General features: G+C 44.7%; 4 protein-coding genes across 6 annotated transcripts in view; 2 read left to right on the top strand and 2 right to left on the bottom strand.

Annotated features, from left to right (window-relative positions):
• Positions 1-21,913: 21,913 nt before the first annotated feature.
• LOC138651043 (lens fiber membrane intrinsic protein-like) lies at positions 21,914-33,447 on the bottom strand. The gene is made up of 5 exons (XM_069740982.1): positions 33,129-33,447; positions 27,568-27,768; positions 25,868-26,014; positions 25,335-25,463; positions 21,914-24,229 (listed from the first exon to the last, which is right to left on the bottom strand). Exons 2-5 carry the CDS (start codon positions 27,731-27,733, stop codon positions 24,171-24,173), a joined length of 501 nt encoding a protein of 166 aa, XP_069597083.1. The 5' UTR covers positions 27,734-27,768; positions 33,129-33,447; the 3' UTR covers positions 21,914-24,170.
• Positions 27,378-45,044, top strand: LOC138651041 (uncharacterized). 3 transcript variants are annotated; one of them, XM_069740980.1, is made up of 7 exons: positions 27,378-27,438; positions 27,548-27,826; positions 39,252-39,297; positions 39,713-39,912; positions 40,094-40,222; positions 43,638-43,763; positions 44,627-45,044. In XM_069740980.1, exons 4-7 carry the CDS (start codon positions 39,726-39,728, stop codon positions 44,788-44,790), a joined length of 606 nt encoding a protein of 201 aa, XP_069597081.1. In that variant the 5' UTR covers positions 27,378-27,438; positions 27,548-27,826; positions 39,252-39,297; positions 39,713-39,725; the 3' UTR covers positions 44,791-45,044. The 3 variants fall into 3 exon arrangements, with proteins under 3 accessions (XP_069597081.1, XP_069597082.1, XP_069597080.1); XM_069740981.1 differs by lacking the exon at positions 39,252-39,297; XM_069740979.1 differs by lacking the exons at positions 27,378-27,438; positions 27,548-27,826 and having other exon boundaries at positions 38,965-39,297.
• Positions 45,045-51,574: 6,530 nt separating this feature from the next.
• Positions 51,575-68,297, top strand: LOC138651212 (transmembrane protein 202-like). The gene is made up of 5 exons (XM_069741248.1): positions 51,575-51,628; positions 54,793-54,965; positions 55,697-55,825; positions 67,159-67,281; positions 67,526-68,297. The coding sequence occupies exons 1-5, from the start codon at positions 51,615-51,617 to the stop codon at positions 67,690-67,692; spliced, it is 606 nt and encodes a 201-aa protein (XP_069597349.1). The 5' UTR covers positions 51,575-51,614; the 3' UTR covers positions 67,693-68,297.
• A 2,151-nt stretch (positions 68,298-70,448) lies between these two features.
• Positions 70,449-72,089, bottom strand: part of LOC138651956 (lens fiber membrane intrinsic protein-like) — a 9,077-nt gene continuing 7,436 nt past the window's right edge. The window contains exons 4-5 of the mRNA XM_069742606.1: positions 71,507-71,641; positions 70,449-71,418 (exon numbers count right to left, since the gene is read on the bottom strand). Of these exons, the coding sequence (XP_069598707.1) occupies positions 71,357-71,418; positions 71,507-71,641 (197 nt within the window). The 3' untranslated portion in view covers positions 70,449-71,356. The remainder of the gene's footprint in view (positions 71,419-71,506; positions 71,642-72,089) is intronic.

Consider the following 72,089-nt stretch of genomic DNA (forward strand, 5'->3'; position numbering starts at 1 on the left):
GGTAATAATTAACCCCAGATTCTAAATTTGACCCAAAGCGTCACATATGAATAGCGGACAAGAGATGACAATACTAGAATCTCCCAACAATACACACAAACATATACCAATTACTATAACAAGTGAAATTATACAATGTGAATATAAATATACAACACATTTAATAAGTGCAATGTATCAGAAATAATTAATATAATATCCTAAATATCAATATTCTAATATCATCCAAACAATAATCATACATTAAAAAATCATATATAATGAACATCATAACACATATATGGATATATAAAGTGCAAAACTACTAACTATATAATACTTTGAAAGTGAACCACATACATTTATGTACAACATGGTAGAAAACACCATACCAACACATATATATATATATATTTTATAAAAAAAAATACAAATTAATTATAAAGTGCATATAGTAGGGAAATCTTCCATTTTCGTCCAGCTTCATTCACAGCTCGCAAAAAGTAAAAAAAAAAAAACACATGGCGGAGGCTGAAAAATAGCAGAAAATCATTAAAATCAATATAAAAACAATAAACGTTAAAATCCAATGAACCGCATATATATTAAAAAAAAGCAACCACATTAAAGAAAAGGTGCAAAGCTCAAAGTTTCGTTTAAACCGTCAGGTTTCAAGGTGCGGAGTTCCCAAATCCAACGGGATTCTTTTTGAGCCAAGGCTTTGCTCACATTACCCCCCCATGGATTCAGAGGGATGCAATCTATCCCCTTTACCCTCAAGCAAGAAGGATCACTGGCATGAAACTGTTTGAAGTGCCTCGGGACACTTTTTAATACCTCCAAATTATCTTCTTCTTTCCCAGCAAGGATATCCATCACGTGTTCTCTGATTCGTATCTTCAGGGCTCTTGTGGTCAACCCTACATAGATTTTAGTACACGTACAATACGCGTAGTAAACTACCGCAGTGGTAGTACACGTTATTGTTTGTGTAATTTTAAATTTTCGTCCATCCGAAGATACGAATTGTCACGTCCGCTCGATCAGTCACGTCCGCACATACTTACCTGCCTTCTCCCATCCCTCGGCGCACTCCCGATCCTGTCCCTCGCCGCTCTGCCTCTTCTTTTGCTGGCTCACGGCGTCTGGTGTCTTTGCGCATGCGCGGTCGCGTCTCCTCCGTTGCTGAGCCTTCTGGGAGGTCGCAACCCGATGGCTCCGCCCCAACATGGCGGCGCCCATCGGGTATTTCTTCCCGACGTCTTTCCAGGTAAGACGCCTTTGCTTTGTAGGTGCTCTGTCTGCTGTCAGCTTTCCTATGCCCTAGGCTCCCTAGTCTTAGTATCTCTTCCCTGCTTAGTTCTTTCTGTGTCTCTTCTCAGTGTTCCTGCCGTGTCCTGCCAAGTCCTGTGTTCCTGTCGTGTCCTGCCTAGTTCCGTGTTCCTGCCGTGTCCTGCCTAGTTCCGTGTTCCTGCCGTGTCCTGCCAAGTTCCGTGTTCCTGTCGTGTCCTGCCAAGTTCCGTGTTCCTGCCGTGTCCTGCCAAGTTCCGTGTTCCTGTCGTGTCCTGCCTAGTTCCGTGTTCCTGTCGTGTCCTGCCTAGTTCCGTGTTCCTGTCGTGTCCTGCCTAGTTCCGTGTTCCTGTCGTGTCCTGCCAAGTTCCGTGTTCCTGCCGTGTCCTGCCAAGTCCTGTGTTCCTGCCGTGTCCTGCCTAGTTCCGTGTTCCTGCCGTGTCCTGCCAAGTCCTGTGTTCCTGCCGTGTCCTGCCTAGTTCCGTGTTCCTGCCGTGTCCTGCCAAGTCCTGTGTTCCTGCCGTGTCCTGCCTAGTTCCGTGTTCCTGCCATGTCCTGCCAAGTCCTGTGTTCCTGCCGTGTCCTGCCTAGTTCCGTGTTCCTGCCGTGTCCTGCCAAGTTCCGTGTTCCTGCCGTGTCCTGCCAAGTCCTGTGTTCCTGCCGTGTCCTGCCTAGTTCCGTGTTCCTGCCGTGTCCTGCCAAGTTCCGTGTTCCTGCCGTGTCCTGCCAAGTCCTGTGTTCCTGCCGTGTCCTGCCTAGTTCCGTGTTTCTGCCGTGTCCTGCCAAGTTCCGTGTTCCTGCCTAGTTCCGTGTTCCTGCCGTGTCCTGCCTAGTTCCGTGTTCCTGCCGTGTCCTGCCAAGTCCTGTGTTCCTGCCGTGTCCTGCCTAGTTCCGTGTTCCTGCCGTGTCCTGCCAAGTCCTGTGTTCCTGCCGTGTTCTGCCTAGTTCCGTGTTCCTGCCGTGTCCTGCCAAGTCCTGTGTTCCTGCCGTGTTCTGCCTAGTTCCGTGTTCCTGCCGTGTCCTGCCAAGTCCTGTGTTCCTGCCGTGTCCTGCCGTATCCTGAGTTCCTGCCGTATCCTGCTTCGTCCCGTGTTCCTGCCGTATTCAGCTAAGTCCTGTATTCCTGTTGTTCCCCACCAGTCCTATAGCTCTGTGGTCTCTCTCTCGGGTCGTCCCTTTGGCTCTAGCTGTTGTGTCTCCATTCCCCCGAGGTCCTGCTCCTAACACTCCCTGTATAGGGGGTGATTCCATCTGGTCCGCTCGACCCCGGGAGCTCTAGAGTCACGACCCAGAGGGTCCACTCTCGGATTCCTTTCCGAATCCTTACACGAATTCAGTTGCTGTATCCACATTAGGGCACGCCACACACTTCCCACATGGTTTACAACCCCATGGGGATCTTGGCTGTTGTTTTTGTGACCCAAATAATGGCCGTTCTTTTGGGACGTATAAACTCCTAACCAAAGTGTCCCTCAAGCTCTTTGATCTTCGCGCAGTGAGAGAGGGTTTCTGCAACAAATACTGTTTGAGCACTGGATCCGCCAATAAAACTGGCCAATGTTTTGCCACGCTATCAGAAAGTTTTCCCCCATTGGGAGTTATAGGTTGTCACCAACCTTACCTGATTAGTTGCAGTTTTTTTCCCCGACGAATAAAGAAGTTGATGGTGGTCCATATTTCTAGCACGATTGTATGCTCTTTTTATACTTCTTCGACTGTAACCCCTCTCCAGGAATCTTGTCCTCATTTCCAGTGCACGTTTTTCAAAATCCTCCATAGTGGAGCAAATTCTTCTGATCCGCAGAAACTGGCCATATGGCACTGCATTGATTACATGAGACCGGTGAGAGGAGCTGGCATGTAAAACAGAATTGACCGCAGTATCCTTACAGAAGGCATCGGAGATTAACAGATCACTAGGGTCTCTTTTGACCAAAACATCAAGGAATTCAATCTGCTCATAACTGTATTTATATGTTAAATGAATGTTATACTCATTATTATTCAAAGTCTGAAAAAAAGTTTGAAGCTCAGACGATGTACCACGCCAGATCAGAAATATGTCATCGATGTAGCGGGTCCAAAAAATGACCCGCTCCATTGATGTACCCTGATCTGACGCGAATAGATCCCTCTCCCACAGCCCCAGGAACACATTTGCATACGAGGGCGCACAAGCCGCCCCCATCGCGGTGCCCTGGAGCTGTAGGTAGAGGGATCCATTAAAAATAAAAAAAAGTTATGAGTCAGAAGAAATTGTAGGAGGCTTACCAAAAACTCGATTTCCTCCCTTGAAAAATTGGTCATAGTCAAAAAATTAGAGACCGCCCTCAAGCCATCGTGGTGCCAGATGTTTGTATATAGCGACTCCACGTCGCAAGTCACTAGAAGCATATCCTCATCAATATGCACTGAGTCTATTTATTTTCAAAAAATCAGACGTGTCCCGAGTGAATGAGGGAATGGCTTCCACCAATGGCTTGAGGAACATGTCTATGTATCTCCCGATGCCCTCCGTAAGGCTGCCTATCCCTGAAATGATGGGCCTTCCCGGAGGATTTTTCTGATTTTTATGCACCTTTGGCAATAAATACAATACCAACAGATTATCCCTTACCTCCAAAGTAATAATTACCCTCTCCTCCGCCCTCCATAGAATTTTACGAAGCTCCTCTTTATATGAGACAAGAGGATTGAACGTTAATTTTTTGTAACAAATAGAATCTCTCAACATTCTATATGCCTCTGTCTCATATAAACTCGTGGGTCAGATTACAACATTTCCACCTTTGTCCGCAGGTTTTATTAAAATGTCCTTGAGGTTACTCGGAACCTTTATAGCTTGATGTTCTTTTTTTTGTTAAGTTATCCTGCCAGACTATTGGTGGAATCCCTTCAAGCTCTTTTGTTGCTAGTTGAATAAAAATATCCACATTCGGACATAGGGACAAAGGAGGAAATTTTTTGGATTTCGGGTGGAGTGAGGGTGGTATCTTACCCAAAGATGGATTGACATGTTCTTCTGCCAGCTCCTCCAAATCCCTCAATGTAGCTTGTTCCTCAGGTAAAGGGAAATAACTTTTGAATCTCTTCACTATGGTGCCACTTTTTAAGCCATAGCGATGTCCCGAACACATGCAGGTCCTTAATCACTGTAAAGGTGTCAAGCCGCGTGCTAGGCGAAAAGGTTAGACCCTTAGATAAAACAGAAAAGTTCTTCATTACTGAGTTCATAATTCGATAAGTTAATTACCTTTAGGGCATCATTTCTGGAGTTGGAGGTCTGCGGGCGTGTATTAGAATCCGATTTTTGTTCTTTTTTTTCCTTTTATTATTCCCAAATCTTGTTTGAATGGAGTATTGGGTTCCGTCAGATCTCCCTCCAGACGATGCCAAAGATGACACCGAAGAAGTTCTCCTAATATGACTCCCGGAACTTTTCCTTCTCCATCTATACACTGTGCCATTAGTGTTGGTTGCTGCACTGGTATCCGCACCATCAAAGACCGAAGCAGCTTGTTACCTGCCAGGTTGTGTCTCGATTTCTATAATCCATTGTTTGTCAACAACAACTCTGCGAAAATACACAGCAAAACACAATTTACCAATAAGGACAAACAAAACACAGGTGAAATACAAAAATTAACCCCTGTGCCCCCCGTCAGGAGATATTAAAGCCGTAACGGTCTCGTACAAGCAAATATATAAACCTATAAAAAAAAATGTACAAGTCAGGCCTCAAAGTACAAAACAAAATACCAAAATTGCCTTATCGCCTGTCGTTTCGTCTTCATCGCCGTATCTCAAATAAAATGTTCACCTCAGCAAAACCTTTTTTGAACTGGATGAGTGCAGTGATTTCGTTTCATTTCAAGTATTGATGGGACCATTGTCTCCGTTCACTTGCACCATCAAACTCTACAAACAGTCGAGTGCTAGCTTTTCGTTCTCTCTACTATATTGTATAATGCACCCCCATAGGCAGACTCTATAATATAATGCAGCACCCATAGGCAGACTCTATAATATAATGCACCCCCATAGGCAGACTCTATAATATAATGCAGCACCCATAGGCAGACTCTATAATATAATGCAGCACCCATAGGCAGACTCTATAGTATAATGCAGCACCCATAGGCAGACTCTATAGTATAATGCAGCACCCATAGGCAGACTCTATAGTATAATGCAGCACCCATAGGCAGACTCTATAGTATAATGCACCCGCATAGGCAAACACTATAGTATAATGCAGCACCCATAGGCAGACTCTATAGTATAATGCACCCCCATAGGCAGACTCTATAGTATAATGCAGCACCCATAGGCAGACTCTATAGTATAATGCAGCACCCATAGGCAGACTCTATAGTATAATGCACCCGCATAGGCAGACTCTATAGTATAATGCAGCACCCATAGGAAGACTCTATAGTATAATGCAGCACCCATAGGCAGACTCTATAGTATAATGCACCCCATAGGCAAACACTATAGTATAATGCACCCCCCATAGGCAGACTCTATAGTATAATGCACCCCCATAGGCAGACTCTATAGTATAATGCAGCACCCATAGGCAGACTCTATACTATAATGCACCCCTATAGGCAGACTCTATAGTATAATGCCCCCCCATAGGCAGACTCTATTGTATAATGCACCCCCATAGGCAGAATCTATAGTACAATGCAGCACCCATAGGCAGACTCTATACTGTAATGCACCCCTATAGGCAGACTCTACTGTATAATGCACCCCCATAGGCAGACTCTATAGTATAATGCACCCCCATAGGCAGACTCTATAGTATAATGCGCCCCCCATAGGCAGACTCTATAATATAATGCACCCGCATAGGCAGACTCTATAGTATAATGCACCCCCCCATAGGCAGACTCTATAGTATAATACAGCCTCATAAAAACAATAAATATTCACCTCTCTTCCTCCTGGTTCCTCTGCTGCTCTGAGCGCCTGCACATCTCCAGACAGCAGGCGCCGAGTAGTGACGTCATGGTAACCCCTGTTGGTGTCGGCTTCGGTGATATCAGATGCTGAGAGGGGGATGATGGGAGAGGGAGTGTAATGCTGTTGAACCTGCAATAACAGGTGGGAGGCCCCGCCTGCTCAGGGGCCCCATAGCGGCCGGGTGGTAGAGCAGGGAGATCATGTCTCCTTGTTTTGTCGCAGTGTAACTGATGTGCGCGCCGATACAGTACAGTAGCATAGCTCTGGATGGGCCCCCTCCGAGCTCGGGGCCCGGGGCGACCGGTATATACGCTACAGGAAGAAGGTAAAGGCCCCTAATTATGGGGCGCAATTACTTTTCCAATGGATTTTTGTAAAGACCCCTAACTATGGGGGGGGGGGCAATTATTTTTCCAATGGGTTTTTATGGCAGACAGAGCAGGAATATTCCACATTGCAAGCAATGGCGCCTTTATGATCACTCTGGGAGCAAGACGACACAATAGGAAGCAAGAACTGACCCATAAGAAGTACTAACCCCTTGAATTAAAAAAAAAAATCTAAAGAAGAGAGGTTTAAAAAAAAAAAAGTTAAAAATTATAAATGGCGCTATTGCACTATGTGTCCACTAGGTGTCGCCACTTCATACACATTTCTTACACTATATACCTCTAGTGTCAGGATAATAATAATAATAATAATAATAATTTTTATTTATATAGCGCCAACATATTCCGCAGCGCTTTAGAAATTATAGAGGGGACTTGTACAGACAATAGACATTACAGCATAACAGAAATACAGTTCAAAACAGATACCAGGAGGAATGAGGGCCCTGCTGCTCGCAAGCTACAAACTATGGGGAAAAGGGGAGACACGAGAGGTGGATGGTAACAATTGCTTTAGTTATTCGGACCGGCCATAGTGTAAGGCTCGGGTGTTCATGTAAAGCTGCATGAACCAGTTATCAGCCTAAGTATGTAGCAGTACAGTCACAGAGGGATATTAACTGCATAAAGTGTATGAGAACATGATACGAGGAACCTGATGTTTTTTGTTTGTTTTTTTTGTTTTGTTTTTTATAAATAGGCCACACAGGGATAGTTAGGTTAATGCATTGAGGCGGTAGGCCAATCTGAACAAAGGAGTTTTTAGGGCACGCTTAAAACTGTGGGGATTGGGGATTAATCGTATTAACCTAGGTAGTGCATTCCAAAGAATCGGCGCAGCACGTGTAAAGTCTTGGAGACGGGAGTGGGAGGTTCTGATTATTGAGGATGCTAACCTGAGGTCATTAGCGGAGCGGAGGGCACGGGTAGGGTGGTAGACTGATACCAGGGAGGAGATGTAGGGTGGTGCTGAGCCATGGAGTGCTTTGTGGATGAGGGTAGTAGTTTTGTACTGGATTCTGGAGTGGATGGGTAGCCAGTGCAATGACTGGCACAGGGTAGAGGCATCGGTGTAACGGTTGGTGAGGAATATGATCCTGGCTGCAGCATTCAGGACAGATTGGAGCGGGGAGAGTTTGGTAAGAGGGAGACCGATTAGTAGAGAGTTACAATAGTCCAGACGAGAATGAATAAGTGAAACAGTAAGAGTTTTTGCAGAGTCGAAAGTAAGAAAAGGGCGAATTCTAGAAATGTTTTTGAGATGCAGGTAAGAAGAGCGAGCCAGCGATCGGATGTAGGGGGTGAATGAAAGGTCAGAATCAAGGATGACTCCAAGGCAGCGGGCATGTTGCTTTGGAGTAATGGTGGAACCGCACACGGAGATGGCAATGTCAGGCAAAGGTAGGTTAGTAGAGGGAGAGAACACGAGGAGTTCAGTTTTTGACAGGTTTAGTTTCAGATAGAGGGAGGACATGATGTTAGAGACAGCGGTAAGACAATCACTGGTGTTTTCTAAAAAGGTCGGCGTGATAACAGGAGAAGAAGTGTATAATTGGGTGTCGTCAGCATAGAGATGGTACTGGAAACCAAATCTACTGATTGTTTGTCCAATAGGGGCAGTATACAACGAGAAGAGTAGGGGGCCTAGGACTGATCCTTGAGGAACCCCAACAGTAAGGGGAAGGTGAGAGGAGGAGGAACCAGCAAAACATACAGTGAAGGATCGGTCAGAGAGATAGGAGGAGAACCAGGAGAGAACGGTGTCCTTGAGGCCGATGGAGCGGAGCATAGTGAGGAGGAGCTGATGATCCACAGTGTCGAATGCTGCAGAGAGATCCAAGAGAATTAGCATGGAGTAGTGACCATTAGATTTAGCTGTTAGTAGGTCATTAGAGACTTTAGTGAGGGCAGTTTCAGTAGAGTGTAAAGAGCGGAAGCCAGATTGAAGAGGGTCGAGAAGAGAGTTATCTGAGAGATAGCGGGTAAGACGGGAGTGGACCAGGCGTTCGAGGAGTTTAGAGATGAAGGGAAGATTAGAGACAGGTCTATAATTAGCGGCACAGTTTTGGTCGAGGGATGGTTTTTTAAGTAATGGATGTATGATGGCATGCTTAAATGAGGAGGGAAAAATACCGGAAGTGAGGGAAAGGTTGAATATTTTTGTTAGGTGAGAGGTGACAGCCGGGGAAAGGGACTGGAGGAGATGTGACGGAATGGGGTCACTGGTGCAAGTGGTCGGGTGAGAAGATGCAAGGAGCCTGCTTACTTCTTCTTCTGTAACTGCTTCAAAGTCAGAGAGTGAACTAGATGCAGTGGGGGAGGGAGAACAGTGCATGGTATGAAGAGATTGGGAGATGATTTCCTGTCGAATGTGGTCAATTTTTTCTTTGAAGTAATTGGCCAGATCGTCAGCGCGGAGATCCGTGGTTGGGGCCTGCTCTCTTGGGTTGAGTAGGGACTGGAACGTGTCAAAGAGACGTTTAGGGTTATTGGACAGGGAGGTGATGAGGGTGTTGAAGTAGGTTTGTTTGGAGAGGTGAAGGGCAGAATTGTATGTCTTTAGCATGAACTTATAATGGATGAAATCTTCGGGTAGATTAGATTTTCTAATATAGATGTATAGATATAGATGATCTGTAAATGAGAAAACTGCAGAGAAGGGAAGTCCTTCTTATGGACCATTAGATTACCTGGATTTTATGTTTTGGATTCAGGGTGCAAAAAGTTGTGATTATAGGACAACCCCCTTTAAAATATTAACTTGGAACAATGACTCTGCCCACTAGGGGGCGCAAAAGTAAAAAAAAAACAACTTTTATTCCTCCATAGACTTTTAGTCCTTTATCAAGTCCATAAGTGTATGGCGTCATTATTATTCTTTTTTACTTTTGCGCCCCCTGGTGGGCATTGTCATCATTCCATGTTGTAGATATTTTCTTTGTTTTCTTTTTTTTTTTAACCCTTTTAAAATTGGTTGCCTGAGATCTCTTTAACCAAACCCGTGTGCATGACCCCAGCCCTGGTAATAATATATAATGACTCCGTAGATAATAACAGGTAACGACTCAGTCTTATTTTTTATTGGTCGCAGTTTTTTTCATGGTGGTCTTTTCAGTAGGCGAAACGCCTGGGTGCCCGCCTCACCCGTGTAGGGTAACGCCTTGGCACTTCTTCAGGGTAGGTTGACATCCTTGGTATTTTCGCAGGTCTGGCCTTTGAAAGGGCCATCATAGAAGACTTCTGGTCGTGCGTGGTCGACCCTGAGCTTGTGGTCGCCTCTGGTGGCGACTGTGGTTGAGGCATAGACCTTTGCGGCACGTCCTTAGCGTCCGTTTTTCCCGGCTTGGCCTCCTTACTGACAGTCTCCTCTGGTCGTGGAGATTTCAGGAGTGGCATTAGGACATTGTCTGTGGCCACCATTGGATGTGGAACAGTTTCCGGGGATCTTGGGGCAGCATCCATTGAGTTTGGGCGGGGCGCGATCAGAGGTGATGCGGTGTCCGCCGGGGGTGGGAAGACTCTTTGTGGGACGCTTTCTAGTAATCTTCGAACATTGGTGGCGGCCATTGAGTAGTAATACATTTTTTTCGGATTGTCATTTAGTTCCCTCGGTGCATTGTTGCTGCCCGCTGTGCTCGGAGGAGCGACGCGCGCTGTGCTCGGAGGAGCGACGCGCGCTGTGGTCTCGGATTCGGCATCTTGATGTACATCCTTTTTTGGAAATCTGAAATTTAAGCAAAATTATTAATGCGCAAAAAAAAAAAAAAAAACAACAACACAACCATCCCCTCAAAACCTCAGGCTCATAATAATAGGGAAACCCAAAAATAATACATTTTCAGGACTGGAAGTATTAATAAATTGCTGCCACCTACAGGCGAAATAATATGAAAATGTAACCTCACCCGTGCATGATCGCGGCGCTGTGGTCAGTCCTGTGTTCGGTCAGTGGTCAGGTCCGGATATGTGAAGCATAGAACTTCTGACTGTTCAATAAGAAGAGTTCTTAGTGATGTCATCATTCCTATTATGATGTCATCATCCCCCTGCACTGCAGGGAATCTCCCTATGAGTCAATGCTAATTATTTCACCTTGGGCCCCTTGCTGTAAATTTGCCCTTTTATCAGTTTTCCTCTTTTCTCCAGGGACCAATTTAATTTATTTTCCACTCTCGTTATTGCATAAAAGGCGATTCCTTCTCACAGATTTCAGTAGCAGAGAACAAAGAAAAAGGTTGTTTTTACAAAAAGTTTTCAAAAAGTTCAAAACATTAAATAAAGTTTTCACAACTTTCTAAAAGTTTTAAACTTTTATGTTGACAATGCAATAAAAACTACATTTTAACCCCTTTACCCCCAAGGGTGGTTTGCACGTCAATGACCGGAGCCAATTTTTACAATTCTGACCACTGTCCCTTTATGAGGTTATAACTCTGGAACGCTTCAACGGATCCTGGTGATTCTGACATTGTTTTCTCGTGACATATTGTACTTCATGATAGTGGTAAAATTTCTTTGATAGTACCTGTGTTTATTTGTGAAAAAAACGGAAATTTGGCGAAAATTTTGAAAATTTTGCAATTTTCAAACTTTGAATTTTTATGCAATTAAATCACAGAGATATGTCACACAAAATACTTAATAAGTAACATTTCCCACATGTCTACTTTACATCAGCACAATTTTGGAACAAAACCTTTTTTTTTGTTAGGGAGTTATAAGGGTTAAAAGTTGACCAGCAATTTCTCATTTTTACAACACCATTTTTTTTTTAGGGACCACATCTCATTTGAAGTCATTTTGAGGGGTCTATATGATAAAAAATACCCAAGTGTGACACCATTCTAAAAACTGCACCCCTCAAGGTGCTCAAAACCACATTCAAGAAGTTTATTAACCCTTCAGGTATTTCATAGGAATTTTTGGAATGTTTAAATAAAAATGAACATTTAACTTTTTTTCACAAAAATTTACTTCAGCTCCAATTTGTTTTATTTTACCAAGGGTAACAGGAGAAAATGGACCCCAAAAGTTGTTGTACAATTTGTCCTGAGTACGCTGATACCCCATATGTGGGGATAAACCACTGTTTGGGTGCATGACAGAGCTTGGAAGAGAAGGAGCGCCGTTTGACTTTTCAATGCAAAATTGAAAGGAATTGAGATGGGACACCATGTTGCGTTTGGAGAGCCACTGATGTGCCTAAACATTGAAACCCCCCACAAGTGACACCATTTTGGAAAGTAGACCCCCTAAGGAACTTATCTAGAGGTGTGGTGAGCACTTTGACCCACCAAGTGCTTCACAGAAGTTTATAATGCAGAACCGTAAAAATAAAAAATCATATTTTTTCACAAAAATTATATTTTTGCCCCCAATTATTTATTTTTCCAAGGGCAAGAGAAGAAATTGGACCTCAAAAGTTGTTGTACAATTTGTCCTGAGTACGCTGATACCCTATATGTGGGGGTAAACCATTGTTTGGGCACATGGTAGAGCTCGGAAGGGAAGGAGCACCGTTTGACTTTTCATGCCAAAATTGACAGGAATTGAGATGGGACGCCATGTTGCATTTGGAGAGCCACTGATGTGCCTAAACATTGAAACCCCCCACAAGTGACAACATTTTGGAAAGTAGACCCCCTAAGGAACTTATCTAGATGTGTGGTGAGCACTTTGACCCACCAAGGGCTTCAGAGAAGTTTATAATGCAGAGCCATAAAAATAAAACAATTTTTTTCCCACAAAAATTATTTTTAGCCCCCAGTTTTGTATTTTCCCTAGGGTAACAGGAGAAATTGGACCCCAAAAGTTGTTGTCCAATTTGTCCTGAGTACGCTGATACCCCATATGTGGGGGGGAACCACCGTTTGGGCGCATGGGAGAGCTCGGAAGGGAAGGAGCGCCATTTGGAATGCAGACTTAGATGGAAAGGTCTGCAGGCGTCACATTGCGTTTGCAGAGCCCCTAATGTACCTAAACAGTAGAAACCCCCCACAAGTGACACCATTTTGGAAAGTAGACCCCCTAAGGAACTCATCTAGATGTGTTGTGACAGCTTTGAACCTTCAAGTATTTCACTACAGTTTATAACGCAGAGCCGTGCAAATAAAAAATATTTTTTTCCACAAAAATTATATTTTAGCCCCCAGTTTTGTATTTTTCCAAGGGTAGCAGGAGAAATTGGACCCTAAATGTTGTTGTCCAATTTGTCCTGAGTACGCTGATACCCGATATGTGGGGGGGAACCACCGTTTGGGCGCATGGGAGGGCTCGGAAGGGAAGGAGCATCATTTGGAATGCAGACTTAAGGCCCCTTCACATTAAGCGACGCTGCAGCGATACCGACAACGATCCGGATCGCTGCAGCGTCGCTGTTTGGTCGCTGGAGAGCTGTCACACAGACCGCTCTCCAGCGACCAACGATGCCGGTAACCAGGGTAAACATCGGGTAACTAAGCGCAGGGCCGCGCTTAGTAACCCGATGTTTACCCTGGTTACCATGCTAAAAGTAAAAAAAAAACAAACACTAGATACTTACCTACAGCTGTCTGTCCTCCAGCGCTGTGCTCTGCACTCCTCCTGTACTGTCTGTGTGAGCGCAGCGGCCGGAAAGCAGAGCGGTGACGTCACCGCTCTGCTTTTCGGCTGACCGACGCTTACACCCAGTACAGGAGGAGTGCAGAGCGCAGCGCTGGAGGACAGACAGCTGTAGGTAAGTATCTAGTGTTTTTTTTTTTTTACTTTTAGGATGGTAACCAGGGTAAACATCGGGTTACTAAGCGCGGCCCTGCGCTTAGTTACCCGATATTTACCCTGGTTACCAGTGAAGACATCGCTGGATCGGTGTCACACACGCCGATCCAGCGATGTCAGGAGGAGTCCAGCGACGAAATAAAGTTCTGGACTTTATTCAGCGACCAACGATCTCCCAGCAGGGGCCTGATCGTTGGTCGCTGTCACACATAACGATTTCATTAACGATATTGTTGCTACGTCACAAAAAGCAACGATATCGTTAACAATATCGTTATGTGTGAAGGTACCTTTAGATGGAATGGTCTGCAGGTGTCACATTGCGTTTGCAGAGCCCCTGATGTACCTGAACAGTAGAAACCCCCCACAAGTGACCCCATATTGGAAACTAGACCCCCCCACAAACTTATCTAGATGTGTTGTGAGAACTTTGAACCCCCAAATGTTTCAATACAGTTTATAACGCAGAGCCGTGAAAATAAAAAATCTTTTTGTTTTCCCACAAAAATTATTTTTTAGCCCCCAGTTTTGTATTTTCCCAAGGGTAACAGGAGAAATTGGACCCCAAAAGTTGTTGTCCTATTTGTCCTGAGTACGCTGATACCCCATATGTTGGGGTAAACCCCTGTTTGAGCACACAGGAGAGCTCGGAAGGGAAGGAGCACTGTTTTACTTTTTCAACGCAGAATTGGCTGGAATTGAGATCGGACGCCATGTCGCGTTTGGAGAGCCCCTGATGTGCCTAAACAGTGGAGACCCCACAATTATAACTGAAACCCTAATCCAAACACATCCCTAACCCTAATCCCAACAGTAACCCTAACCACACCTCTAACCCTGACACACCCCTAACCCTAATCCCAACCCTATTCCCAACCGTAAATGTAATCTAAACCCTAACTGTAACTTTAGCCCCAACCCAAACTGTAGCCCTAACCCTAACCCTAAAGCTAACCCTAGCCCTAACCCTAGCCCTAACCCCAACCCTAACTTTAGCCCCAACCCTAACTGTAGCCTTAACCTAGCCCCAACCCTAACCCTAGCCCTAACGGTTAGCCTAACCCTAAACCTAACCCTAGCCCTAACCCCAACCCTAACTTTAGCCCCAACCCTAACTGTAGCCTTAACCTAGCCCCAACCCTAACCCTAACGGTTGGCCTAACCCTAAACCTAACCCTAGCCCTAACCCTAGCCCTAACCCTAGCCCTTACTCTAACCCTAGCCCTAATGGGAAAATGGAAATAAATACATTTTTTTTATTTTTCCCTAACTAAGGGGGTGATGAAGGGGGGTTTGATTTACTTTTATAGCGGGTTTTTATATCGGATTTTTATGATTGGCAGCCGTCACACACTGAAAGACGCTTTTTATTGCAAAAAAATATTTTTTGCGTTACCACATTTTGAGAGCTATAATTTTTCCATATTTTGGTCCACAGAGTCATGTGAGGTCTTGTTTTTTGTGGGACGAGTTGACGTTTTCATTGGTAACATTTTCGGGCACGTGACATTTTTTGATCGCTTTTTATTCCGATTTTTGTGAGGAAGAATGACCAAAAACCAGCTATTCATGAATTTCTTTTGGGGGAGGCGTTTATACTGTTCCGCTTTTGGTAAAATTGATAAAGCAGTTTTATTCTTCGGGTCAGTGCGATTACAGCGACACCTCATTTATATCATTTTTTTATGTTTTGGCGCTTTTATACGATAAAAACTATTTTACAGAAAAAATAATTATTTTTGCATCGCTTTATTCTCAGGACTATAACTTTTTTATTTTTTTGCTGATGATGCTGTATGGCGGCTCGTTTTTTGCGGGACAAGATGTCGCTTTTACCGGTACCATGGTTAGTTATATCTGTCCTTTTGATCGCGTGTTATTCCACTTTTTGTTCGGCGGTATGATAATAAAGCGTTGTTTTTTGCCTCGTGTTTTTTTTCTTTCTTTTCTTACGGTGTTTACTGAAGGGGTTAACTAGTGGGCTAGTTTTATAGGTCGGGCCGTTACGGACGCGGCGATACTAAATATGTGCACTTTTATTGTTTTTTTTATTATTATTTAGATGAAGAAATGTATTTATGAGAATAATATTTTTTTTTTTTCATTATTTAGGAATATTTTTTTTAATTTTTTTTTACACATTTGGAAAAATTTTTTTAAAACTTTTTTACTTTGTCCCAGGGGGGACATCACAGATCGGTGATCTGACAGTGTGCACAGCACTCTGTCAGATCACCGATCTGAGAGCAGTGCAGGCTGCTTCACAGTACCTGCTCTAAGCAGGCTCTGTGAAGCCACCTCCCTCCCTGCAGGACCCGGATCCACGGCCATCTTGGATCCAGGTCTGGAGCAGCCAGGGAGGGAGGTAAGACCCTCGCAGCAACGCGATCACATCGCGTTGCTGCGGGGGGCTCAGGGAAGCCCGCAGGGAGCCCCCTCCCTGCGCGATGCTTCCCTGCACCGCCGGCACATCGCGATCATCTTTGATCGCGGTGTGCCAGGGGTTAATGTGCCGGGGGCGGTCCGTGACCACTCCTGGCACATAGTGCCGGATGTCAGCTGCGATAAGCAGCTGACACCCGGCCGCGATCGGCGGCGCTCCCCCCGTGAGCGCTGCCGATCGCTATGACGTACGATCCCGTCCAGGGTCAGATAGGCCCAGGGCACCTCGACGGGATAGTACGTCTAAGGTCACAGAGGGGTTAAGGAATTAAAGGGCGAAATTGAAGAATAAAAGACGAATAACAAAGATTTTAATTTTTTTAGAACAATGGAACTTTTTAGCCGTACGTACACAGTTATAGAAGAAATTGGGGTGACCGCCCCCCAGATGGGTAATCCGTGACATTGACCCCCCCCCCCGTCCGTGCTGCCTGCCTGTTCTAGCGGAAAAAGAAAACCAAAACAACATTTAAAAAAAAAAAGTTATTCAAAAAGTTGTAATAGATTTTTGCTTTAACTTGCACATTTTGGAATAATTAATACAAGTCCTGTCTGGACTGCCGCACTTTACCTGCATTCACAGGTACTAAGAAAAAGCAGAAATAAAAATCCCCAAATTTCTAAAATCCTAAAATAAGCAATGTCCCTCCACAGATAAACTAAGGATTTGGGAACTGGTTGATGAAATCACGACAAGTTGGATTTCAGTCCGTCCTCTGGTTCCTGGCAGCCATTTGTCTTCTTATTGTATACAGCGAGCTGGTGGATTGTATACAGCACCGCACAAAAATTTGGACACCCCCTGTTCATGTTCATGCAGGGATTCTCTTTCTTTTTTGGAATGTGAGAAGCCGAGGCGGAGGCTATAATATAGCAAAGGCTACTAATACTAAATGCGTCACCCGCCCATTACACTACTGCGATGATATCCACCAATCACATTCCAGCTCTCATTTCTCTGCGCCCTTTGGAAAATGATAGAAGCTCGCTGATTGGTTGCACTTCACAGCTGCCTCACTTTCCGTTCATGCTTGTTTTGACATACTTTTACAAGTTTTTTTGTACGTCAACTTGGCGATGCCAAAAATACGTTTTATAAACTTCAAATTTCTTAATTACAGAATTTTGAGATGATGTTGATAAATCTAGAAATTCCCTTTAAATGTAAGGAAAGCCGCCAATAGCTCCAATCTATGGGGAAAAAATAATAATACAAGTCTGTTCTTAAAAATTCTGACTGTGCAGGTGTCCCGTTATGCAAATCAGTGCCATGAGAGGTCATCCATAGTGGGGGTATAGGGGTATTGGACCCAAAGCCTTCAGTAGTTTCAAATTCAGGTCTCTGTATTGGGAGAAGGCAGAGGCGTAGCTAGGGATTTGGTTCAGGGGGACGAAGATTCTGAGTGGGCCCCTAACCAGGTAACCTTGATTACAAATGGGTGACGCACCCTAATAATGGAGGAGAACCTCAGCAGATGACCGCGCTGTTACTGAAGATAATCTCCAACATGGATATTACCGCCATATGGTCAGTGGTAGATACCAGCCCTGCAGAACATATAAGAGATCACAGCACAGTTACAGATGGTGACTTACCGCTATACTCTATAGTATAATGCACCCCCATAGGCAGACTCTATAGTATAATGCTCCCCCATAGGCAGACTCTATAGTATAATGCACCCCCATAGGCAGACTCTATAGTATAATGCACCCCCAAAGGCAGACTATAGTATAATGCTCTCCCATGGGCAGACTCTATAGTATAATGCACCCGCATAAGCAGACTCTATAGTATAATGCAGCACCCATAGGCAGACTCTATAGTATAATGCAGCACCCATAGGCAGAATCTATAGTATAATGCACCCGCATAGGCAGACTCTATAGTATAATGCACCCCCATAGGCAGACTCTATAGTATAATGCACCCCCATAGGCAGACTCTATAGTATAATGCAGCACCCATAGGCAGAATCTATAGTATAATGCACCCCCATAGGCAGACTCTATAGTATAATGCACCCCCAAAGGCAGACTATAGTTTAATGCTCCCCCATGGGCAGACTCTATAGTATAATGCACCCGCATAAATAGACTCTATAGTATAATGCAGCACCCATAGGCAGACTCTATAGTATAATGCAGCACCCATAGGCAGAATCTATAGTATAATGCACCCGCATAGGCAGACTCTATAGTATAATGCAGCCCCCATAGGCAGACTCTATAGTATAATGCAGCACCCATAGGCAGACTCTATAGTATAATGCAGCACCCATAGGCAGACTCTATAGTATAATGCACCCCCATAGGCAGACTCTATAGTATAATGCAGCACCCATAGGCAGACTCTATAGTATAATGCAGCACCCATAGGCAGACTCTATACTATAATGCAGCACCCATAGGCAGACTCTATACTATAATGCACCCCTATAGGCAGACTCTATTGTATAATGTACCCCCATAGGCAGACTCTATAGTATAATGCACCCGCATAGGCAGACTCTATAGTATAATGCACCCGCATAGGCAGACTCTATAGTATAATGCACCCGCATAGGCAGACTCTATAGTATAATGCACCCCCATAGGCACGCTCTATAGTATAATGCACCCCCATAGGCAGACTCTATAGTATAATGCAGCGCCCATAGGCAGACTCTATAGTATAATGCAGCACCCATAGACAAACTCTATACTATATTGCACCCCCATAGGCAGACTCTATAGTATAATGCACCCGCATAGGCAGACTCTATAGTATAATGCACCCACCATAGGCAGACTCTATAGTATAATGCACCCGCATAGGCAGACTCTATAGTATAATGCACCCGCATAGGCAGACTCTATAGTATAATGCACTCGCATAGGCAGACTCTATAGTATAATGCACCCACCATAGGTAGACTCTATAGTATAATGCACCGCATAGGCAGACTCTATAGTATAATGCACCCCCCATAGGCAGACTCTATAGTATAATGCACCCGCATAGGCAGACTCTATAGTATAATGCACCCCCCGTAGGCAAACTCTATAGTATAATGCACCCCCATAGGCAGACTCTATAGTATAATGCAGCACCCATAGGCAGACTCTATAGTATAATGCACCCCCCATAGGCAGACTCAATAGTATAATGCACCCCCCCATAGGCAGACTCTATAGTATAATACAGCAACCATAGGCAGACTCTATAGTATAATGCAGCACCCATAGGCAGACTCTATAGTATAATGCACCCCCCATAGGCAGACTCTATATTATAACGCACCCCCATAGGCAGACTCTATAGTATAATGCAGCACCCATAGGCAGACTCTATAGTATAATGCAGCACCCATAGGCAGACTCTATAATGCAGCACCCATAGGCAGACTCTATACTATAATGCACCCCTATAGGCAGACTACATAGTATAATGCACCCCCCCATAGGCAGACTCTATAGTATAATACAGCCTCACAAAAACAATAAATATTCACCTCTCTTCCTCCTGGTTCCTCTGCTGCTCTGAGCGCCTGCACATCTCCAGACAGCAGGCGCCGAGTAGTGACGTCATTGCGACCCCTGTTGGTGTCGGCTTCGGTGACATCAGATGCTGAGAGGGGGATGATGTGAGAGAGAGTGTAATGCTGTTGAACCTGCAATAACAGGTGGGAGGCCCCGCCTGCTCAGGGGCCCCATAGCGGCCGGGTGGTAGAGCAGGGAGATCATGTCTCCTTGTTTTGTCGCAGTGTAACTGATGTGCGCGCCGATACAGTACAGTAGCATAGCTCTGGATGGGCCCCCTCCGAGCTCGGGGCCCGGGGCGACCGGTATATACGCTACAGAAAGAAGGTAAAGACCCCTAATTATGGGGCGCAATTACTTTTCCGATGGATTTTTGTAAAGACCCCTAATTATGGGGGGGCAATTATTTTTCCAATAGGTTTTTATGGCAGACAGAGCAGGAATATTCCACATTGCAAGCAATGGCGCCTTTATGATCACTCTGAGAGCAAGACGACACAATAGGAAGCAAGAACTGACCCATAAGAAGAATTAACCCCTTGAATTAAAAAAAAAATCTAAAGAAGAGAGGTTTAAAAAAAAAAAAGTTAAAAATTATAAATGGCGCCATTGCACTATGTGTCCACTAGGTGTCGCCGCTTCATACACATTTCTTACACTATATACCTCTAGCGTCAGGATACAGATGATTTGTAAATGAGAAAACTGCAGAGAAGGGAAGTCCTTCTTATGGACCATTAGATTACCTGGATTTTATGTTTTGGATTCAGGGTGCAAAAAGTTGTGATTATAGGACAACCCCCTTTAAAATATTAACTTGGAACAATGACTCTGCCCACTAGGGGGCGCAAAAGTAAAAAAAAAACAACTTTTATTCCTCCATAGACTTTTAGTCCTTTATCAAGTCCATAAGTGTATGGCGTCATTATTATTCTTTTTTACTTTTGCGCCCCCTGGTGGGCATTGTCATCATTCCATGTTGTAGATATTTTCTTTGTTTTCTTTTTTTTTTAACCCTTTTAAAATTGGTTGCCTGAGATCTCTTTAACCAAACCCGTGTGCATGACCCCAGCCCTGGTAATAATATATAATGACTCCGTAGATAATAACAGGTAACGACTCAGTCTTATTTTTTATTGGTCGCAGTTTTTTTCATGGTGGTCTTTTCAGTAGGCGAAACGCCTGGGTGCCCGCCTCACCCGTATAGGGTAACGCCTTGGCACTTCTTCAGGGTAGGTTGACATCCTTGGTATTTTCGCAGGTCTGGCCTTTGAAAGGGCCATCATAGAAGACTTCTGGTCGTGCGTGGTCGACCCTGAGCTTGTGGTCGCCTCTGGTGGTGACTGTGGTTGAGGCATAGACCTTTGCGGCATGTCCTTAGCGTCCGTTTTTCCCGGCTTGGCCTCCTTACTGACAGTCTCCTCTGGTCGTGGAGATTTCAGGAGTGGCATTAGGACATTGTCTGTGGCCACCATTGGATGTGGAACACTTTCCGGGGATCTTGGGGCAGCATCCATTGAGTTTGGGCGGGGCGCGATCAGAGGTGATGCGGTGTCCGCCGGGGGTGGGAAGACTCTTTGTGGGACGCTTTCTAGTAATCTTCGAACATTGGTGGCGGCCATTGAGTAGTGATACATTTTTTTCGGATCGTCATTTAGTTCCCTCGGTGCATTGGTGCTGCCCGCTGTGCTCGGAGGAGCGACGCGCGCTGTGCTCGGAGGAGCGACGCGCGCTGTGGTCTCGGATTCGGCATCTTGATGTACATCCTTTTTAGGAAATCTGAAATTTAAGCAAAATTATTAATACGCAAAAAAAAAAAAACAACAACAACACAACCATCCCCCTAAAACCTCAGGCTCATAATAATATGGAAACCTGAAAATAATAAATTTTCAGGACTGGAAGTATTAATAAATTGCTGCCACCTACAGGCGAAATAATATGAAAATGTAACCTCACCCGTGCATGATCGCGGCGCTGTGGTCAGTCCTGTGTTCGGTCAGTGGTCAGGTCCGGATATGTGAAGCATAGAACTTCTGGCTGTTCAATAAGAAGAGTTCTTAGTGATGTCATCATTCCTATTATGATGTCATCATTCCTATTATGATGTCATCATCCCCCTGCACTGCAGGGAATCTCCCTATGAGTCAATGCTAATTATTTCACCTTGGGCCCCTTGCTGTCAATTTGCCCTTTTATCAGTTTTCCTCGTTTCTCCAGGGACCAATTTAATTTATTTTCCACTCTCGTTATTGCATAAAAGGCGATTCCTTCTCACAAATTTCAGTAGCAGAGAACAAAGACAAAGTTTGTTTTTACAAAAAGTTTTCAAAAAGTTCAAAACATTAAATAAAGTTTTCACAACTTTCTAAAAGTTTTAAACTTTTATGTTGACAATGCAATAAAAACTAAATTTTAAGGAATTAAAGGGCGAAATTGAAGAATAAAAGACGAATAACAAAGATTTTAATTTTTTTAGAACAGTGGAACTTTTTAGCCGTACGTACACAGTTTTATAGAAGAAATTGGGGTGACATTGACCCCCCCCGTCCGTGCTGCCTGCCTGTTCTAGCGGAAAAAGAAAACTAAAACAACATTTAAAAAAAAAGTTATTCAAAAAGTTTTAATAGATTTTTGCTTTAACTTGCACATTTTGGAATAATTAATACAAGTCCTCTCGGGACTGCCGCACTTTACCTGCATTCACAGGTACTAAGAAAAAGCAGAAATAAAAATCCCCAAATTTCTAAAATCCTAAAATAAGCAATGTCCCTCCACAGATAAACTAAGAATTTGGGAACTGGTTGATGAAATCACGACAAGTTGGATTTCAGTCCGTCCTCTGGTTCCTGGCAGCCATTTGTCTTCTTATTGTATACAGCGATCTGGTGGATTGTATACAGCACCGCACAAAAATTTGGACACCCCCTGTTCATTTTCATGCAGGGATTCTCCTTTTTTGGAATGTGCTCATTGCGGGTTCAGGCAGAAGGCAGCAAAACACAGGAAAACAAGGAGAAAAGAAACATGTGAAACAAACCAGATTATTCTGCTGGATTTACAGCAGCACTACTCAGTACATTTGGATTCACAGCTACTATACTGAATACTGCTGGATTTACAGCTACAATACTGAGTACTGCTGTATTCACAGCTACACTACTCCATGCTGCTAGATTCCCAGCAGCATTACTCAGCACTGCTGGATTCCCATCTACACTGCTCAGTACCGCTAGATTCACAGCTAGACTACTCAGTACGCTGGATTCACAGCTACACTACTCAGTACTTCTAGATTCACAGCTACACTATTCAGTATTGCTGGATTCACACCTAAGCTACTCAGTACTGCTAGATTCACAGCTACATTACTCAATACTGCTGGATTCCCATCTATACTACTCAGTACTGCTCGATTCAGAGCTACACTACTTAGTATTCATGGATTCACACCAAGACTACTCAGTACTGCTAGATTCACAGCTACACTACTCAGTACTGCTGGATTCCCATCTATACTACTCAGTGCTGCTGGATTCAGAGCTACACTACTCAGTACTGCTGGATTCACACCAAGACTACTCAATACTGCTGGATTCACAGCTACACTACTCAGTACTGCTGGATTCAGAGCTACACTACTGAGTACTGCTGGATTCACACCAAGACTACTTAGTACTGCTGGATTCACAGCTACACTATGCAGTACTGCTGGATTCAGAGCTACACTACCCAGTACAGCTGGATTCACATCAAGACTACTCAGTACTGCTGGATTCACAACTACACTACTTAGTACTGCTAGATTCACAGCTACTTTACTCAGTACTGCTGGATACACAGTTACACTACTCAGTGTTACCCCTCAGATTCCTCCCATTTTACCCTGATGACCACTTTACATCCCCTTGGCTTCTCTCAAACAACTTATTTAGGTTGTCGCCTGGTATGACTTCTAACAGTCTTTAAGGAGTTCTCAGAGATGCTGAGCTCTGTGCCCAACTCATCCCAAACCATCACCATAGTTTACAGGTCAAGTGATTGTGGAGGCCATAGAATCTGATGCATCCTCCATCCCTCTCATTCTGGGTCACATCGCCCTGACATAGCCCGACTGGTCTCCTCTGGACAGTTGATGTTGAGATGTTTCTGTTACTTGATGTCTTTACATCATTTATCTGAAGTGCTGTCAATTTGTGCTTTCTGAGGCTGGCAACTCTGATGAACCTATCCTCTGCAGCAGAGGTCATTTTTAGGTTTCCTTTCCTCATGACAGCCAGTTTCATCACATATATTGATGGTTTTCATTACTGCACTTCAGGTTACCTTCAAGATTCGAGCAATTTTCTGGATTGACTGACCTTGATGTTTAAAAGTAATAATGGACTGTTGTTTCCGATTACATGAGGCATACCTGATTATTGGAAGCCATTCCAGCTGATGACTTAATGACGTTGCTGGAGAGAATGCTAGGGGGGTGTAAAGCCACCATCATAGTGACAGGGGAAATACATGAGATATCTAAGGTGTAATACAAATTCCGGTTTGTTTCTCACATTTTTCTTTACTCCCCTGCTTCCATATCTATGTGTTCCTTCCTTCGTGGTTTCGCTGCCTTCAGTCTGACTTTGCAATGTGCACTTGCCACTAAGAACAAGGAAATGATTGAATGGACAGGGGTGTTCAAACTTTTGCAGTTATTACTTATCCATGGGCTCATGGGTGAAGGACTGGACATCAGGTGTACAGAGCAGTCTGGAGCAGGAGAAAGATGAATCTGATGAAGAGGAGGACATAAGCTGTGGACGATACCAGTGTTTACACCGACTCATATCCGGGTATTGGTGATGATTGATGAGCCAGGAGGTGGCAAATCCCTGAAAAAACAACAGCACAAGATGTAATGTGGGCTAGTATTGGACACGTGACTGTCCATGTATTGGCTACCTGGTACTCTGTGACCCCATGTTCCCAGCCAATACGTCAGTAGATTTGATTTGGCTTTGGTTCTCACTCACATTCAGAGCTGCAATCACAATTCTGCTAGCTACCACTATACCTGATAGTTTGCTTTGACATCCCATAATATCTTACAGCCGCTTCAATGCATTTAGCATTCACAAAATGCACAAAGAGCCTTCAGGGAGTAACAACAATACACCATGTGTGACACGTAGAGTGCTAATGAGCACTGCTGGATTCATAGCTACACTGCTCAGTACTGCTGGATTCACAGCTACACTGCTCAGTACTGCTGGATTAATAATAATAAATAATAATCTTTATTTTTATATAGCGCTAACATATTCCGCAGCGCTTTACAGGTTGCACACATTATCATCACAGTCCCCGTTGGGGCTCACAATCTAAATTCCCTATCAGTATGTCTTTGGAATGTGGGAGGAAACCGGAGTACCCGGAGGAAACCCACGCAAACACGGAGAGAACATACAAACTCTTTGCAGATGTTGTCCTTGGTGGGGTTTGAACCCAGGACTCCAGCGCTGCAAGGCTGCTGTGCTATCCACTGCGCCACCGTGCTGCCCACATATTTTCAGCTACACTACTCAGTACTGCTGGATTCACATTTACACTACTCAGTACTGCTGGATTCAGAGCTACACTACTCAGGACTACTGGATTCAGAGCTCCACTACTCACTATTGCTGGATTTACAGCTACACTACTCAGTATTGCTGGATTTACAGCTACACTACTCAGCACTGCTGGATTCACAGCTACACTTCTCAGTACTGCTGTATAAAGTCTGCATCTCTGGATATGACTTTAGTATAAGTCTGGAAAGGATTCTCAAAATTACAGGATATGCGATAAGCGTCTCACCCCCCCCAGGAAGAATTGGGGTCCCTGAGACCACATCTGTCCCATCTTGATATTTCACCCCACCACCTAAATACTTGTCACATGTTCTTACATGGATTTATTTGTGTTTTTTTGATGGGGAAGGGACAGCAGACCAACCTGAAATTATGAGGAGCACATTGGCTGTCCAGCACAGGTAGAAGGACCACTGGTAATTACAAGAACTGTTGAGGACTGAATAAGACGTCTCAGCCGTGTAAACGGACATCCCGACAAGAAGAAACATGGCTGCAAAATATAAGGGCACAGAATAAACCACAAGGACCCTGAGAGTTGCATTCATTATTCAATTGGCTGAATGCAAAACCCTATTCTTTTTTTTTTTACCTGGAACAGCGCCACCTGTTAAGTTGTGGCTGTGTCTGGTATTGCAGCTCATTTTTTTTTTTCACTTGGGACTGTGCTGCCATACCAGAAAAAGCCACAACCAATGGAGAAATCTTGAAAAGGCTCTTTAATATACAAGTTTTATAAAATTACCTCCCCATCCCTAGTAGTGTAAGGTCTTTTTTCCCTTCTCCATAAGTTTGGGTCTTCTGCTTCCAGGTGGTGCTGTGATACAATAATGCAGCGCCATCTCATGTTGGAAAACATATCGAGCCTGATGAAGATGTTAGGACTCTTGTGCTCACCTGATAAGCTTTGCAGGACAGCAGTTCCGAGGCAGGCGGTGATTCTTCCTACACGGAACTTGAGAAATGTGAGGCAGGAAAATATCATCCCAAAGATGAGAAGCGCGGTGGAGAAGATAACAAACCCTCTGGTGGCATTTATGTATCCTGGAGGAAGAACACACAGCCATCGTGTAATGATCACTATATATCAGATCACAATATAATCAGTGAGCAGAACCCACCACTAGGGGGAGCTCACTGCATATTAATCGCTTTGCAGTGAGCTCCCCCTAGTAGTGACTTAAAGCAGACATTATTTTATAGTTTAGCTAAAAAAGGTGATGGGAGGAAAGCAGAGATGATGTAGCTCTGTAGCAGAAAACCGGTGCTTAAACCATTACAGAGAATTTTGGACCTAAAAAGAGTAAAAAAAATTAATTTATAGATAAATCGATAGTACAAGCGAATAAAAGAAACCTTGTAGTACATTTTATACGAGAAATCTGCTTCTTTCTCCACTTATGAGCCACATTCTCACCTGCCTCCTCAACTCATCATTCACACATTCTGTGAAAATCTGCATTGGTTAAGATAAATAGACTTACAGCTCACCGAGACTTCAGACTGCAGCTGCCAGTATAGAGGAAAAGAAAAGAATGCAATAAGCAGAGATGGCACTGCTGTTTTCTAGTAAGTGGTTTATCTAATGCCAGTGCTGGATTCACAGGTACACTACTCAGTACTGCTGTATAACATCATCAATATTTCGTCTCTGCTGTCAAATGAGTATTTTATCTGACTACAATTATGGATTCATAGCTACACTGTCCAATACCGCTGTAAAAAGTCATCCCTGCTTCATCTTTCTAGTGTTTTTTTTTTTACCACAATGACAGATTCACAGCTACATTGTCCAGTATTGCTTTATAAAGTCATCCATGCTGCCGCTTTCTAGTAAGTGTTTTATCTCTTTAAAGTGCTGTATTCACAGCTACACTGTCCAGTGCTGTTGAATAAACTCCACCATTTTGCCTCTTTCTAATGTGTTATAGTTCATCACAGTACTAGATTCACAGCTACACTGTCCAGTACTGCTGTATAAAGTCCGCTATACTGCTTCTTTATAATAACTGTTTATTGCACCACAGTGTTGGATGCATGATTAAACTGCACAATGCTGTTATATAAAGTGTCATCCATGCTGCAAATTTCTACTAAGTGATTTATCACACCACAGTGCTGGATTCACATATACACTGTCCACTACTGCTGTTTAGTTATCCATCCTGCTGTTTTCTAGTAAGTGTTTCATCTCACCACAATAGTGGATTCACACCTACAGTGTTCAGTACTTATGTATGAAATAATCGATACAGTTACTTTCTAGTAATGTTTTATCTCACCCACAGGTGGATTTACAGCTACAATGCTCAGCACTGATCTCTAATATCCTCCATGCTGCTTTTGAACATGTTATATAGAAATTGGAGATCAGGAATCCCTTATAACAGCTAGTCTACACCCACTAGGTTAGAAAAAAACTAAGAAAAGGGGCCAGAACCTGCAGAGGGGGAAATGTTAAAAAAGAGGTAAGTACAAGTCATATAATGGCTAGAAATAGCGATACTCCACATGTGCTCACACAGGAAAACTTATACATAAAAAAGTCACTTAAAAGGGTATTCTCATTATTCCCAGGTGCAGAATGAATTACTCACCGCTCCCGTTGACTTTGGTACATATGTTTTTAGTACAAGTTTGCCACAATCCCATATGGAACAAGTCAGACCCAAAGCCAACCAACCAGAAGTCAGTGAGGATCCCGGTGAGGAGGAGAATGAAGCCGAGACTGGAGCAGCAGAGGCCAAAAATATTCATCAACATGATTCACTGTGAGTCAAACGCAGAACCTGCAAAACCTTGGAGAGAGACAGAGAGATAGCGGTAATATTACATCCAACATGAGATGGTATAACGGTACGTACAAAATGGAGCAGTATTATAGTAGTTATATTCTTGTACATAGGAGCAGTATTATAGTAGTTATATTCTTGTACATAGGAGCAGTATTATAGTAGTTATATTCTTGTACATAGGAGCAGTATTATAGCAGTTATATTCTTGTACATGGGGGCAGTATTATAGTAGTTATATTCTTGTACATAGGGGCAGTATTATAGTAGTTATATTCTTGTACATAGGAGCAGTATTATAGTAGTTATATTCTTGTACATAGGAGCAGTATTATAGTAGTTATATTCTTGTACATAGGGGCAGTATTATAGTAGTTATATTCTTGTACATAGGGGCAGTATTATAGTAGTTATATTCTTGTACATAGGAGCAGTATTATAGTAGTTATATTCCTGTACATAGGGCGCAGTATTATAGTAGTTATATTCTTGTACATAGGAGCAGTATTATAGTAGTTATATTCTTGTACATAGGGGCTGTATTATAGTAGTTATATTCTTGTACATAGGGGACAGTATTATAGTAGTTATATTCTTGTACATAGGAGCAGTATTATAGTAGTTATATTCTTGTACATAGGAGCAGTATTATAGTAGTTATATTCTTGTACATAGGAGCAGTATTATAGTAGTTATATTCTTGTACATAGGGGCAGTATTATAGTAGTTATATTCTTGTACATAGGGGCAGTATTATAGTAGTTATTTTCTTGTACATAGCGGGCAGTATTATAGTAGCTATATTCTTGTACATAGGGGGTAGTATTATAGTAGTTATATTCTTGTACATAGGAGCAGTATTATAGTAGTTATATTCTTGCACATAGTGGCAGTATTATAGTAGTTATATTCTTGTACATAGGAGCAGTATTATAGTAGTTATATTCTTGTACATAGGAACAGTATTATAGTAGTTATATTCTTGCACATAGGGGCAGTATTATAGTAGTTATATTCTTGTACATAGGAGCAGTATTATAGTAGTTATATTCTTGTACATAGGAACAGTATTATAGTAGTTATATTCTTGTACATAGGGGCAGTATTATAGTAGTTATATTCTTGTACATAGGAGCAGTATTATAGTAGTTATATTCTTGCACATAGTGGCAGTATTATAGTAGTTATATTCTTGTACATAGGGGCAGTATTATAGTAGTTATATTCTTGTACATAGGAGCAGTATTATAGTAGTTATATTCTTGCACATAGTGGCAGTATTATAGTAGTTATATTCTTGTACATAGGAGCAGTATTATAGTAGTTATATTCTTGTACATAGGAACAGTATTATAGTAGTTATATTCTTGCACATAGGGGCAGTATTATAGTAGTTATATTCTTGTACATAGGAGCAGTATTATAGTAGTTATATTCTTGTACATAGGAACAGTATTATAGTAGTTATATTCTTGTACATAGGGGCAGTATTATAGTAGTTATATTCTTGTACATAGGAGCAGTATTATAGTAGTTATATTCTTGTACATAGGGGCTGTATTATAGTAGTTATATTCTTGTACATAGGAGCAGTATTATAGTAGTTATATTCTTGTACATAGGAGCAGTATTATAGTAGTTATATTCTTGTACATGGGGGCAGTATTATAGTAGTTATATTCTTGTACATAGGAGCAGTATTATAGTAGTTATATTCTTGTACATGGGGGCAGTATTATAGTAGTTATATTCTTGTACATAGGAGCAGTATTATAGTAGTTATATTCTTGTACATGGGGGCAGTATTATAGTAGTTATATTCTTGTACATAGGAGCAGTATTATAGTAGTTATATTCTTGTACATAGGGGCTGTATTATAGTAGTTATATTCTTGTACATAGGGGCAGTATTATAGTAGTTATATTCTTGTACATAGGGGGCAGTATTATAGTAGCTATATTCTTGTACATAGGGGGTAGTATTATAGTAGTTATATTCTTGTACATAGGAGCAGTATTATAGTAGTTATATTCTTGCACATAGGGGGCAGTATTATAGTAGCTATATTCTTGTACATAGGGGCTGTATTATAGTAGTTATATTCTTGTACATAGGAGCAGTATTATAGTAGTTATATTCTTGTACATAGGAGCAGTATTATAGTAGTTATATTCTTGCACATAGGGGGCAGTATTATAGTAGCTATATTCTTGTACATAAGAGCAGTATTATAGTAGTTATATTCTTGTACATAGGAGCAGTATTATAGTAGTTATATTCTTGTACATAGGAACAGTATTATAGTAGTTATATTCTTGCACATAGGGGCAGTATTATAGTAGTTATATTCTTGTACATAGGAGCATTATTATAGTAGTTATATTCTTGTACATAGGAACAGTATTATAGTAGTTATATTCTTGTACATAGGGGCAGTATTATAGTAGTTATATTCTTGTACATAGGGGCAGTATTATAGTAGTTATATTCTTGCACATAGGGGCAGTATTATAGTAGTTATATTCTTGTACATAGGGGCAGTATTATAGTAGTTATATTCTTGTACATAGGAGCAGTATTATAGTAGTTATATTCTTGTACATAGGAACAGTATTATAGTAGTTATATTCTTGCACATAGGGGCAGTATTATAGTAGTTATATTCTTGTACATAGGAGCAGTATTATAGTTGTTATATTCTTGTACATAGGGGCAGTATTATAGTAGTTATATTCTTGTATATAGGAGCAGTATTATAGTAGTTATATTCTTGTACATAGGGGCAGTATTATAGTAGTTATATTCTTGTACATAGGGGGCAGTATTATAGTAGTTATATTCTTGTACATAGGAGCAGTATTATAGTTGTTATATTCTTGTACATAGGGGCAGTATTATAGTAGTTATATTCTTGTACATAGGGGCAGTATTATAGTAGTTATATTCTTGCACATAGGGGCAGTATTATAGTAGTTATATTCTTGTACATAGGAGCAGTATTATAGTAGTTATATTCTTGTATATAGGGAGCAGTATTATAGTAGTTATATTCTTATACATAGGAGCAGTATTATAGTAGTTATATTCTTGTACATAGGGGACAGTATTATAGTAGTTATATTCTTGTACATAGGAGCAGTATTATAGTAGTTATATTCTTGTACATAGGAGCCGTATTATAGTAGTTATATTCTTGTACATAGGAGCAGTATTATAGTAGTTATATTCTTGTACATAGGGGCAGTATTATAGTAGTTATATTCTTGTACATAGGGGAACTATTATAGTAGTTATATTCTTGTACATAGGGGCAGTATTATAGTAGTTATATTCTTGTACATAGGAGCAGTATTATAGTAGTTATATTCTTGTACATAGGGGCAGTATTATAGTAGTTATATTCTTGTACATAGGGGCACTATTATAGTAGTTATATTCTTGTACATAGGGGCACTATTATAGTAGTTATATTCTTGTACATAGGGGCAGTATTATAGTAGTTATATTCTTGTACATAGGACAGTATTATAGTAGTTATATTCTTGTACATAGGAGCAGTATTATAGTAGTTATATTCTTGCACATAGGGGCAGTATTATAGTAGTTATATTCTTGTACATAGGGGCAGTATTATAGTAGTTATATTCTTGTACATAGGGGCAGTATTATAGTAGTTATATTCTTGTACATAGGAGCAGTATTATAGTAGTTATATTCTTGTATATAGGGAGCAGTATTATAGTAGTTATATTCTTATACATAGGAGCAGTATTATAGTAGTTATATTCTTGTACATAGGGGACAGTATTATAGTAGTTATATTCTTGTACATAGGAGCAGTATTATAGTAGTTATATTCTTGTACATAGGAGCCGTATTATAGTAGTTATATTCTTGTACATAGGGGCAGTATTATAGTAGTTATATTCTTGTACATAGGGGAACTATTATAGTAGTTATATTCTTGTACATAGGGGCAGTATTATAGTAGTTATATTCTTGTACATAGGAGCAGTATTATAGTAGTTATATTCTTGTACATAGGGGCAGTATTATAGTAGTTATATTCTTGTACATAGGGGCACTATTATAGTAGTTATATTCTTGTACATAGGGGCACTATTATAGTAGTTATATTCTTGTACATAGGGGCAGTATTATAGTAGTTATATTCTTGTACATAGGACAGTATTATAGTAGTTATATTCTTGTACATAGGAGCAGTATTATAGTAGTTATATTCTTGCACATAGGGGCAGTATTATAGTAGTTATATTCTTGTACATAGGGGCAGTATTATAGTAGTTATATTCTTGTACATAGGGGCAGTATTATAGTAGTTATATTCTTGTACATAGGGGCAGTATTATAGTAGTTACATTCTTGTACATAGGGGCAGTATTATAGTAGTTATATTCTTGTACATAGGGGCACTATTATAGTAGTTATATTCTTGCACATAGGGAGCAGTATTGTAGTAGTTCTGTATATTATAGTAGTACTATTAATAGTGATATCCCCAGTGGTCGCAGTAGCTCTTTACGGTACGTGCAGCATCTGAGCTCTTTGCATTTGTCCGCACATGAATGTTGGAGACTTATGTGTCACACAGAAGCCACAGATCACACAGGATGTGCCGCTTTTTGTGTCTTTTATTCTCAGTATGTCTCTATAGTTTCAGTTATTATCTGTATATAGAAATAACAATTGTATCAAGGTGAGGGTGCGAGATACAGATGTAGCAGAGCTGATTTTGTCATCGCTCCTGGTCTTACGCCCTCATACATACACATCTTATAATAAATCCTCGTTGCCCCCAGTATGTCATGTCCATACACCCAGTGATAATAATACGCTATAATATTCTGACCGCCGTTTTGCCCAGTGAAGGATAAGCTGCTTTACTCATGAGAATATCGTCCGGATATTACAGCAAGCAGAGATCCTGAAAATGGCGCGCGGCTCATATGTAAAGCGTCAGAATGTTGCATTATGAAATAATAAAAAAATAATAATTTCCTTTTTGTAGGAATGATAGAATATGTGGGGACGATTCCTAGATTTCGCATTCTGGCACCTTATGAGAGTTGCGATTCCCCCCTCTTCCCGCACTCCGGACCATCCATTAATAATGGGCACATGTCAATTTGGCCCCAGTCCTAGGAATTGGGGTACACGCTCCTCCATGCGCCCCCCAATTATACCCCATTCAGCTTTTCTCTGCCGTTTATTATAGTGATGTAGCAGAGCTGAGCTTGTTACGGTAACGCAGTCCTATGTAAAACCTTGGATGTAAGGAGATGCGCCCATTAATAAGCTCAGCTCTGCTACATCCCCTTGTGCTCAGTATATAGCTCATAGTCACCTCTTTCCGGGGAGCGTGGAGGCCGTTCTTCTGCTTCCTGAGCGATGAGGCTGGTAAATGTGACTCTGCTGAGAACGCCGTCACCTTAAAGGTGTGAGATATGAGGGTGGTCTTTCTGTTTATGTTCCAGGAAGCCCCACAAAGTGCGGCCGCAGAAGCAGCATAACCGGTAAAAAAAAAAAATCACATCACTGCAGCATTATAAATATTGTTCATCCAGGGCCTCCTTGTTCATGAACGGAATGCCAGATTACAGTGGAAGAGACACATTGCTTCTAAAGGTGTAACAAAAAGTCACGCAATGGATAGAAATGGATAGAGCTTGTAGAGACGAGCACTCTTGCAATCTACTGCTTAATAAAATTTGCAGCCATTCTTGAGATATTAACACTTTTCTTTTTTCTTTTTTTTTTTTACAGCTCGTCGCTTTGGAGACCGACCACCGTAAGCTGTAGCGATCGTGGCCAGTTGCAAAACAGCGCTAACAGACGCAACAGAAAAAGGGCTTGTAAGCGCTGCTGCGGTGGTCGGTCTCCAAGGCAACGAGCTGTAAACAAAATTTATAAAGTGTTAATATCTCAGGAACGGCTGCAACTTTTAAGAAGCAGTAAATTGCAAAAGTGCTCGTCTTTACAAGCTCTGACAGCATCCATATATAAAGATGAGAGTAACCCTTGTCCTATAACAGGGAAGACCAAAGAACCCCCATAACAGAGATGGCCAAAGGGTCTCCATAACAGGGATGGCCAAAGGGCCCCCATAACAGGGATGGCCAAAGGGCCCCCATAACAGGGATGGCCAAAGGGCCCCCATAACAGGGATGTCCAAAGGACCTCCATAACAGAGATGGCCAAAGGACCCCCATAACAGAGATGGCCAAAGGACCCCCATAACAGGGATGGCCAAAGGACCCCCATAACAGAGCTGGCCAAAGGACCCCCATAACAGAGCTGGCTAAAGGGCCCCCATAACAGGGATGGCCAAAGGACCCCTATAACAGAGATGGCAAAAGAACCCCCATAACAGGGATGGCCAAAGGACCCCCATAACAGAAATGGCCAAAGGACCCCAATAACAGAGCTGGCCAAAGGACCCCCATAACAGATGGCCAAAGGGCCCCCATAACAGAGATGGCCAAAGGACCCCCATAACAGAGCTGGCCAAAGGACCCCCATAACAGATGGCCAAAGGGCCCCCATAACAGAGATGGCAAAAGAACCCCCATAACAGGGATGGCCAAAGGACCCCCATAACAGAAATGGCCAAAGGACCCCCATAACAGAGCTGGCCAAAGGACCCCCATAACAGATGGCCAAAGGGCCCCCATAACAGAGATGGCCAAAGGGCCCCCATAACAGAGATGGCCAAAGGGCCCCCATAACAGAGATGGCCAAAGGGCCCCCATAACAGAAATGGCCAAAGGACCCCCATAACAGGGATGGCCAAAGGACCCCCATGATAGAAAGGGCCCCCATAACAGAGATGGCCAAATGGCCCCCATAACAGAGCTGGCTAAAGGGCCCCCATATCAGAGATGGCTAAAGGACCCCCATAACAGAGATGACCAAAGGACCCCCATGACAGAGATGGCTAAAGGACCCCCATAACAGAGATGGCTAAAGGGCCCCCATAACAGAGATGGCCAAAGGGCCCCCATAACAGAGATGGCCAAAGGGCCCCCATAACAGAGATGGCCAAAGGGCCCCCATAACAGAGATGGCCAAAGGACCCCATAACAGAGCTGGCCAAAGGACCCCCATAACAGGGATGGCCAAAGGACCCCCATAACAGAGATGGCCAAAGGACCCCATAACAGGGATGGCCAAAGGGCCCCCCATAACAGAGATGGCCAAAGGGCCCCAATAACAGAGATGGCCAACGGGCCCCCATAACAGAGATGGCCACAGGCTAAAGGGCCCCCATAACAGAGATGGCCAAAGGGCCCCATAACAGGGATGGCCAAAGGACCCCCATAACAGAGATAGCAAAAGGACCCCCCATCACAGAGATGGCCAAAGGACCCCCATAACAGAGATGGCCAAAGGACCCCCATAAAGGGGCTGGCTAAAGGGGCCCCATAACAGAGATGGCCAAAAGGCCCCCATAACAGAGATGGCCAAAGGACCCCATAACAGGGATGGCCAAAGGACCCACATAACAGAGATGGCCAAAGGACCCCCATGACAGAGCTGGCTAAAGGGCTCTCATAACAGAGATGGCCAAAGGGCCCCAATAACAGAGATGGCCAAAGGGCCCCCATAACCGAGATGGCCACAGGCTAAAGGGCCCCCATAACAGAGATGGCTAAAGGGCCCCCATAACAGAGATGGCAAAAGGACCCCCCATAACAGAGATGGCCAAAGGACCCCCATAACAGAGATGGCCAAAGGACCCCCATAACAGAGCTGGCTACAGGGGCCCCATAACAGAGATGGCCAAAGGGCCCCATAACAGAGATGGCCAAAGGGCCCCCCATAACAGAGATGGCCAAAGGGCCCCAATAACAGAGATGGCCAACGGGCCCCCATAACAGAGATGGCCACAGGCTAAAGGGCCCCCATAACAGAGATGGCCAAAGGGCCCCATAACAGGGATGGCCAAAGGACCCCCATAACAGAGATAGCAAAAGGACCCCCCATAACAGTGATGGCCAAAGGACCCCCATAACAGAGATGGCCAAAGGACCCCCATAACAGAGCTGGCTAAAGGGGCCCCATAACAGAGATGGCCAAAAGGCCCCCATAACAGAGATGGCCAAAGGACCCCATAACAGGGATGGCCAAAGGACCCACATAACAGAGATGGCCAAAGGACCCCCATGACAGAGCTGGCTAAAGGGCTCTCATAACAGATGGCCAAAGGGCCCCAATAACAGAGATGGCCAAAGGGCCCCCATAACAGAGATGGCCACAGGCTAAAGGGCCCCCATAACAGAGATAGCTAAATGGCCCCCATAACAGAGATGGCAAAAGGACCCCCCATAACAGAGATGGCCAAAGGACCCCCATAACAGAGATGGCCAAAGAACCCCCATAACAGAGCTGGCTAAAGGGGCCCCATAACAGAGATGGCCAAAGGGCCCCATAACAGAGATTGCCAAAAGGCCCCCATAACAGAGATGGCCAAAGGACCCCCCATAACAGAGATGGCCAAAGGACCCCCATAACAGAGATGGCTAACGGACCCCCATAACAGAGCTGGCTAAAGAGCCCCCATAACAGAGATGGCCAAAGGACCACCATAACAGATGGCTAAAGGGCCCCCATAACAGAGATGGCCAAAGGGCCCCCATAACAGAGCTGGCCAAAGGGCCCCCATAACAGAGCTGGCTAAAGGACCCCCATAACAGAGATGGCTAAAGGGCCCCCATAACAGAGATGGCTATAGGGCCCCCATAACAGAGATGGCTATAGGGCCCCCATAACAGAGATGGCTAAAGGGCTCCCATAACAGAGATGGCCAAAGGACCCCCATAACAGAGATGGCTAAAGGGCCCCCATAACAGAGATGGCCAAAGGGCCCCCATAACAGAGCTGGCTAAAGGACCCCCATAACAGGGATGGCCAAAGGACCCCCATAACAGAGCTGGCTAAAGGACCCCCATAACAGAGCTGGCTAAAGGACCCCCATAACAGAGATGGCTAAAGGGCCCCCATAACAGAGATGGCTATAGGGCCCCCATAACAGAGATGGCTATAGGGCCCCCATAACAGAGATGGCTAAAGGGCTCCCATAACAGAGATGGCTATAGGGCCCCACATAACAGAGATGGCCAAAGGACCCCCATGACAGAGCTGGCTAAAGGGCTCTCATAACAGATGGCCAAAGGGCCCCAATAACAGAGATGGCCAAAGGGCCCCCATAACAGAGATGGCCACAGGCTAAAGGGCCCCCATAACAGAGATAGCTAAATGGCCCCCATAACAGAGATGGCAAAAGGACCCCCCATAACAGAGATGGCCAAAGGACCCCCATAACAGAGATGGCCAAAGAACCCCCATAACAGAGCTTGCTAAAGGGGCCCCATAACAGAGATGGCCAAAGGGCCCCATAACAGAGATTGCCAAAAGGCCCCCATAACAGAGATGGCCAAAGGACCCCCCATAACAGAGATGGCCAAAGGACCCCCATAACAGAGATGGCTAACGGACCCCCATAACAGAGCTGGCTAAAGAGCCCCCATAACAGAGATGGCCAAAGGACCACCATAACAGATGGCTAAAGGGCCCCCATAACAGAGATGGCCAAAGGGCCCCCATAACAGAGCTGGCCAAAGGGCCCCCATAACAGAGCTGGCTAAAGGACCCCCATAACAGAGATGGCTAAAGGGCCCCCATAACAGAGATGGCTATAGGGCCCCCATAACAGAGATGGCTATAGGGCCCCCATAACAGAGATGGCTAAAGGGCTCCCATAACAGAGATGGCCAAAGGACCCCCATAACAGAGATGGCTAAAGGGCCCCCATAACAGAGATGGCCAAAGGGCCCCCATAACAGAGCTGGCTAAAGGACCCCCATAACAGGGATGGCCAAAGGACCCCCATAACAGAGCTGGCTAAAGGACCCCCATAACAGGGATGGCCAAAGGACCTCCATAACAGAGCTGGCTAAAGGGCCCCCATAACAGAGATGGCCAAAGGGCCCCCATAACAGGGATGGCCAAAGGACCCCCATAACAGAGCTGGCTAAAGGGCCCCCATAACAGAGATGGCCAAAGGGCCCCCATAACAGGGATGGCCAAAGGACCCCCATAACAGAGCTGGCTAAAGGGCCCCCATAACAGAGATGGCTAAAGGGCCCCCATAACAGATGGCCAAAGGACCCCATAACAGGGATGGCCAAAGGACCCCCATAACAGAGCTGGCTAAAGGGCCCCCATAACAGAGATGGCTAAAGGGCCCCCATAACAGATGGCCAAAGGACCCCATAACAGGGATGGCCAAAGGACCCCCATAACAGAGCTGGCTAAAGGGCCCCCATAACAGAGATGGCCAAAGGGCCCCCATAACAGGGATGGCCAAAGGACCCCCATAACAGAGCTGGCTAAAGGGCCCCCATAACAGAGATGGCTAAAGGGCTCCCATAACAGGGATGGCTAAAGGGCCCCCATAACAGATGGCCAAAGGACCCCATAACAGGGATGGCCAAAGGACCCCCATAACAGAGCTGGCTAAAGGGCCCCCATAACAGAGATGGCCAAAGGGCCCCCATAACAGGGATGGCCAAAGGACCCCCATAACAGAGCTGGCTAAAGGGCCCCCATAACAGAGATGGCTAAAGGGCCCCCATAACAGAGATGGCTAAAGGGCCCCCATAACAGATGGCCAAAGGACCCCATAACAGGGATGGCCAAAGGACCCCCATAACAGAGCTGGCTAAAGGGCCCCCATAACAGAGATGGCCAAAGGGCCCCCATAACAGGGATGGCCAAAGGACCCCCATAACAGAGCTGGCTAAAGGGCCCCCATAACAGAGATGGCTAAAGGGCTCCCATAACAGGGATGGCCAAAGGACCCCCATAACAGAGCTGGCTAAAGGGCCCCCATAACAGAGATGGCCAAAGGGCCCCCATAACAGGGATGGCCAAAGGACCCCCATAACAGAGCTGGCTAAAGGGCCCCCATAACAGAGATGGCCAAAGGACCCCCATAACAGAGCTGGCTAAAGGGCCCCCATAACAGAGATGGCTAAAGGGCCCCCATAACAGATGGCCAAAGGACCCCATAACAGGGATGGCCAAAGGACCCCCATAACAGAGATGGCTAAAGGGCTCCCATAACAGAGATGGCCAAAGGGCCCCCATAACAGGGATGGCCAAAGGACCCCCATAACAGAGCTGGCTAAAGGGCCCCCATAACAGAGATGGCCAAAGGGCCCCCATAACAGATGGCCAAATGGCCCCCATAACAGAGATGGCCAAAGGACCCCATAACAGCTGGTAGAGCCCCCATAACAGAGCTGGCAGAGCCCCCAGTGTCAGTGCCAGACAGTGATTTGCTCGGTATAATGTGTGATAATATGAGACAGAACATTGTGTAAATCTACAGAAGTTACAGGGAAACTGCTACAATGTTGCAATATTTCCTTCCACCATTATTCCATCCTGTGATGTTCTGGGGCAGAGAAAGCCGCTGATACTGGAAACCCACAGGACCAGCGAGGTGCGAGGTAAGCGGACCCCCTACATTATCACTGCTATGTTTCTATGGACCCCCATTTACAATGACTGATCACACCTATATACAGTAGATAACACAGGATCCACCATTCACAATAGGTGATATCACAGCTCACCTCCTCCTCCTGTACAATGTCTCATAACACCTCTATATACCGTAGATAACACAGGATCCACCATTCACAATAGGTGATGTCACAGCTCACCTACTCCTCCTGTACAATGAATGATAACACCTCTATATACAGTAGATAACACAGGATCCACCATTCACAATAGGTGATGTCACAGCTCACCTCCTCCTCCTGTACAATGACCGATAACACCTCTATATACAGTAGATAAAGGATCCACCATTCACAATAGGTGATATCACAGCTCACCTCCTCCTTCTCCCTTTTTCAGGTGATCGGGCGACATGTCCTGGCAGTCTAAGCTCCTGACCTACGTGGTGATCCTGCTGCTCATTGGCACCAGCGTGCTGGCGATCACCGCCATGGTGTCCAGTTACTGGGGGCGAGTCCCATCTCAGTCCTTACACTTCGGATTGACGATAATTTGTGACGACAATGAGACGTGTTCCTCCGGGACACTCATCGGAGCAGGTAAGGAGAACACAACCCTCATCATCTTCATCTTGGTTATAAAGTGACTTATTTCCTCTCTTTGCAGCCACTAGGTGGCGCTATCAACAATGACTATAGGGCCACTTAGGGGCTTTGGTTGCTGGGGATTATTAGAATTTTCGGGTGCAGGGTCAGTGACCCCTCATTTCTGTCTTCACAGATGATGTCCTGAACCTCCTGATCACCGCTTTCATCTTTTCCGCTGTTCTCTCGATGACTTGTGGCATTATGGAACTGATCAGGACCTTTGCTTGCTTTGCTCTGCTAGGTGGATGTTCTTTGCTCATAAGTAAGTGCACAAGCATAGTAACATAGTAACATAGTAACATAGTTAGTAAGGCCGAAAAAAGCCATTTGTCCATCCAGTTCAGCCTATATTCCATCATAATAAATCCCCAGATCTACGTCCTTCTACAGAACCTAATTGTATGATACCATATTGTTCTGCTCCAGGAAGACATCCTGGCCTCTCTTGAACCCCTCGACTGAGTTCGCCATCACCACCTCCTCAGGCAAGCAATTCCAGATTCTCACTGCCCTAACAGTAAAGAATCCTCTTCTATGTTGGTGGAAAAACCTTCTCTCCTCCAGACGCAAAGAATGCCCCCTTGTGCCCGTCACCTTCCTTGGTATAAACAGATCCTCAGCGAGATATTTGTATTGTCCCCTTATATACTTATACATGGTTATTAGATCGCCCCTCAGTCGTCTTTTTTCTAGACTAAATAATCCTAATTTCGCTAATCTATCTGGGTATTGTAGTTCTCCCATCCCCTTTATTAATTTTGTTGCCCTCCTTTGTACTCTCTCTAGTTCCATTATATCCTTCCTGAGCACCGGTGCCCAAAACTGGACACAGTACTCCATGTGCGGTCTAACTAGGGATTTGTACAGAGGCAGTATAATGCTCTCATCATGTGTATCCAGACCTCTTTTAATGCACCCCATGATCCTGTTTGCCTTGGCAGCTGCTGCCTGGCACTGGCTGCTCCAGGTAAGTTTATCATTAACTAGGATCCCCAAGTCCTTCTCCCTGTCAGATTTACCCAGTGGTTTCCCATTCAGTGTGTAATGGTGACATTGATTCCTTCTTCCCATGTGTATAACCTTACATTTATCATTGTTAATCCTCATCTGCCACCTTTCAGCCCAAGTTTCCAACTTATCCAGATCCATCTGTAGCAGAATACTATCTTCTCTTGTATTAACTGCTTTACATAGTTTTGTATCATCTGCAAATATCGATATTTTACTGTGTAAACCTTCTACCAGATCATTAATGAATATGTTGAAGAGAACAGGTCCCAATACCGACCCCTGCGGTACCCCACTGGTCATAGCGACCCAGTTAGAGACTATACCATTTATAACCACCATTTACAAGCAAAAACGACTTGTAAAAATCTCAGTTGCCTGCTGTCGCCACTAGGGGGAGCTCTATTAGTCTATTCCTGTCTATCCATGTACGAATGTCTAAACATCGCCCTCTAGTGGAGGCAACAGGAAACACAGGTTTTTTTAAATTGGAAAATCGGAGTGGTGTCTGTGGTTATCAGAGGGTGCTGACCTCTGCGCTCCCCCGGCGCTGACCTCTGAGCTCCCCCTTTGCTGACCTCCGAGCTCCCCCGGCGCTGACCTCTGCGCTCCCCCGGCGCTGACCTCTCAGCTTCCCCATCGCTGACCTCCGAGCTCCCCCGGCGCTGACCTCTGCGCTCCCCCGGCGCTGACCTCCGAGCTCCCCCGGCGCTGACCTCCGAGCTTCCCCAGCGCTGACCTCCGCTCTCCCCTGGCGCTGACCTCCACGCTCCCTGGCGCTGACCTACGAGCTCCCCCAGCGCTGACCTCTGCGCTCCCCCGGTGCTGACCTCCGAGCTTCCCCAGCGCTGACCTCCGCGCTCCCCTGGTGCTGACCTCCGCACTCCCACGGCGCTGACCTCCGAGCTTCCCCAGCGCTGACCTCCGCGCTCCCCTGGCACTGACCTCTGCCCCCCTATCGCTGACCCCCGAGCTCCCCCGGCGCTGACCTTAGCGCTTCCCTGGTGCTGACGTCCGAGCTTCCCCAGCGCTGACCTCCACGCTCCCCTGGCGCTGACCTCTTCACTCCCACAGCGCTGACCTCTGAGCTTCCCCAGCGCTGACCTCTGCGTTCCCCTGGTGCTGACCTTCGAGCTCCCCCAGCACTGACCTCCGCGCTCCCCCGGCGCTGACCTCCGAACTTCCCCAGCGCTGACCTCCGCTCTCCCCTGGCGCTGACCTCCGCGCTCCCCCGGCGCTGACCTCCGCGCTCCCCCGGCGCTGACTTCCAAGCTCCCCCGGCGCTGACCTCTGCGCTCCCCCAGTGCTGACCTCCGAGCTTCCCCAGCGCTGACCTCCGCGCTCCCCTGGCACTGACCTCTGCACTTCCACGGCGCTGACCTCCAAGCTTCCCCAGCGCTGACCTCTGCGCTCCCCTGGCACTGACCTCTGCCCCCCCTATCGCTGACCTCCGAGCTCCCCTGGCGCTGACCTTTGCGCTCCCCCGGTGCTGACATCCGAGCTTCCCCAGCGCTGACCTCCGCGCTCCCCTGGCGCTGACCTCTGCGCTCCCCCGGTGCTGACCTTCGAGCTCCCCCAGCACTGACCTCTGCGCTCCCCTGGCGCTGACCTCTGCACTTCCTCATCGCTGACCTTTGAGCTCCCCCGGTGCTGACCTCTGCACTCCCCCGGTGCTGAACTCCGAGCTCCCCCATCACTGACCTCCGCGCTCCTCCGGCGCTGACCTCCGAGCGCCATCGGTGCTAACCTCTGCGCTCCCCCGGTGCTGACCTCCGAGCTTCTCCGGCGCTGACCTCCGAGCTCCCTCGGTGCTAACCTCTGCGCTCCCCCGATGCTGACCTCTGAGCTTCCCCAGCGCTGACCTCTGCGTTCCCCTGGTGCTGACCTTCGAGCTCCCCCAGCACTGACCTCTGCACTCCCACAGCGCTGACCTCTGCGTTCCCCTGGTGCTGACCTTCGAGCTCCCCCAGCACTGACCTCCGCGCTCCCCCGGCGCTGACCTCCGAGCTCCCCCGGCGCTGACCTCTGCGCTCCCCCGGTGCTGACCTCTGAGCTTCTCCAGCGCTGACCTCCGCGCTCCCCTGGCGCTGATCTCTGCACTTCCACGGCGCTGACCTCCAAGCTTCCCCAGCGCTGACCTCCGCGCTCCCCTGGCACTGACCTCTGCCCCCCCTATCGCTGACCTCCAAGCTCCCCTGGCGCTGACCTTTGCGCTCCCCCGATGCTGACGTCCGAGCTTCCCCAGCGCTGACTTCCGCGCTCCCCTTTCGCTGACCTCTGCGCTCCCCCGGTGCTGACCTTCGAGCTCCCCCAGCACTGACCTCTGCGCTCCCCTGGCGCTAACCTCTGCACTTCCTCATCGCTGACCTTTGAGCTCCCGCGGTGCTGACCTCTGCGCTCCCCCGGTGCTGACCTCCGAGCTTCCCCAGCACTGACCTCCACGCTCCCCTGGCGCTGACCTACGCACTCCCACGTTGCTGTCCTCCGAGCTTCCCCAGCGCTGACCTCTGCACTCCCACATCGCTGACCTCCGAGCTGCCCCGGCGTTGACCTCTGCGCTTCCCCGGCGCTGAACTCCGATATTCCCTAGCGCTGACCTCCGCGTTCCCCTGGCGCTGACCTCCGCGCTCCCCCGGTGCTGACCTCCAAGCTCTCATTTGTCTCCGCAGCGCTCTTGGGCTTCGCCGCGATGGTTCATTCAGTCGTTGTGTTCAACTCATTATTCGGGTCATTCTACACTTTCTCCTGGTCCTTCGCTGTGGGATGGCTGTCTGTGCTGACCGCGGCCATGTCAGGTACGGTATAGGCTTAGATGCACAGCAACTTTTACATTTGGGTGTGTTAATACTCCGTAAGTTATTTGTAGGATTAAAAGGATAGGATTAGATACACGGCTCAGCAGTCAGTATCACACAGGATAGGATTAGATACACGGCTCAGCAGTCAGTATCACACGGGATAGGATTAGATACACAGCTCAGCAGATGGTATCACACAGGATAGAATTAGATACATGGCTCAGCAGACAGTAGCACACAGGACAGGATTAGATACATAGCTCAGCAGATGGTATCACACAGGATAGGATTAGATACACAGCTCAGCAGACAGTATCACACAGGAAAGGATTAGAAACATAGCTCAGCAGATGGTATCATACAGGATAGGATTAGATACACAGCCCAGCAGTCAGTATCACACAGGATAGGATTAGATACACGGCTCAGCAGACAGTATCACACAGGATAAGATTAGATACATAGCTCAGCAGTCAGTATCACACAGGATAGGATTAGATACACAGCTCAGCAGACAGTATCACACAGGATAGGATTAGATGCATGGTTCAGGAGACAGTATCACACAGGAGAAGATTAGATACACGGCTCAGCAGTCAGTATCACACAGCATAGGATTAGATACACAGCTCAGCAGACAGTATCACACAGGATAGGATTAGATGCATGGCTCAGCAGTCAGTATCACACAGGAGAAGATTAGATACATAGCTCAGCAGTCAGTATCACACAGGATAGGATTAGATACACAGCTCAGCAGACAGTATCACACAGGATAGGATTAGATACACAGCTCAGCAGACAGTATGATAGGCTTAGATACATGTATCTATTCTCATGTTTCTTCTGCTGCTTCTCAGCTGCTCTCAGTTTCTTCTTATTTCGGACGGCACCAAAGACGACATCGGATGAATCATCATCATCCTCCGCCCCAACCGCCATCGTGACTGTCACTGGGAACACTCAGAATCCTCCAGCGACCAAAGAAGGGATCGTCCCCCCACCCCAATATATTGTACAGTGATGCCCCCCGAACTGATTCCAAAAGAAATCAATAAATCATTGTGTTTTATTGACCCTTTTATTGAGAAAGTATTTACACCCTGTGACCTTTTTCACATTGTTTTTCCAAGTTACACCCAAAAACTTAAATGTATTTTCTGTGACACTAAGACGCCAGTATCTGTGACGTGTTAGGCAAATGATACAAGGTTTCCATTTGTATTCAGCCCTCTGTATTCTGATGCCCCTAAATAAAATCCTGAGGGACCAATCATCTGGAGAAGTCACATAATTAGTTCATTGTGTCCCCCTGGGTGTGATTTCTGCTCAGTATAACTACAGATGTTCTGTGAAGGCCTAAGAGGTTTGTGTGAGGACATAAGGGATCAAATAGCAACATAAAATCCAAGGAGCCCACCAGACAGGTCAAGGATAAAGTTGTGTAAAAGAGTAAACCGGGTTAGGTCATAAAAATATAGCCCAAGCTCCTAACATGTCTCGGAGCAGTGTTCAATCCATCATCCAAAAGTGTCACAATTGCAAACCCACCAAGACATGGCCGTCCACCTAAACTGACAACTCAAGGAAGGAAAACGTTACGTAACGGAGCAACCAAGAGGTTCATGGTCACTCTCGAGAAGCTGCAGAGATCCACAGCTCAGGTGGGAGAATCTGCCCATAGGACAACTATTAATATACTCCAGAAATCTGGCTTTTATAGAACAGTGGAAAGAAGAAAACCATTTTTGAAAGCCATAAGAAGTCCCGTTTCCAGTTCGCAAAAAGCCATGTAGGGGACACAGCGAGCATCTGAAATAAGGGGCTCTGATCAGATGAGACCAAAGGAAAACTTTTTAGGCCAAATGCAAAACGGTATGTGTGGTGAAAAAATAACACTGCTCATCACTGTGAAAACATCATCCCCACAGTTACACGTGGTGGAGGCTGCATCCTGCTGTGGGGAGGCTTTTCTTCAGCAGGGGCAGGAAAGCTCGTCAGAGTTGATGGGAAGATGGATGGAGATAAATACAGGGCAATCCTGGAGGAAAACCTGTTAGAGGCTGGAAAAAAACTTGAGACTGGGGTGTAGGTTCACCTTCCAGCAGGACAGCAACCCTAAACATACTTCCATAACTACAATGGACGGATGAGATGAGGCCTGCACATGGCTTGAACAACATACAGCCCACCAAATTCACGTTTCTCAGATGCAAATACATGAGGGTGACCATTTTGAAATGGGCCATAATTTCGCAAGGGGTGGGGGGTACTTTATTCAGAGGTGCTGGGCATGTTTTACAGAGGCTCAGTGTCTGTGTGTTGGGGGATATTTTGCAGAGCGGCAGTGTGAGAGGGGATATTTTGGAGATGGGCAGTATGGGGTGGGATATTTTGGAGAAGGGCAGTGGGAGGGGGATATTTTGGAGAACTGCAATAAGCGGTGGGATATTTTGGAGAAGGCAGCATGAGGGGGATATTTTGGAGAAGGGTAGTACAGGGTGGGATATTTTCGAGAAGGGCAGTACAGGGTGGGATATTTTGGAGAAGGGTAGTGTGAGGGGGATATTTTGGAGAAGGGCAGTACGTGGTGGGATATTTTGGAGAAGGGCAGTGGGAGGGGGATATTTTGGAGAACTGCTGTAAGTGGTGGGATATTTTGGAAAAGGCAGTGTGAGGGGGATATTTTGGAGAAGGGCAGTACGGGGTGGGATATTTTGGAGAAGGGCAGTACGGTGTGGGATATTTTGGAGGAGGGTAGCGTGAGGGGGGATATTTTGGAGAAGGGCAGTTTGAGGAGAATATTTTGGACATGTGCAGTGTGAGGGAGGATATTTTGGAGAAGGGCAGTGTGAGGGGGATATTTTGGAGAAGGGCAGTACTGGGTGGGATATTTTGGAGAAGGGCAGTGTGAGGGGGATTTTTTGGAGAAGGGCAGTGTGAGGGGATATTTTGGAGAAGAGCAGTACTGGGTGGGATATTTTGGAGAAGGGCAGTGTGAGGGGGATATTTTGGAGAAGGGCAGTGTGAGGGGGATTTTTTGGAGAAGGGCAGTGTGAGGGGGATATTTTGGAGAAGGGCAGTGTGAGGGGGATATTTTGGAGAAGGGCAGTGTGAGGGGATATTTTGGAGAAGGGCAGTGTGAGGGGGATATTTTGGAGAAGGACAGTGTGAGGGGGGATATTTTGGAGAAGGGCAGTGTGGGGATATTTTGGAGAAGGGCAGTGTGAGGGGATATTTTGGAGAAGGGCAGTGTGGAGATATTTTGGAGAAGGGCAGTGTGAGGGGGGATATTTTGGAGAAGGGCAGTGTGAGGGGATATTTTGGAGATGGGCAGTGTGAGGGAGATATTTTGGAGAAGGGCAGTGTGAGGGGATATTTTGGAGAAGGGTAGCGTGAGGGGGAAATTTTGGAGAAGGGCAGTGTGGGGGGATATTTTGGAGAAGGGCTGTACGGGGTGGGATATTTTGGAGAAGGGCAGTGTGAGGGGGGATATTTTGGAGATGGGCAGTGTGAAGGAGATATTTTGGAGAAGGGCAGTGTGAGGGGATATTTTGGAGAAGGGCAGTGTGAGGGGATATTTTGGAGAAGGGCAGTGAGAGAGGGGATATTTTGGAGATGGGCAGTGTGAGGGAGATATTTTGGAGAAGGGCAGTGTGAGGGGGGATATTTTGGAGAAGGGTAGCGTGAGGGGGAAATTTTGGAGAAGGTCAGTGTGGGGGGATATTTTGGAGAAGGGCTGTACGGGGTGGGATATTTTGGAGAAGGGTAGTGTGAGGGGATATTTTGGAGATGAGCAGTGTGAGGGAGATATTTTGGAGAAGGGCAGTGTGAGGGGGGATATTTTGGAGAAGGGTAGCGTGAGGGGGAAATTTTGGAGAAGGGCAGTGTGGGGGGATATTTTGGAGAAGGGCTGTACGGGGTGGGATATTTTGGAGAAGGGCAGTGTGAGGGATATTTTGGAGAAGGGCAGTATGGGGTGGGATATTTTGGAGAAGGGCAGTGTGAGGGGGATATTTTGGAGAAGGGCAGTGTGGGAGATATTTTGGAGAAGGGCAGTGAGGGGGGATATTTTGGAGAAGGGCAGTGTGAGGGGGATATTTTGGAGAAGGGCAGTGTGAGGGGGATATTTTGGAGAAGGGCAGTGTGAGGGGGATATGTTGGAGAAGGGCAGTGTGAGGGGGATATTTTGGAGAAGGGCAGTGTGAGGGGGATATTTTGGAGAAGGGCAGTACGAGGGTGGATAGTTTGGAGAAGGGCAGAGTGGGGAGGGGTTCTTTATGCAGGATGCACAGGCAATTTATTCAGGGGTGCAGCATGGGAGATATCTTTATGGGGCAGTATAATGATGCTTACATTTTTAAGGGCACAGTGACGGGAATCGCTGCTGATGACGGAGAAGAAGTGAATCAATAGAGACGAGCTCTGGACATGAAATCTCGTCATGGCGTCTGTAGTACATGGAGACAAAAAGCGATGGGAACAACTTCAATCAGAGAAGATGTCATCTGCAAGGTACCTGGATGTAATTGTTTATTTGTGATGCTGACTACGTCTCCTCAGTACTGTAATTCCTGTCTGATAATGCCTGGTAACAACAACAACTCCCAGCATCTCCTTATCATTGTTAAAGGCATACTAGGAGTTGTAGGTTCATGCGATACAATTGTACATGGGCCGGACATGACATTGCAGTTGATCGCTGTACTAAGCTTGGAGATTTATTTATGTACCGACATCGGTTCTGGTGCTGCATTCATGTGCTGGTGGTGGTTCTGGTGCTTCATTCATGTGCTGTGGTGGTTCTGGTGCTGCATTCATGTGCTGATGGTGGTTCTGGTGCTGCATTCATGCGCTGATGGTGGGTCTGGTGCTGCATTCATGTGCTGTGGTGGTTCTGGTGCTGCATTCATGTGCTAATGGTGGTTCTGGTGCTGCATTCATGCGCTGATGGTGGTTCTGGTGCTGCATTCATGTGCTGTGGTGGTTCTGGTGCTGCATTCATGTGCTGATGGTGGTTCTGGTGCTGCATTCATGTGCTGATGGTGGTTCTGGTGCTGCATTCATGCGCTGATGGTGGGTCTGGTGCTGCATTCATGTGCTGATGGTGGTTCTGGTGCTGCATTCATGTGCTGATGGTGGTTCTGGTGCTGCATTCATGTGCTGATGGTGGTTCTGGTTTTATACACATGTAGCAATCCAAAACTTGATGGGCTTTGAACCCAGGACCTCAGCGCTGCAAGGCTAACCACTGAGGCACCGTGCTGCCCTGTTAAAACTTAAAAATCCTCATAATTTAGAATTTTGAGATTATATGGAGAAATGGGCCAAATTGTGCTCAGTTTCTGTTCCAAAAACTCAGTGTAAGTTAAGAGTATGTTCAAACATAATTTTTGGAGCAGAATCTCTCTAAATCCTCATCAAATCCTCAAAACGTAGTTTTGGTGATGTATTCTTGTGAGTACCCCTCAATTTTTTGCTTCCCTTGGGATTGGTTCAGTACGGCATTGCGGCTCATGGACCAAAACATGTTGTCCAGCCCTGGCTTAGATCAGAGCATATTCACGTGTGTGAACGGCGCAGTCACAATCCAGACCCAAATCCTACAGAATCTGTGACAAATCGTGATAATAGCAGCTCACAGTCGTCTCCATCCAATCTCACTGAGAGAGTGTGCAAAGAAAGGTGGTCCTACAAAGTATTGACTCAGGGGGGCTGAATACAAATGCAAGTCTCAATTTATATTTTTGGAATATTTAGGAAACAATGTATCATTTCCTTGATACGTCACAAATACTCGCTACTTTGTGTTGGCGTCAAAATCTGGGAGTAATGTGAAAAAGTGGGGAAAAGTTCACGGGGTATGAATACTTTTTTCAAGTCACTGCATATAAGATCTGTTCTCATTATTTACATTTCTGCTGTGGAAATTAGTTCTGTTCCCTCCTGTAATAAAATCTAGTTATGAAAAGTCAGAGGAGCGGAATCTTTTGTAACTTACAGGAACTGTGTAATTGGGATGTTTGGAAACACCCAGAGTTCATACATGTGCAACTTCCTAAACTCCGCACGTGCCGCATACAGAGGACGTGTGCAGTTCATGAACAGAACTCCGGCAGCAGCAGTATATACTGACACAAATGAGAGAAAGCGGGATGGAACTTTAGCCACTAACAGGGGCTGTCGGTCGCTGATACACTGTAACAAACTGTGCCGCCCATCTTCTTACATCATCATGATAGCTCTGGGTGGGGGGGGGGGTCTTGGATGGAAGCGTTTAGTGCCCCCATTATCTGACATCAGCGATGGATTAAATCAGCTTTATCAGAAAGCTGCAGATCTTTTTCTGACCCGGTGGCCCGGCGTTCTTCTGCTTTAATAAAACGCGTTGTCTCTTTAATAAACCACATAGAACCCGCCGTGTGTGATACAATGTAACAAGTTCTGATTCTATTTATTTATTTACACATTCCGGTGGTAAAATCACTTTCACGGCCAATCAGAAATGAGGAAGTGATTGTGGCTGTAGCGGTGCGTGGCGTCGTACAGAGGAGCAGCTTGTGCTCCGCTACTTCTCTTAATTACAGCAGTAACCATGGAGACACGAGACGTTCACGGCGTCGCCACTAACGATATCATTCCTGGGGTCCCACCATGTGGCGTCACGAAAATGTCACATGATCTTAATATAGAAAGGGGCTGTCTGGCCAGAAAATATCAATGACCTATCCTTAAAGGGGATGTCTGGGCAGAAATTATTCATGACCTATCCTTAAAGGGGATGTCTGTATGGAAAATATTGATGACTTATCCTTAAAGGGGTTGCCTGGGCAGAAAATATTAATTACCTATCCTTAAAGGGGTTGTCTGGACAGAAAATATTGATGATCTCTATCCTTAAAGGGGCTGTCTGGACAGAAAATATTGATGATCTCTATCCTTAAAGGGGCTGTCTGGACAGAAAATATTGATGATCTATCCTTAAAGGACTTATCTGGCCGGAAAATTTTCATGACCGATCCTTAAAGGGGTTTTCTGGGCAAAATATATTGATGACCTATCCATAAACAGGTTGGATAAAAAATATTTATGACCTATCCTTAAAGGGGTTGTCTAGATAGAAAAATATCAATAACCTATCCTTAAAGGGTTGTCTGAGTACAAAATATTCATGACCGAACCTTAAAGAGGTTGCCTGGACAGAAAATATTGATGATCTATCCTTAAAGGGGCTGTCTGGGCAGAAAATATTGATGACTTATCCTTAAAGGGGTTGTCTCGGCAGAAAATATTCATGACCTATCCTTAAATGGGTTGTCTGGACATAAAATATTGATGATCTATCCTTAAAGGGGTTGTCTGGGCAGAAAAAAATTATGACTGATCCTTAAAGGGGTTGTCTGGATGGAAAATATTCATGACTTAATACATTGAATGGAGCTGTGCTCACTGGAGTTGTTTTCAGCTTTTAGGTGAAGGTACTGGTCGCCACTTTAATTAAGCCTAGGTCATCAATATCTTATCGTTGGGTGTTCGTCACGGTATAAAAGTGGACGTAACGCAGGGCAACGTCTTAAAAAGTCTTAAAAAAGCTGCAGAGACGCTGATCCCTGGTGCTGTTACTTTGTTTCCTTTTCGGACATTGTTGCAGTGAACTTCTTGTTTCTACACTGGTGATTTTTCGCCCGGATGGGAGCCTGGACGGTTATTCGCTGCTCGCCGCCGATGCTGCCCGCAATGGCGCAACTCTTGCACAAGCCTGCAACGTCTCAGGGGGGATGGTGGGGTACATATAGTCGGATCTCACGTACAGTCCTGATTTCAGGGACCTGGGCGGCCATAGACATCATGACCACATTAAGGTATTTGTGCCTTTTCTAAGGTTTCCCAAGGGGTATAACAAATGACCAGGGGCCCCTAAACTGAGCTTAGCATAGGGCCCCACGGTCAGGGTCACAATGGGCGGTGATGAGGGATGGTGCTGCCCTGGAGCCTCAGTGTAGGAGCGCTGGGGGCATTAATTATCCCACCGGGCTATGCTGTAATGTGTATGTCAGCCACTGGGGGCGCGCTGACCTGTGCAAGGGGCAACTCCAGGGTCCTACATAGGGGTAGAGGGGTATTAGCCCCCAATCCTCCCCGGCCAATAACGTTACATCGTGCCGGACTCAACTAGGTCAGCGGATATTTCTAGGGGGGAAATCACTGACATCGCAACTACGGAAATAATATGAAAAAAGGAGGATTGGATACAGCAGCTCAGCCGACAGTATCACGCATGAGGAGCTTAGATACACCGAGCGAGCAAACTGCATCTGACATGATAGCTTTATATACAGTACATTGAGCTGCAGTCAGTATCACAAAGGATAGGATTAGATACACAGCTCAGAGAGTACCACACATGATAGGATGAGATACAGCACATCATACAGTATCACACATAACAGGATTAGATACACGGCTCAGCAGACGGTATCACACAGGAGAGGATTAGGTACACGGCTCAGCAGTTAGTATCACACAGGGATAGGATTAGATACACAGCTCAGCAGCCAGTATCACACAGGAGAGGATTAGATACACAGCTCAGCAGACAGTATCACACAGGAGAGGATTAGATACACGGCTCAACAGACAGTATCACACAGGAGAGGATTAGATACACGGCTCAGCAGTCAGTATCACACAGGAGAGGATTGGATACACAGCTCAGCAGTCAGTATCACACAGGAGAGGATTAGATACACAGCTCAGCAGTCAGTATCACACAGGATAGGACTAGGTACATAGCTCAGCAGTCAGTATCACACAGGAGAGGATTAGATACACGGCTCAGCAGACAGTATCACACAGGAGAGGATTAGATACACGGCTCAACAGACAGTATCACACAGGAGAGGATTAGATACACGGCTCAGCAGTCAGTATCACACAGGAGAGGATTGGATACACAGCTCAGCAGTCAGTATCACACAGGAGAGGATTAGATACACAGCTCAGCAGTCAGTATCACACAGGATAGGACTAGGTACATAGCTCAGCAGTCAGTATCACACAGGAGAGGATTAGATACACGGCTCAGCAGTCAGTATCACACAGCAGAGGATTAGATACACGGCTCAGCAGACAGTATCACACAGGACAGGATTAGATACACAGCTCAGTAGTCAGTATCACACAGGAGAGGATTAGATACACGGCTCAGCAGTCAGTATCACACAGGAGAGGATTAGATACACAGCTCAGCAGACAGTATCACACAGGAGAGGATTAGATACACGGCTCAGCAGTCAGTATCACACAGGATATGATTAGATACACGGCTCAGCAGTCAGTATCACACAGGAGAGGATTAGATACACAGCTCAGCAGTCAGTATCACACAGGATAGGATTAGATACACAGCTCAGCAGTCAGTATCACACAGGAGAGGATTAGATACACGGCTCAGCAGACAGTATCACACAGGAGAGGATTAGATACACTGCTCAGCAGACAGTATCACGCAGGATGGGATGAGATACACGACTCAGCAGTCAGTATCACAGGAGATGGGATTAGATACACGGCTCAGCAGTCAGTATCACACAGGAGAGGATTAGATACACTGCTCAGCAGACATTATCACACAGGATAGGATTAGATACACAGCTCAGCAGTCAGTATCACAGGAGATGGGATTAGATACACGGCTCAGCAGTCAGTATCACACAGGATAGGATTAGATACACAGCTCAGCAGTCAGTATCACAGGAGATGGGATTAGATACACGGCTCAGCAGACAGTATCACACAGGAGAGGATTAGATACACGGCTCAGCAGTCAGTATCACACAGGATAGGATTAGATACACAGCTCAGCAGTCAGTATCACAGGAGATGGGATTAGATACACGGCTCAGCAGACAGTATCACACAGGAGAGGATTAGATACACGGCTCAGCAGTCAGTATCACTCAGGATAGGATTAGATACACGGCTCAGCAGTCAGTATCACACAGGATAGGATTAGATACACAGCTCAGCAGACAGTATCACACAGGAGAGGATTAGATACACAGCTCAGCAGTCAGTATCATACTGGAGAGGATTAGATACACAGCTGAGCAGACAGTATCACACAGGATAGGATTAGATACACGGCTCAGCAGACAGTATCACACAGGATAGGATTAGATACACGGCTCAGCAGTCAGTATCACACAGGATAGGATTAGATACACGGCTTAGCAGACAGTATTACACAGGAGAGGATTAGATACACAGCTCAGCAGACAGTATCACACAGGAGAGGATTAGATACACGGCTAAGCAGTATCACACAAGATAGGATTAGATACACGGCTCAGCAGACAGTATCACACAGGATAGGATTAGATACACAGCTTAGCAGACAGTATCACACAGGAGAGGATTAGATACACAGCTTAGCAGACAGTATCACACAGGAGAGGATTAGATACACGGCTAAGCAGACAGTATCACACAAGATAGGATTAGATACACAGCTCAGCAGTCAGTATCACACAGGATAGGATTAGATACACGGCTTAGCAGACAGTATTACACAGGAGAGGATTAGATACACGGCTAAGCAGTATCACACAAGATAGGATTAGATACACAGCTCAGCAGTCAGTATCACACAGGATAGGATTAGATACACGGCTCAGCAGTCAGTATCACACAGGAGAGGATTAGATACACGGCTCAGCAGACAGTATCACACAGGAGAGGATTAGATACACGGCTCAGCAGACAGTATCACACAGGAGAGGATTAGATACACGGCTCAGCAGTCAGTATCACACAGGAGAGGATTAGATACACGGCTCAGCAGACAGTATCACACAGGAGAAGATTAGATACACAGCTCAGCAGACAGTATCACACAGGAGAAGATTAGATACACCAGCTCAGTAGGAAGTTTCACAAGTGATGGTCTTAGATACACCAGTTAGGTGGTACCCTGTCCCCAGATAACATTCTTGTTGACAGTTTTATGTTCTTTGCTCTTTCGCAGCCCTTCGATGTCCTATGGGCTGAGACTGTCAGTCGGTGTGATACTGACGGTCAGCAATGTCTTCCTCCTCATCGCCATATCCACAAATCGTTGGGCCGACACTGCAGATGAGGTATATGCCGGCATCTGGAAACGGTGCAACCGAGAATTCTGCCAATCCCACGTGGAAATTAGTAAGTCATCATCAGGAGCGACTGTAAATCTGAGCCACATGTAGTTTCGCCGTTGTCCAGCTCCAGCAGGGGCTGTCACCTCGTAAGTCATCATCAGGAGCGGCTGTAAATCTGAGCCACATGTAGTTTCGCCGTTGTCCTGCTCTAGCAGGGGTTGTCACCTCGTAAGTCATCATCAGGAGCGGCTATAAATCTGAGCCACCAGCAGTTTCGCTGTTGTCCTGCTCCAGCAGGGGCTGTCACCGCGTAAGTCATCATCAGGAGCGGCTATAAATCTGAGCCACCAGCAGTTTCGCTGTTGTCTTGCTCCAGCAGGGGTTATCACCTAGTAAGTCATCATCAGGAGCGGCTATAAATCTAAGCCACAAGCAGTTTTGCTGTTGTCCTGCTCCAGCAGGGGATGTCACCTCGTAAGTCATCATCAGGAGCGGCTATAAATCTAAGCCACAAGCAGTTTCGCTGTTGTCCTGCTCCAGCAGGGGCTGTCACCTAGTAAGTCATCATCAGGAGCGGCTGTAAATCTGAGCCACATGTAGTTTCGCCGTTGTCCTGCTCCAGCAGGGGTTGTCACCTTTGTCGCCTACGTTCCGCAGTGATCGGCCAGGTTCACGTATTGGCGTCCATACAAGTGCAGTGGTTGTCTGCCTCACACTGGTCTGGACACATCTCGCCGTCCTCTTCGTGGTCTCGTCTTTATGTAATAATTTCTCCTTTTTCTCTTTCTCACTCAGTTCACGCCAAAATCTTCCTGATCTTCTTCCTCATATTTAACATCTTAACCAACATCGCCGTTATACTCGCACTCTGGGCGGGAGAAGTGGACAGAAAGAAAATCATCGGAAAAACCTGTCTGTTTAATGGTAGAAAAAGCAGTAACATATCCGTATCTATCTACATACACAGCTATAACATGAGCGCTGTGTGTATATAGAGCTATAACATGAGCGCTGTGTATATAGAGCTATAACATGAGCGCTGTGTGTATATAGAGCTATAACATGAACACTGTGTGTATAAATAAATGGAATAAATGGCGCTATAAAAATGTATAATAATAATAATAATAATAATAACATGAGCGCTGTGTGTGTATAGAGCTATAACACGAGCACTGTGTGTATATAGAGCTATAACACGAGCACTGTGTGTATATAGAGCTATAACATGAGCGCTGTGTGTATATAGAGCTGTAACATGAGTGCTGTGTGTATATAGAGCTGTAATATGAGCGCTGTGTGTATATAGAGCTGTAACACGAGCAATGTGTGTATATAGAGCTATAACATGAGCGCTGTGTGTATAGAGCTATAACATGAGCGCTGTGTGTATATAGAGCTATAACATGAGCGCTGTGTGTATATAGAGCTATAACATGAGCGCTGTGTCTATATAGAGCTATAACATGAGCGCTGTGTGTATATAGAGCTATAACATGAGCGCTGTGTGTATATAGAGCTATAACATGAGCGCTGTGTGTATAGAGCTATAACATGAGCACTGTGTGTATATAGAGCTATAACATGAGCGCTGTGTGTATATAGAGCTATAACATGAGCGCTGTGTGTATAGAGCTATAACATGAGCGCTGTGTGTATATAGAGCTATAACATGAGCGCTGTGTATATACAGAGCTATAACATGAGCGCTGTGTGTATATAGAGCTATAACATGAGCGCTGTGTGTATATAGAGCTATAACATGAGCGCTGTGTATATAGAGCTGTAACATGAGCGCTGTGTGCATATAGAGCTATAACATGAGCGCTGTGTGTATAGAGCTATAACATGAGCGCTGTGTGTATATAGCTGTAACATGAGCGCTGTGTGTGTATAGAGCTATAACATGAGCGCTGTGTATATATAGCTGTAACATGAGCGCTGTGTATATAGAGCTATAACATGAGCGCTGTGTGTATAGAGCTATAACATGAGCGCTGTGTGTATATAGCTGTAACATGAGCGCTGTGTGTGTATAGAGCTATAACATGAGCGCTGTGTATATATAGCTGTAACATGAGCGCTGTGTATATAGAGCTGTAACATGAGCGCTGTGTGCATATAGAGCTATAACATGAGCGCTGTGTGTATAGAGCTATAACATGAGCGCTGTGTGTATATAGCTGTAACATGAGCGCTGTGTGTGTATAGAGCTATAACATGAGCGCTGTGTATATATAGCTGTAACATGAGCGCTGTGTATATAGAGCTATAACATGAGCGCTGTGTGTATATAGAGCTGTAACATGAGCGCTGTGTGTGTATAGAGCTATAACATGAGCGCTGTGTATATAGAGCTGTAACATGAGCGCTGTGTGTATATAGAGCTATAACATGAGCGCTATGTGTGTATAGAGCTATAACATGAGCGCTGTGTGTATATAGAGCTGTAACATGAGCGCTGTGTGTATATAGAGCTGTAACATGAGCGCTGTGTGTGTATAGAGCTATAACATGATCGCTGTGTATATAGAGCTGTAACATGAGCGCTGTGTGTATATAGAGCTATAACATGAGCGCTGTGTGTGTATAGAGCTATAACATGAACACTGTGTGTATATAGAGCTATAACATGAGCGCTGTGTATATAGAGCTGTAACATGAGCGCTGTGTGTATATAGAGCTATAACATGAGCGCTGTGTGTATATAGAGCTATAACATGAGCGCTGTGTGTAAATAGAGCTATAACACGAGCGCTGTGTGTATATAGAGCTGTAACATGAGCGCTGTGTGTGTATAGAGCTATAACACGAGCGCTGTGTGTATATAGAGCTGTAACATGAGCGCTGTGTGTGTATAGAGCTATAACATGAGCGCTGTGTATATAGAGCTGTAACATGAGCGCTGTGTGTATATAGAGCTATAACATGAACACTGTGTGTATATAGAGCTATAACATGAGCGCTGTGTATATAGAGCTGTAACATGAGCGCTGTGTGTATATAGAGCTATAACACGAGCGCTGTGTGTATATAGAACTGTAACATGAGCGCTGTGTGTGTATAGAGCTATAACACGAGCGCTGTGTGTATATAGAGCTGTAACATGAGCGCTGTGTGTGTATAGAGCTATAACATGAGCGCTGTGTATATAGAGCTGTAACATGAGCGCTGTGTGTATATAGAGCTGTAACATGAGCGCTGTGTATATAGAGCTGTAACATGAGCGCTGTGTGTGTATAGAGCTATAACATGAGCGCTGTGTGTATAGAGCTATAACATGAGCGCTGTGTGTATATAGAGCTATAACATGAGCGCTGTGTGTATATAGAGCTGTAATATGAGCGCTGTGTATATAGAGCCATAACATGAGCGCTGTGTGTGTATAGAGCTGTAACATGAGCGCTGTGTGTGTATAGAGCTATAACATGAGTGCTGTGTGTATATAGAGCTGTAACATGAGCGCTGTGTGTATATAGAGCTATAACATGAGCGCTGTGTGTGTATAGAGCTATAACATGAGCGCTGTGTGTATATAGGGCTATAACATGAGCGCTGTGTGTGTATAAAGCTATAACATTAGCGCTGTGTATATAGAGCTGTAACATGAGCGCTGTGTGTATATAGAGCTATAACACGAGCGCTGTGTGTATAGAGCTATAACATGAGCGCTGTGTGTATATAGAGCTGTAACATGAGCGCTGTGTGTGTATAGAGCTATAACATGAGCGCTGTGTATATAGAGCTGTAACATGAGCGCTGTGTATATAGAGCTGTAACATGAGCGCTGTGTGTATATAGAGCTATAACACGAGCGCTGTGTGTATATAGAGTTGTAACATGAGCGCTGTGTGTGTATAGAGCTATAACATGAGCGCTGTGTGTGTATAGAGCTATAACATGAGCGCTGTGTATATAGAGCTGTAACATGAGCGCTGTGTGTATATAGAGCTATAACACGAGCGCTGTGTGTATATAGAGCTGTAATATGAGCGCTGTGTGTGTATAGATCTATAACATGAGCGCTGTGTATATAGAGCTGTAACATGAGCGCTGTGTATATAGAGCTGTAACTTGAGCGCTGTGTGTATATAGAGCTATAACACGAGCGCTGTGTGTATATAGAGCTGTAACATGAGCGCTGTGTGTGTATAGAGCTATAACATGAGCGCTGTGTGTATATAGAGCTATAACATGAGCGCTGTGTGTATACAGAGCTATAACATGAGCGCTGTGTGTATATAGAGCTATAACATGAGTGCTGTGTGTATATAGAGCTATAACATGAGCGCTGTGTGTATACAGAGCTATAACATGAGCGCTGTGTGTGTATATAGCTATAACATGAGCGCTGTGTGTATATAGAGCTGTAACATGAGCGCTGTGTGTATACAGAGCTATAACATGAGCGCTATGTGTATATAGAGCTATAGCATGAGCGCTGTGTGTATATAGAGCTATAACATGAGCGCTGTGTGTATACAGCTATAACATGAGCGCTGTGTGTATACAGCTCTAACATGAGTGCTGTGTGTATATGGAGCTGTAACATGAGCGCTGTGTGTATATAGAGCTATAACATGAGCGCTGTGTGTATACAGAGCTATAACATGAGCGCTGTGTGTATATAGAGCTATAACATGAGCGCTGTGTGTATATAGAGCTATAACATGAGCGCTGTGTGTATATAGAGGTATAACACGAGCGCTGTGTGTATAGAGCTATAACATGAGCGCTGTGTGTATATAGAGCTATAACATGAGCGCTGTGTATATAGAGGTATAACATGAGCGCTGTGTGTATATAGAGCTGTAACATGAGCGCTGTGTGTATATAGAGCTATAACATGAGCGCTGTGTGTATATAGAGCTGTAACTTGAGTGCTCTGTGTATATAGATCTGTAACATGAGAGCTGTGTGTATACAGAGCTATAACATGAGCGCTGTGTGTATATAGAGCTATAACATGAGCGCTGTGTGTATATAGAGCTATAACATGAGCGCTGTGTGTATATAGAGCTATAACATGAGCGCTGTGTGTATACAGCTATAACATGAGCGCTGTGTGTATACAGCTATGACATGAGTGCTGTGTGTATATGGAGCTGTAACATGAGCGCTGTGTGTATATAGAGCTATAACATGAGCGCTGTGTGTATATAGAGCTATAACATGAGCGCTGTGTGTATACAGCTATAACATGAGCGCTGTGTGTATACAGCTATGACATGAGTGCTGTGTGTATATAGAGCTATAACATGAGCGCTGTGTGTATATAGAGCTATAACATGAGCGCTGTGTGTATATAGAGCTATAACATGAGCGCTGTGTGTATATACAGCTATAACATAATAATAATAATAATTTTTATTTATATAGCGCCAACATATTCCGCAGCGCTTTACAACTTATAGAGGGGACTTGTACAGACAATAGACATTACAACATAACAGAAATACAGTTCAATACAGATACCAGGAGGAGTGAGGGCCCTGCTGCTCGCAAGCTTACAAACTATGGGGAAAAGGGGAGACACGAGAGGTGGATGGTAACAATTGCTTTAGTTATTCGGACCGGCCATAGTGTAAGGCTCAGGTGTTCATGTAAAGCTGCATGAACCAGTTACCTGCCTAAGTATGTAGCAGTACAGACACAGAGGGCTAATACTGCATAAAGTGTATGAGAACATGATGCGAGGAACTTTTTTTTTTTTTTTTATTATAAATAGGCCACACAGGGATCGTTAGGTTAATGCATTGAGGCGGTAGGCCAGTCTGAACAAATGAGTTTTTAGGATACGCTTAAAACTGTGGGGATTGGGGATTAATCGTATTAACCTAGGTAGTGCATTCCAAAGAATCGGCGCAGCACGTGTAAAGTCTTGGAGACGGGAGTGGGAGGTTCTGATTATTGAGGATGCTAACCTGAGGTCATTAGCGGAGCGGAGGGCACGGGTAGGGTGGTAGACTGATACCAGGGAGGAGATGTAGGGTGGTGCTGAGCCATGGAGTGCTTTGTGGATGAGGGTAGTAGTTTTGTACTGGATTCTGGAGTGGATGGGTAGCCAGTGTAATGACTGGCACAAGGTAGAGGCATCGGTGTAACGGTTGGTGAGGAATATGATCCTGGCTGCAGCATTCAGGACAGATTGGAGCGGGGAGAGTTTGGTAAGAGGGAGGCCGATTAGTAGAGAGTTACAATAGTCCAGACGAGAATGAATAAGTGAAACAGTCAGAGTTTTTGCAGAGTCGAAAGTAAGAAAAGGGCGAATTCTAGAAATGTTTTTGAGATGCAGGTAAGAAGAGCGAGCCAGTGATCGGATGTAGGGGGTGAATGAAAGGTCAGAATCAAGGATGACCCCAAGGCAGCGGGCATGTTGCTTTGGAGTAATGGTGGAACCGCACACGGAGATGGCAATGTCAGGCAAAGGTAGGTTAGTAGAGGGAGAGAACACGAGGAGTTCAGTTTTTGACAGGTTTAGTTTCAGATAGAGGGAGGACATGATGTTAGAGACAGCGGTAAGACAATCACTGGTGTTTTCTAAAAAGGTCGGTGTGATATCAGGAGAAGAAGTGTATAATTGGGTGTCGTCAGCATAGAGATGGTACTGGAAACCAAATCTACTGATTGTTTGTCCAATAGGGGCAGTATACAACGAGAAGAGGAGGGGGCCTAGGACTGATCCTTGAGGAACCCCAACAGTAAGGGGAAGGTGAGAGGAGGAGGAACCAGCAAAACATACAGTGAAGGATCGGTCAGAGAGATAGGAGGAGAACCAGGAGAGAACGGTGTCCTTGAGGCCGATGGAGCGGAGCATAGTGAGGAGGAGCTGATGATCCACAGTGTCGAATGCTGCAGAGAGATCCAAGAGAATTGGCATGGAGTAGTGACCATTAGATTTAGCTGTTAGTAGGTCATTAGAGACTTTAGTGAGGGCAGTTTCAGTAGAGTGTAAAGAGCGGAAGCCAGATTGAAGAGGGTCGAGAAGAGAGTTATCTGAGAGATAGCGGGTAAGACGGGAGTGGACCAGGCGTTCGAGGAGTTTAGAGATGAAGGGAAGATTAGAGACAGGTCTATAATTAGCGGCACAGTTTTGATCGAGGGATGGTTTTTTAAGTAATGGATGTATGATGGCATGCTTAAATGAGGAAGGAAAAATACCGGAAGTGAGGGAAAGGTTGAATATTTTTGTTAGGTGAGAGGTGACAGCCGGGGAAAGGGACTGGAGGAGATGTGACGGAATGGGGTCACTGGTGCAAGTGGTCGGGCGAGAAGATGCAAGGAGCCTGATCACTTCTTCTTCTGTAACTGCTTCAAAGTCAGAGAGTGAACTAGATGCAGTGGGGGAGGGAGGACAGTGCATGGTATGAAGAGATTGGGAGATGATTTCCTGTCGAATGTGGTCAATTTTTTCTTTGAAGTAATTGGCCAGATCGTCAGCACGGAGATCCGTGGTTGGGGCCTGCTTTCTTGGGTTGAGTAGGGACTGGAACGTGTCAAAGAGACGTTTAGGGTTATTGGACAGGGAGGTGATGAGGGTGTTGAAGTAGGTTTGTTTGGAGAGGTGAAGGGCAGAATTGTATGTCTTTAGCATGAACTTATAATGGATGAAATCTTCGGGTAGATTAGATTTTCTCCACAGACGTTCTGCGCACCTGGAGCACCGCTGCAGGAAACGTGTTTGCAGCGTGTGCCACGGTTGTCGCCGTCTGTGCCGAGTTGTTTTATGTATAGGAGGAGCAGCTTCATCCAGAGCACTTTGCAGGGTTTCATTGTAATGCTTCAATGCAGAATCAGGACATGAGATGGAGGAAATAGGGGCCAATGAGGACTGCAAGTTCTTCATAAGTTTCTGGGTGTTAATGGCCTGTATGTTTCTATAAGTGTGGAAAGTGGGGGTGACCTGAGCGGGATGGCAGTTCTTGATAGAGAATGAAAGAAGGTTGTGGTCAGAGAGCGGGAGAGGGGAGTTTGTGAAATCATCCACTGAGCAAAGTCGGGAGAAGACCAAGTCAAGGGAGTTTCCATCTTCATGTGTTGGAGAGTTAGTATGCTGCGAGAGGCCGAAAGAGGAGGATAGAGATAAAAGGTGAGAAGCAGATGGGGAGAGGGGAGAGGCAATGGGGATGTTGAAATCACCCATGATAAGGGTGGGGGTGTCACAGGAGAGAAAGTGTGGAAGCCAGGTGGCAAAATGATCCAGGAACTGATGAGAGGGGTCGGGAGGACGATACACCACCGCCACTCGCATGGAGAAGGGGACGTAGAGTCTGACCACATGGACCTCAAAGGAAGGGAAGACAAGTGAGGGTACTTGGGGCGCTGTGTGTATATAGAGCTATAACATGAGTGCTGTGTGTATATAGAGCTATTACATGAACGCTGTATGTATATAGAGCTATAACATGAGCGCTGTGTGTATATAGAGGTATAACACGAGCGCTGTGTGTATAGAGCTATAACATGAGCGCTGTGTATATAGAGGTATAACATGAGCGCTGTGTGTATATAGAGCTGTAACATGAGCGCTGTGTGTATATAGAGCTATAACATGAGCGCTGTGTGTATATAGAGCTATAACATGAGCGCTGTGTGTATATAGAGCTGTAACTTGAGTGCTCTGTGTATACAGCTATAACATGAGCGCTGTGTGTATATAGATCTGTAACATGAGAGCTGTGTGTATACAGAGCTATAACATGAGCGCTGTGTGTATATAGAGCTATAACATGAGCGCTGTGTGTATACAGCTATAACATGAGAGCTGTGTGTATACAGAGCTATAACATGAGCGCTGTATGTATATAGAGCTATAACATGAGCGCTGTGTGTATATAGAGCTATAACATGAGCGCTGTGTGTATATAGAGCTGTAACTTGAGTGATCTGTGTATACAGCTATAACATGAGCGCTGTGTGTATATAGAGCTGTAACATGAGCGCTGTGTGTGTATAGAGCTATAACATGAGCGCTGTGTGTATATAGAGCTATAACATGAGTGCTGTGTGTATACAGCTATAACATGAGTGCTGTGTGTATATAGAGCTGTAACATGAGTGCTGTGTGTATACAGCTATAACATGAGCGCTGCGTGTATACAGCTATAACATGAGTGCTGTGTGTATATAGAGCTGTAACATGAGCGCTGTGTGTATATAGAGCTATAACATGAGCGCTATGTGTATATAGAGCTATAACATGAGCGCTGTGTGTATATAGAGCTATAACATGAGCGCTGTGTGTATACAGCTATAACATGAGCGCTGTGTGTATACAGCTATAACATGAGCGCTATGTGTATATAGAGCTATAACATGAGTGCTGTGTGTATAGAGCTATAACATGAGTGCTGTGTGTATATAGAGCTGTAACATGAGCGCTGTGTGTATATAGAGCTGTAACATGAGTGCTGTGTGTATATAGAGCTGTAACATGAGAGCTGTGTGTATATAGAGCTATAACATGAGCGCTGTGTGTATACAGCTATAACATGAGAGCTGTGTGTATACAGAGCTATAACATGAGCGCTGTATGTATATAGAGCTATAACATGAGCGCTGTGTGTATATAGAGCTATAACATGAGCGCTGTGTGTATATAGAGCTGTAACTTGAGTGATCTGTGTATACAGCTATAACATGAGCGCTGTGTGTATATAGAGCTGTAACATGAGCGCTGTGTGTGTATAGAGCTATAACATGAGCGCTGTGTGTATATAGAGCTATAACATGAGTGCTGTGTGTATACAGCTATAACATGAGTGCTGTGTGTATATAGAGCTGTAACATGAGTGCTGTGTGTATACAGCTATAACATGAGCGCTGCGTGTATACAGCTATAACATGAGTGCTGTGTGTATATAGAGCTGTAACATGAGCGCTGTGTGTATATAGAGCTATAACATGAGCGCTATGTGTATATAGAGCTATAACATGAGCGCTGTGTGTATACAGCTATAACATGAGCGCTGTGTGTATACAGCTATAACATGAGCGCTGTGTGTATATAGAGCTATAACATGAGCGCTATGTGTATATAGAGCTATAACATGAGCGCTGTGTGTATATAGAGCTATAACATGAGCGCTGTGTGTATACAGCTATAACATGAGCGCTGTGTGTATACAGCTATAACATGAGCGCTGTGTGTATATAGAGCTATAACATGAGTGCTGTGTGTATATAGAGCTGTAACATGAGAGCTGTGTGTATACAGAGCTATAACATGAGCGCTATGTGTACAGGTCCTTCTCAAAAAATTAGCATATAGTGTTAAATTTCATTATTTACCATAATGTAATGATTACAATTAAACTTTCATATATTATAGATTCATTATCCACCAACTGAAATGTGTCAGGTCTTTTATTGTTTTAATACTGATGATTTTGGCATACAACTCCTGATAACCCAAAAAACCTGTCTCAATAAATTAGCATATTTCACCCATCCAATCAAATAAAAGTGTTTTTTAATAACAAACAAAAAAACCATCAAATAATAATGTTCAGTTATGCACTCAATACTTGGTCGGGAATCCTTTGGCAGAAATGACTGCTTCAATGCGGCGTGGCATGGAGGCAATCAGCCTGTGACACTGCTGAGATGTTATGGAGGCCCAGGATGCTTCAATAGCGGCCTTAAGCTCATCCAGAGTGTTGGGTCTTGCGTCTCTCAACTTTCTCTTCACAATATCCCACAGATTCTCTATGGGGTTCAGGTCAGGAGAGTTGGCAGGCCAATTGAGCACAGTAATACCATGGTCAGTAAACCATTTACCAGTGGTTTTGGCACTGTGAGCAGGTGCCAGGTCGTGCTGAAAAATGAAATCTTCATCTCCATAAAGCATTTCAGCCGATGGAAGCATGAAGTGCTCCAAAATCTCCTGATAGCTAGCTGCATTGACCCTGCCCTTGATGAAACACAGTGGACCAACACCAGCAGCTGACATGGCACCCCACACCATCACTGACTGTGGGGACTTGACACTGGACTTCAGGCATTTTGGCATTTCCTTCTCCCCAGTCTTCCTCCAGACTCTGGCACCTTGATTTCCGAATGACATGCAAAATTTGCTTTCATCAGAAAAAAGTACTTGGGACCACTTAGCAACAGTCCAGTGCTGCTTCTCTGTAGCCCAGGTCAGGCGCCCCTGCAGCTGTTTATGGTTCAAAAGTGGCTTTACCTGGGGAATGCGGCACCTGTAGCCCATTTCCTGCACACGCCTGTGCACGGTGGCTCTGGATGTTTCCACACCAGACTCAGTCCACTGCTTCCTCAGGTTCCCCAAGGTCTGGAATCGGTCCTTCTCCACAATCTTCCTCAGGGTCCGGTCTCCTCTTCTCGTTGTACAGCGTTTTCTGCCACATTGTTTCCTTCCAACAGACTTACCATTGAGGTGCCTTGATACAGCACTCTGGGAACAGCCTATTTGTTGAGAAATTTCTTTCTGGGTCTTACCCTCTTGCTTGAGGGTGTCAATGATGGCCTTCTTGACATCTGTCAGGTCGCTAGTCTTACCCATGATGGGGGTTTTGAGTAATGAACCAGGCAGGGAGTTTATAAAAGCCTCAGGTATCTTTTGCATGTGTTTAGAGTTAATTAGTTGATTCAGAAGATTAGGGTAATAGGTCGTTTAGAGAACCTTTTCTTGATATGCTAATTTATTGAGACAGGTTTTTTGGGTTATCAGGAGTTGTATGCCAAAATCATCAGTATTAAAACAATAAAAGACCTGACAAATTTCAGTTGGTGGATAATGAATCTATAATATATGAAAGTTTAATTGTAATCATTACATTATGGTAAATAATGAAATTTAACACTATATGCTAATTTTTTGAGAAGGACCTGTATATAGAGCTATAACATGAGCGCTGTGTGTATATAGAGCTATAACATGAGCGCTGTGTGTATACAGCTATAACATGAGCGCTGTGTGTATACAGCTATAACATGAGCGCTATGTGTATATAGAGCTATAACATGAGTGCTGTGTGTATACAGCTATAACATGAGCGCTGTGTGTATACAGCTATAACATGAGCGCTGTGTGTATATAGAGCTATAACATGAGCTCTGTGTGTATACAGCTATAACATGAGTGCTGTGTGTATATAGAGCTATAACATGAACACTGTGTGTATATAGAGCTGTAACATGAGCGCTGTGTGTATACAGCTATAACATGAGCGCTGTGTGTATACAGCTATAACATGAGCGCTGTATGTAGTGACCGGACGTTTCTCTCCTTCCAGCCTTCTTGGGGATTGCCGGGATGATTTCCGCCACAGTCTTCTTCGCGCTGGCCGTGGACCGCAGACACATCCTATACGGCCTCCCGCTGGGCTGGCTGAGCACGGGGCTGGTGGTCGCGGCTGGTGAGTTTCATATTTGCCCTTTTCTGTGGGACCTCCCTCCGGCTGCACGTGGCATGGGACTGGTGAGATGATGGTGGTGGCTGCTCTCCGGAAACTACCCATCACTTTCTCCAGGGCCAATGGACGGAGGACAGGGGCGGTGCCACTGGGTGACGGGTTGGTATGAACTTTCAGGGCGAGATCCTCGGGGGCGGGACCCTCCTGCCACGTTGCACATGACCGATGCCATCCTTCCCCTCTGCAGGTATCGTGAGTTTAGTGCACGCTGCTCTGGAGCCGGACAAGTCCTCCACCACCATAGAAGACTTGATAAGGGGCAACAAAGACCCACCGCCATATCCGGGCACCGAGGCTGGGCCAACCACCGCTGCGCCAACCACTGCTACACCAACCAGCATCATTGTGTCTTAAAGGGGAATACCAATTGTAGAATCCTAACAGCTGGGGCAGATGTCACTCATTTAAAGGGAAACTTCTCCCAGATTTTTAAATTATTTTAGTGTCTAAAATATATTTTAAAAGTTTGATGAAAAAAAAAATTTCCTTTGACCCACCCCCCAGAGAGTGTGAAGAGTTAATTTTTCAGAGTCTGTTCAGTACCTTCGTTAGTTCAGCATTATACTGTGTATATAATGCTCTGCTTATTTTCTGACACAGAGCTCAAAATCCCCTGCCTAGATACTGAACTTAAAAGGATAACATTCTGTTGCACCTGCTGTCACCACTAGAGGGAGCCGAGGAGCTTACCGTATACATTTTACTCCTAAGCTCCCTCTAGTGGTGACAGCTGGTAATCAGAATTCTCTCTTTCTCAGTTCTACGTCTAAGCAGAGGAGTTGGAGCTCTGTATCAGTAAAATGTTGACCACAATGCATAAATATATGTTGAGTCAGCAATTAAGTATTTACTATTTAATTAATATGCTAATTACCAGTATAAAAATATAATTTTTTTAGAGAAAAAACCTGTAAACCTCCATCTTATCTTTTTTTTTTTAAATAAACCAGTTTTTTTAATTTGAGTGTTTATTTTCCAGTTTATTATTTAGGAAGCAAAAGGGAAACAGACTTACCCAATCTGTGAGAAGAGACTTTGCTTTAATGCTAATTATATTCCCATACGAGAAGAAATCACAAAAATCAACGCAATTACTGTCAGAAAGACTAACAAACTGCAGGAGACAGTACATGCTACAAGGATCTCTGCTTCTTTAAATCCCTGTGCTATGCTACACCTTCATATGATCCTCAGGGGTGGGGCTATAACAACCACAAATAAGTTTTAAAGAGGGCAAAAATAAGATAAATTACTGTTAGTGAAAATGACACTGTGCGTGATGTCAGTGGCCTATCGTGACATGAAGATTTTACATTCTTTAAATTCCTGTGTCATTCTTTACACTCATATGATCCTCAGGGGTGGGGCCAGAACAACCACAATTAAGTTTCATAGAGGGCAAAAATAAGATAAATTACTGTTAGTGAAACTGATACACTGTGTGATGTCAGTGGCCTAACGTGACGTGAACATTTTTCATTCTTTAAATTCCTGTGTCATTCTTCACCCTTATATGATCCTCAGGGGTGGGGCCAGTACAACCACAATTGAGTTTTATAGAGAGTAGGAACCAGAGAAATTAATGTCAGTTAAACTGATGCAAGTAATGTTAGTTGCCAAGTGTGACATGAAGAATTTAAAATCTTTAAATTCCTGTTTCATTCTCAGCCCTCATATAATCCTCAGGGGCGGGACTACCACAACCACAACAACTGTGCTTTATAGAGGGCAAAAATTAGAGAGATTACTCTAAGTGAAACTGATGTACTGTGCCATGTCAGTTGCCTAGTGTAACATGAAAATTTCCGATTCATTATACGGTATTCCTGTGCCATTCTCAGCCCTCATATAATCCTCAGGGGCGGGACTACTACAACCACAATTGAGTTTTATAGGTGGCAAAAATTAGAGAGATTACTCAAAGTGAAACTGGGCTATAATAATAAATAATAATATACTGGGTCATGTTGGTTGCCTAGTGTAACATGAATATTTCCAATTCATTATATTCCTGTGTCATTCTCAGCCCTCATATAATCCTCAGGGGCGGGACTACTACAGCCACAATTGAGTTTTTATAGGTGGCAAAAATTAGATTACTCAAAGTGAAACTGGGCTATAATAATAAATAATAATATACTGGGTCATGTTGGTTGCCTAGTGTAACATGAAGATTTCCAATTCATTATATTCCTTTGTCATTCTCAGCCCTCATATAATCCTCAGGGGCGGGACTACTACAACCACAATTGAGTTTTATAGGGGGCAAAAATTGCAGCAATTGCTCTAAGTAAAACTGATACACTGTATCAGCAATTGCTCTAAGTAAAACTGATACACTGTATCATGATAGCTGACTTGTGTGACATAAATATGTCCAATACATTAAATTCCTGTGTCATTTTTCACCCCTGTATGATCCTCAGGGGCGGGGCTAATATACCAAAATTGTGTTTTATAGAGTGTAAAAATCAGAGAAATTACTGTCAGTGAAACTGATACATTGTCATGTCAAAGGTCTGGCGTAAAACATAAAATTCTAATATTTTAAATCCCTATTTCACGCTTCAACTCCACATATGATCCTCAGGGGTGGGTCTACTACAACAAAAAATTAATTTTTATTAAGGGCAAAAAGTCTGAGAAATTACTTTCCGTGAATATGAGTCATTGTGTTATGCGGAGGGATGAAGGACGACACAACTATTTCCGCCTCTTTAAATCTTTACGCCACTCTCCTCTCACTTATGATCTTCCTGGGTGGGGCTACTACATCCACAATTTAGTTTTATAGAGAGCAAAAATCAAATAATTTCTGCCATCAAAATTGATAAGCCGAGTTAGTACGGAGGCCGAGCATAACACGAAGATTTTCGCTTTTTCAAATCTCTGCTCTATGCTCCACCCATTATGATCCTCAGGGGAGGGGCTACAATAATCAGAATTAACTATCATAAACTTCACGTCTTTTTTTTTCTTTCTATTCCTATAAGATGGCGATAACTTTGATGGGAATTGTAGTGTTAGAACTGTCGGCCAGTAACAGGTTTGGGCAAATGTTGGAGAAGGTGCCATATTATAAATGAATTTCCGCAACTTGCCACAGAATAAGCCGCGGGTTCGAAATGTTTTATTTTTATACTGAAGATCTGTTTTGTCACACAGAAAAGATTCACACCAGATATGTTCCGTACATTCCAAATTCCATAATCAGGATTATTTCCCCCAAAAATACGAAAAAAATCCCCATCGGAAGGCTTTTAAAATTTATATTTAGCAGTGTTCTAATTAAGATCTGTTTCTGGGAAAGCTGGGTGGAAAGCAACATGACCGCATTTTTTGGTTCCCATTGGGAGATGTCACCTAGCTCTCCCAGATTCCTGCATGGCAATTAAACCTTGAGAAAATACGCCTCCTCTATATGAACAGAATAGAATTCAGGAACCTGGGAAAGCTGGATGAAAAGACAGCATTTATTGGTTGTGACTTCTGACAACAATTTTTCACACATTGTTTCAACTTGGGAGCATCACCCAACTTTTCTAGAACTCTGAAAGGCATGTTTACATTGTCTGTAAATAAAAGCTGTGTTGGTTGTCACCCAGCTTTCCCAGGAACATAGATAACTGAAAGAAAACAGCTAAAAAGAGTATACAACAAAGTGACAGGTATGACACCCAGCTTTCCCAGAATCCTGCAGAGAACTAAAAATATGGGAGTGTCACACGTTTACCATTCAGGAGGCAAGTAAAGCTGGGTGACAAGCACATGAGAGCTGTAAAGTCTGTAGTTCTTGTCACCCAGCTTTCCCAGAAACCAAAGGAAACAAAAACGGACAGGTTACATTTGTTATAATCAATGAATGCTGCGGATCGGGGCTGTATATATAAGTATGTGCCTGTATGAAGTCCAGAGCGCGCCGAGTCTTGTCGCCTTCCTGTCACCGATCCAGAAGACGCGGAGAAACGATTTCCGAACACCATCCCATACAACTGTCTTTATGACCAATCCAGACACGTTAGCGAGGTCCGGTGCCTCTCCGACATTCGTGCATTCGATAGGCGCACATGTAAAAGATCCCTGCAATCAGAGGAGAGCGGTAGGGAAAGAGACACAAGGGAGAACTGCACTCACATAGTGATTCTACTGCCCTGAAATCACGTCTTACCTGCGAAGAAAGTCATCAGCAAAGCGACCCAGCCCAAGATATAGGACCAGGAGAAACGCCAGTCGCCAAACCGCTTGCCCAGGAAATTAACCGTTACTCCAGTGTAAATTGCCATAGCCAGTAACACAAAAAGGGCTGAGAACATGAAGGAGGCATCAGTTCAACAATAAGGAACATTACTATAATACTACCCCTATGCGCAATAATATGACTGCTATAATACTGCCCCCTATGTACAAGAATATAGCTACTATAATACTGCCCCTATGTACAAGAATATAACTACTATAATACTACCCCTATGCGCAATAATATGACTGCTATAATACTGCCCCCTATGTACAAGAATATAACTACTATAATACTGCCCCTATGTACAAGAATATAACTACTATAATACTGCTCCTATGTACAAGAATATAACTACTATAATACTGCCCCTATGTACAAGAATATAACTACCATAACACTGCTCCTATGTACAAGAATATAACTACTATAATACTGCCCCTATGTGCAAGAATATAACTACTATAATACTGCTCCTATGTACAAGAATATAACTACTATAATACTGCCCCTA

This window comes from Ranitomeya imitator, chromosome 10 (genome assembly GCF_032444005.1).
Source record: "Ranitomeya imitator isolate aRanImi1 chromosome 10, aRanImi1.pri, whole genome shotgun sequence".
Taxonomy (NCBI): Eukaryota; Metazoa; Chordata; class Amphibia; order Anura; family Dendrobatidae; genus Ranitomeya; species Ranitomeya imitator.

Bases quoted from the DNA above. Each gene is read 5' to 3' on its own strand.
- LOC138651043 (XM_069740982.1), bottom strand. From the start codon at position 27,733: ATGTTGATGAATATTTTTGGCCTCTGCTGCTCCAGTCTCGGCTTCATT. The intron at 26,015-27,567 runs GTGAGTAATTCA...TTCTTCCTCCAG, and splicing joins TACCAAAGTCAACGGGAGCG to GATACATAAATGCCACCAGA. The intron at 24,230-25,334 runs GTTGGTCTGCTG...TTGTTTTTTCAG, and splicing joins TGTGCTCCTCATAATTTCAG to GGATTTGCCACCTCCTGGCT.
- LOC138651041 (XM_069740980.1), top strand. From the start codon at position 39,726: ATGTCCTGGCAGTCTAAGCTCCTGACCTACGTGGTGATCCTGCTGCTC. The intron at 40,223-43,637 runs GTAAGTGCACAA...TTGTCTCCGCAG, and splicing joins TGGATGTTCTTTGCTCATAA to CGCTCTTGGGCTTCGCCGCG. The intron at 43,764-44,626 runs GTACGGTATAGG...GCTGCTTCTCAG, and splicing joins GCTGACCGCGGCCATGTCAG to CTGCTCTCAGTTTCTTCTTA.
- LOC138651212 (XM_069741248.1), top strand. The intron at 54,966-55,696 runs GTAAGTCATCAT...TTTCTCACTCAG, and splicing joins CCAATCCCACGTGGAAATTA to TTCACGCCAAAATCTTCCTG. The intron at 55,826-67,158 runs GTAGAAAAAGCA...CTCTCCTTCCAG, and splicing joins AAAAACCTGTCTGTTTAATG to CCTTCTTGGGGATTGCCGGG.